Here is a 54402-nt window from a genome sequence, read left to right as displayed (position 1 = left end):
CCCCCCCCGTTTACCCATTTCACTGTTGGAGTCTGAGTGGGAATAGAGCAGCCTGCTGCCCACGGAGTGGGGGCCCAGGAATAACGGGGATCAAATGCTTCCTCCACCCTGCCTCGGACCTCCATTTGCAGTCACCGCTTGCCTCCAGGCGCCAGAGGACACAGTCTCAGTTTCATTCCAGAGAAACCTTAGAGGCGACTCAATTGAAACACTCAGCCACATGGGTGCCTGGACAGCTGGTCAGCAGGACCCAGCCCTCCTGGTATTTGGACTTTAAAAATAGACACCATCCTTATAGGCTTGGGTGGTTTTAAGTGTTCCCAGGGCCACTGGCTGAGCTGGCTGCAAGGGGCAGTGGCAAGGCCAACTTTCTCAAGTTCAAGGTGGCAGGGCCAACTCCCTTTCCCGGAGACTAGACCTAAGGCCCTAGAGACAGTGGTGCAAATCCCCTAGGTCACTGCCCAGCTGTGTGACCTTGGGCAAGTCACTTCACCTCTCCAAGCCTCTGGAGAACAGGAAGAACAATCCTGTTTACCACCCAGGCGGACAGGTGGACTGAATGACATTACACTGGACAGCACATCAGGGACCTTGGGACATAGAAAACATTCACTGAGCACCTACTGTGTAACTAGAACAGGCTCTGGGACACAAAAAGGAAGCACACAGTCTGGTGGTGCAGGAGCCCTAGGTTTCCTATGGCTAAGGAGTGATGCAGCAGAAATTGGCAGGAGAGGTGTGCGGACTCAGGCATCTAAACTTGCCTGGGTATCAGGAGGCATCCCAAACAGGTGACAGCTGAGGAGCTAGCCAAGAGAATGGGGGGAAATGAAGGGGGTGGGCACAAAGCTTCCAGGTAAAGGCCCAAAGTGGAAAGGGAGCATGGTAGATTTCTGATTGCACAGAATCATAATAGTGCCCATTTATTAAGTGCTTACCTGCTGGCAGCCATTAATCTAAACATTCCACGTGTATTAACTCATTTCCTCCTCATATCAACCCTCTCAGGTGGGTTCTGTTATCATCCCCACGTTATAGAAACAGAGCTGAAGCTCATGAGAGGTTAAGCAGCCTGTAAGTAGCTGTGGCTAGGATCTGAACCCAGGACTGTGGCTCAAAAGCTCTACCAATGCTGTTCTAGAGGCTTCTGAGGGGTGTTGAGGAATGGGTTTCAGGAGGAGGCTGAGAGGTCAGTCTCCTCACCTGTCAGGGGGCTGGAATCAGATGGCCTTGTGAAGATCTCAGCCTTTGTGTTACACTGGCCTGGATTTGGACCCCAAGTCCTCCACTTCCTAGCTCTTCTGCACCTAGGCCCTTCATGCCTCTGGGCCTTGGTTTTCTTTTCTGTAAAGTGGGGATAAACTGATAGAATGTTCAATAAGTGGGTACAGCTCTGTTGGCCTCTGCAAGCTCCTTTCAGCTCAGAGGGTCCAGAACTCACTGTGTGACCATGGGCCAATCCCTTCACCTCCCTGGGCCTCAGTTTCCCCCTGAGGATAAGGGAGTTGGCCCAGACGTTTCCTCTATCCTTTTCAGCCCTGTTTCTGTGTGGTTCAGGTATGCTGGGGGGAGGGGGAAGAAGAAAGGGAGGGGCCCAAAAAACCTAGAACACCCCCACCCCAACCATTACCTACCTGTGACTGCAAAGCCACTCAGCCCAGCCCCCTCCTAAAGGCTGTGTCAAAACAAACCGGGGAGGGGAACGGATGAGAGAGGGTGCCCTGGTGTGCAGGGAGGAGGCCTGGGGTGATTTTGAGGAGAGGATGGCAGAGGGGAGGGTGCTGACAATATCAGTGAAAATGTCAACCCCGGAGGCGGGGTTGTGGTCCCCCAGAAGGAAGGTTTGGGTTTCAATGCGGGGAAAAAGAGGCAGCTCTGGGGTCCCTCAGGAGATGCCGAGGGCTTCACTGTGGGCGCATCAAATGCGGGGCTAAACGAGGGGTGGGTGGGCATCAAAGACGAGAGAAGAGGCAGAGGAAGGGCGCGGAGGGATGGAGCTGGGGCTTTGATGGGGGTCAAGAGGCAACGGCTGGAGTTTGCACGGCGGGAGACGAAGCAGGGGTTAGAGTCGCGGGGAGCGAAGGACTGAAATCTGAGAAGTGGGGCCACGGCTCCCTTGGGGGCGTTGAGGCGGGGAGGGGTGCGGAGGAGAGGTGCGGAGAGAGGGCGGTGCTTAGCGCGGGGAGAAGAGGCAGGGGCCCCAGGGTCCTGGGGGTGGGCCGGCGCCTCAGGAGGGGAAGAAGGCTGGGGGTCTCAGTGGGGGCGGGGAGGCGGGGCGCACCTGAAGTCCTTGTCGCTGGACGTCATCTTCTCCAGGAGACTGGAGATGTGGAAGGTGGCGGTACTCATGGTCGCTGCGCGCCGCGGGCCGGCCGGCGGGAAGGGAATATGGCGGCGCAGGCGCCCCCCGCCCCGCCTCGCCGAGCGGGCTGCGCTCACCAGCCAGAAATAGCAGCCCCCGCCCCGCCCCGCCGGCGCCGCGCTCCAGCCGCGGCCGCCGCCAGCGCGGGAGGCAGAAGGGGGCCCGAGCCGGGCTCCGCGGGCTTGGCCTGGTGTCTGTCCCTGCCCGTGAACGACCCAGCACCAACTCGCACACTGCGAGAGACGGGGAGCTCACCACTTCTTACCTGCCAACTCCTCATGATGCCCATGGGTCCACGGCTCTGCCCTCTGCGCCGCTGGACCCTGCGCGCATGGCATGGGCGTGATAGCAGACTTAGGTTCGAATCCCAGCTCTGTCAGTTCCCCCTGCCGTGTAGCCTTGGCCAAGTTACTTTACCTCTCTGATCCTCAGCTTCTCATCTGTAGGCATTCGAGAAACAGGAGCTGCTATTGTAGGTCAAGCCAACGAAAGCACTTCCACCACCACTCCACTCCTCTTGCTGTCCTGCCCCAGAGCCAGACAGGATCTGAAGAGTGTACCCAGTCACACCAGGCCCTTACCTGCCATCCCCAATCCTCAGGCCATCAGGGTCAGTTTCTTCATTTAAAAATTTTTTTATTTTATATTAGTTTCAGGTGTACAGCATAGTGGTTAGACATTTTCATAACTTAAGAAGTGATCCCGGGCCAGCCCAGTAGCTCAGTTGGTTAAGAGCACAAGCTCTTAGCAGCGGGGTTGCCAGTTCGACACCCATATGGGATGGTAGGCTGCTCCCCCCTGCCCCCCAAATAAGATTGAACACCGCACCTTGAGCTGAGCAGCTGTGAGCTGCCCATGGGCAGCCGGATGGCTCAGTGTGCAACAAGGTTGCCAGTTCAACTCCCGCATGGGATGGTGGACTATACTCCTCCGCAACCAGATTGAAAGCCGTGTCTGGACTTAGAGCTGAGTTTGCGCCCTCCACAACTAAGATTGAATGACAACAACTTGACTTGGAGCTGATGGGGCCTGGAAAAACACAATGTTCCCCTTCTCCAGTTCCCCAACACCATTACTCTCCCCAACTCCCCAATAAAAACTTAAAAAAAAGTGATCCCCTTGTTTAGTCTAGTACCCATCTGGAACTATACATAGTTATTACCATATTATTGACTACATTCCTTATGCTTTACATCTCCATGACTATTTTGTATCCACCAATTTGTACTTCTTAATCCCTTCACCCTTTTCACCCTGACTCCCAATCCCCCTCCCATCTATAACCCCGATAAATCTAGTACCCATCTGACACCATACATAATTATTCCAATATTATTGACTATATTCCTTATGCCATACCCTACATCCCCATGACTACTGAGTAACAACAAATTTATACTTCTTAATCCTTTCCCCTTTTTCACCCACTCGCAAACCCCCTTCCACCTAGTAACCATCAAAATATCCCCTATGAGTTTGTTTGTTTGTTTATTTTGTTCTTTAGGGTCTACGTATAAGCAAAATCTGTCTTTCCCTGTCTGACATACTCCGCTCAGCACAATACCTTCCAGGTTCACCCATGCCGCCACAGATGGCAAGAACCCATTCCCTTCCATGGCCGAGCAATATCCCTTTGTATATATGTACCACCTCCTCTTTATCCATTCTTCCATTGACAGACACCCAGGCTGCCTCCCCATCTTGGCTATTGTAAACAACACTGCAACAAACATATGGATGAGCACGTCCCCTCTAAGTAGTGTTTTGGGTTTCTTCAGATAAATACCCAGCAGTGGGATTACTGGGTCCTTTTTTGTCTCTTGTTATAGTTTTAGTTTTAAAGTCTATTTTATCTGGTATAAGTATTGCTATGCCAGCTTTTTTTGGTTTGTTTCCATTTTCATGAAATATCTTTTCCCCATCCCTTTACTTTCAGTCTGTGTGTGTCTTTCGATCTGAAGTGAGTCTCGTAGGCACCATATGTAAGGGTCTTGTTTTCTTATCCATTCAGCCCTCTACATTTAAAAAAAATTTTTTTAATTGTTAGTTTCAGGTGTACAGAACAATGAACTAGTTATCCTTTTCACCCTCACAAAGTAACAACCCCTCTCCCCCATCTACTGCCCTCCCACCCCTGATATCATGCTTATCTATTACAATTCCATTGACTCCATTCCCACTCTCTACTCCATGTCCCGTGACTATATGTATATATAATTATAGTTGCCATACAAGATTATTCAACATCAGCTTCAGAAATACAGTGCGGGCCGGCCGATTGGCGCGTTGGTTAAGAGCTGGTTTGTGACACCAGAGGGCCCCGGTTTGGATCCCACATATGAGGACCAGTGACACTGCCCTCCATAGCTAAAATGCTGAACAACAGCTCAAACTGGAGCTGGGTTTCCCTGAGTCACTGGCGATGGCGTAGGCTGCAGCCCCTGTGGCAGTGGGTTGCCATGGGCTACTGTGTGTAGCCAGCAGCCAGCGTGAGCGGCTAGTAGCCGCAGTGAGCGGCCATCCAGAAGCCGGTGATTGATCTGCCTCACCCGGGAAGAGCGCAATGATGGTGCCAACTTGGGCCAGTGAAGCAACGTCCTCCACAACTAGACTGAAGAACAAAAATGACAGCAACTTTCTGTTCCCCTTCCCCCAATTCCCCAGTGCTGCTCCCATCCCCCTCAAATCCCCAATTTAAAAAAAAATCTTAAGAAAAAAAAAAGAAATACAGTGCGGTGGTCAGGCCTCTACACCGACTATGAAGTGGTCTCCCCAACAAGACATGAGTCCATCTGGCCCCCTAAGAAATATTTACAACATTATTGATTATATTCCCCAGACTGTCTTTTTCTATCCCTGAGGCCATATTGTAGTTACCAATTTGTATTGTCTCATCCCTTCCCCTTCTCCTTCATCCCCACCCCCTCCCAACTAGCAACCCTCAGTTTTTCCTCTGTGTCTCTGAGACTATCTCCATCCACATCTTCAGCCCTCTACTTTTTGATTGGAGCACTTAATCCATTTACATTTAAAGTAATTGTTGATGATAGATATGTAGTTATTGCCATTTTATTATTCTTTTTTTTCTTTTTTTTTCTTTTTGGTCTTAGAAAAGTCCCTCTAAGATTCCTTGCAATACTGGTTTGGTGGTGATGAATTCCTTTAGCTTTTTCTTGTCTGGGAAGCTCTTTATCTGTCCTTTGGTTCTAAATGATAGCTTTGCTGGATAGAGTAGTCATGGTTTTAGGTCCTTGCTTTTCATCACTTTGAATATTGCATGCCAATTCCTCTGGCCTACAAAGTTTCTGTTGAGAAATCAGCTGACAGTCTTATGGGAGTTCTCTTATAGGTAACTAACTGCTTTTCTTTTGCTGCTTTTAAGGTTCTTCCTTTGTCTTTACCCTTTGGTATTTTATTTATGATGTGTCTTGGTGTGGGCCTCTTAGAGTTCATCTTGTCTGAGACTCTTTGTGCTTTCTGGCTTATATATCCATTTCCTTCACCAGGTTAGGGCAGTTTTCCATCACTATTTTTTCAAAAAGGTTTTCAATTCTTTTTTTCAATTCTTTGCTTTCTCTCTTCTCCCTTTGGTACCTCTATGATGTGAATTTTGGTACACTTGATGTTGTCCCAGGGGCCTTTTAATCAGTTTCTTCATTTTATAGTGATGTAGCTGAGGCCCAGAGAGGCAAAGAGACTTGCTAAGGGTCACAAAGCCAATGAATCTGGGATGAAATCAGCCCCAGAATTCTTAATGCCTTGGGCAACAATCCTTCCAGGAAGCTGCTCACAATTTCTCCACAGGTAGGTACAAACTCAAGGTGGGAAGATCTATAGAAGGACAAAGATAACCATGTGCCTCTCTAAACAACCAGGAGGCTAATGGCTTTTGGGAAAGGGAGTAGCATGTGCTTCAGAGCAAGACAATCCTGGGTTCAATTCCCTGGTAGGCTGCTGCCTGGCTGAGTGGCTTTGGGAGAATGACACAACCTCTCTGGCCTGTTTTTCTTATCTAATGGGTAAGAATAAAATAATAGAATAAAAGGATAAAATAAATCTTTATTTTATAACACACTTGTTAGGTACCTGTTTATTATGGGTACCTGGGTTCTAGAGCAATACTGCCCAACAGAACTTTCTGTAGTGTTGGACATTTTCTACATCTATACTGTCCAATATGGTAGTCACTAGCCACGTGTGGCTATTGAGCACTTGAAATGTGGGTGGTGTGATTGAGGAACTGAATTCTAAATGCTATCTACTTTTAATTAATTTAAATTTAAATAATCATCTGTGGCTACTGGCTACTGTAGTGGACAGTGCAGTTATGAATAGTAGGGACACAGCAGGGGACTAGACATACACAGCCCCTACACCTTGGAGACCTGACATTCTAGTGAAGGACATGAGCATTAAGGAAGTAAGTGATTAGGTAAAGAAAATAAAATCTATACAGAAATTAAAAGAAGGTGGGGGGATAGAAAGTACCTGGGTGTGAAGGGGCAACTTTAGCCAAGGTGGTCAGGGAAGGCCTTTTTTGAGGAAGAGACATATGGGTTAAGACCCAAATAGGTGAAAAGGAGGCAGCTGGGCAAAGACTTGAGGGAAGAGCTTCCCAGACAGAGTACACAGCAAGTGCAAAGGTCCTGAGGTGGGAACAAGCCTGATGTATTCAATAAAAAGGCAATGGCTGGAATGTGGTCAGTCCCCTACGGGAGGAGATGAGGTCAGAGAGGTGGGGAGGGACCAGATAATTCACAGCCTTTCAGGCCAAGGTGAGGAGTTAGGATTTTATTATATGTCAGAACACTAGTGAGCCACTGGAGAGCATTAAGCAAGGAGGTTACATGATTGTTTTATTTTTTAGACATATCCCACTGGCTGCTGAGCAGTCAAGAATGATGGTGGTTTGCATTAGGAGAGTGGTGGTGAAGATGGGAAGAAATGGACAGATTTTGGATATAATATAGAAATAGAATACAACAGCTTTGCTGAAGGATTGAATGTGAAGGTGAGGGAAAGGGAGGAACTATAGGTTTTTAGCTGGAGTGGCTAAGTAGACAGCAGTGCTCTCTGTATGGAGAGGAGGAAGTCAGGGAAAGGAACCCTTTGAGAGAAAATAGGACTTGAGAGCTCTACATTGGCCTGTTATGTTGGACATAACGACAAGATATCAAAGAGAGATGTCATGTTGACAGTTGGATACACTAATTGAATCAGGGGAGAGCACTGCATTGGAGATAAAGATGGAGGGAAGGTCTTCACACAGAGGTGGTATTTAAAGCGATGGGAGTGTACAAGGATGGACATTGTTAAATGTTACTGATGATGTGGAACAAATAGAACTCTTCTGTGGTGCTGGTGGGAGTTTTAAATTGGCACAACTACACTGGAAAATTGCTTGGCAACATTTACAAAAGCTAAGCATATACCTATCTTGACCTGTTCAGATAAGCAGTTCCACTTTCAGGCATGTATTCAAGATATATGAATGCTTACTCGTATGTGTTCAACAAAAAACTGTTCAGAGCAGCTTTATTTAGAATAGCCGGAAATTAGAGACAACCCAAGTGTTCATCCACAGGTGAGTGGATAAACAAATGATGGTATATTCATGACATCAATACTACATAGAAATGAAAACTAACAAACTACTGCTACACAAAATAATGTGAATGAACCTTAGAGACATTATACTGAATAAAAGAAGCCTGACTCAGGAATGTATACTGTATGGTTCCTTTTGTGTAAAGTTCAAAAACAGGCAGAACTAGTCTAAAGGTAATAGAAATCAGAATAGTAGTTACTATTGAGGGGAACTAATTGGGAAGGGACACAATTCTTGGGGTGCTGTGAATATTCTCTATCTTGACTGGGATGATGATTATGGGTATACACACAGGTAAAAATTTACCGAGTTGTTCTTTGCTACATGGAAATATCCCTCAATGAAAAGGCGGGAAATGAAATAAATATACAGTTTAACAATTTTTTTTCCTGTTGAACAATATTTTGTAATAATCTTACAAGTCAGTGAATATAGTTTTAAAAGTCAAAAATAAATAAATAATGATTCAGTCACTTTGGAAAATAGTTTGGCAGTTTCTCATAAAGTATACTTATCATGTGACCTAGCAATTACTCTCATAGTTATTTACCCAAGATATGCAAACCTATGTTCACACTAACACTTGTACATGAATGTTTGTAGCAGCTTTAATTATAATCACCAAAAACAGGAAACAACTCAAATGTCCATCAACTGGTAAATGGAGAAACGAATTGTGGCACATCCATATAATGGAATTTTTACCTAGCAATAGAAAGGAACGAATTACTGCCATGCACAACAAAATGGATAAATCTCAAGAACATTATGCTAAGTGAAAGGAGCCAGACACAAAAGTTTATGTATTATTTGATTCAATTTATGTGAAATATTCAGAAAAGACAGTACTATAATAAGAGAAATCAGATCCATGGTTTCCAGGGAAGATTGAGTGCAAAGGGGCCTGAGGGAACCATTTGGGGTGATGGAAATGTTTTGCATCTTTATTCTGATGATGATTACATGACAATATACATTTGTCAAAACTTACTGAGCCAAACGCTTAAGAAAGGTGGACAGACTGTATGTAAATTACTCCCCAATGAAGAGTAGGAGTCATGGGCACCCAAGCAAAAAAAAAAAAAAAAAGAAAAAATAGGAGTCAATGAGATGGGTACATAAAGGACTTACATAAAAAAAAAACTTACTAAAAATATATACTAACTGTTACTCACAGTTATTAAAAATAATAGCTGGTTACTATTAAAAAACAGAAAATAAGTGTTGGAAGGTTGTAGAGAAATTGAGACCCTTGTGCACTGTTGACAGGAATGTAAAATGGTACAACCACTGTAGAAAAAGTTGGCAGTTCCTCAAATAATTAAAAATAGAATTACTATGTGATCTAGCTGAAAGCAGCGTCTTGAAGAGATACTTGTATCATGATGTTCATAGCAACATTATTCACAATAGCTAAAACGTGGAAGCAACCCAAGGTGTCCATCAGCAGATGAACGGATAAGCAAAATATAGTATATACACTCAAGGGAATATTATTTAGCCTCAAAAAGAAAGGAAATTCTGACATATGCTACAACGTAGATGAAACTTGAGAACTTCATGCTAAGTGAAAGAAGCCAGTCACAAAAAGACAAATACTGTATGATTCCACTTATATAAGGTACTTAGAGTAGTCAAAGTTGTAAAGACAGAAAGTAGAATGGTGGTTGCCTTGGCTAGGGGTGGGTGGGTAGAGAGAATGAGGAGTTAGTGTTTAATGGGTAGAGTTTTCGTTTCGCAAGATGAAGAGTTACAGAGATGAATGTGGTGATAGTTGCACAACATTATGAATGGAGTTAATACCAGTGAACTGTACACTTAAAATGGTTAACATGGTAAATTTTATGTTATGTGTATTTTATCACAATAAAAAAAAATTGGGGGGGGGGAAATAACTTATTATCAGAAGTAAGGGTGGGAGATTCTTGTCCAGGGTGAGGCTGATGTATTAGGATAAAGGTGAAGCTGCTGTGACAAATAGCCTACAACCATCATGTGTTTACAAAAGCAAAATGAATTTCTCTCTTGTTAAGAGTTTTGAGACCAGTAGGGCAGCTTTGCTCCCTTTAGGTATTCAGGAACTCAGGCTCCCTCCCATTTATTGTTCTGTCATCCCCTAGGACATTGTCCTCAACTGCTTGATTGAAATTGTATCCATGGCATATCTAGGTTTCAGCCAGCAGAAGGGGAAATAGTGTGTAAGAGCCCATACCCAGTGTCAAGTCCCAGACATTGCTTCCAGTCCCATACCATTGGCCAGACCCAGTCACATGGCCATGTCTAACTGCAAAAGAATCTGGGAAATTAGGTCTACCTGGACACAGAGAAGGAACACAGCAAACACAGTGCAGAGCCTAGAACCTTAGAGTAGCTACTCAGTAAATGACGGTGAGACCAAAAATAGGATTGTTTTTAAAACACTTGGCTGAGAGATATTTCAGTCCTTGTGGCAAAAACCCAAGGATGCTGCTGTTCTGATCTATAGAATACCAGTTCTTCAGTATTTGTTGGACCTGCCTTATGACCTAGTAGATGGTCAGTTTTTATAAATATCCACATGTGCTGAAAAGAACATGCATTTTCTAAGTTCTAGGTGCAGAGTTTTATATGTCTATTATACCAATCTTCGTAATTGATATCAATATTCCTAATGATTTTCATTTGTTTAATCTATCCCTTACTGAGAAAGCTGTGTTAAAAATTCTCATTTTGGTAGTTGATTTGTCAATTTCTTCTAGTAAATAATTCCTTTTTGCTTAATATAGTTTTATATTATTACTAGATAATATATTATTACTAGGTAATACATTATTTCTAGATAAACACATTTAGAATAATTTTATATCCTGGTGAAGTATTCCCTTTATTATTAAGATGTAGTGATCGTTTTTTTCCAAAATAACATTTTTGCTTTGAAGCAATTTCTGTCATAAATACAGTGACACCTGTTTTCTCTTGGTTAGAATTTGCCTGGCCCCCCCTTTTTTTTTTCTTGCATACTTTTAGTTTAAATCTTTCTGGATGCTAATGTTTTTGGTGGATCTCCTGTAAACTTTTTACTTTGAAATAATTTTAGACTTACCAAAAAGTTGCAAAATAGTATGGAGAGTTTTCTTATACCCTTCACCCAGCTCCATCTCCATAAGATGTTACCATCTTATGAGTATATTATCATGTAACAATGATCAAAACCAGGAAATTAATATTGGTACAACACATTTCTTACCTAACCATAAACCTTATTTGGATTTCACCAATTTTCCCTATAATATCCTTTTTCTGTTCCAGATCCAATTCAGGGCCCAATATTACATTTAGTTGTCATCTCTCTTTGGTCTCCTCCAATCTGTGACTATTCCTCCTTCTTTCCTTTTTTTTTTTTTAAATTACTTTGACAGTTTCAAAGAGAACTAGGTAGTCAGTTATTTTATGGAATGTCCCTCCGTTTGGGTTTGTCTAAAGCTTTTTCTTGATTAGATTGAGGTTCTGCATTTTTTTGGCAAGAATACGACAGAAACCATGTTATGATCTTTTTCATTGCATCATATCAGGGCCTTCATGATGTCAATAAGTCTTACGACTGGTGATGTTAACCGTGGTCACTTAGCTACACTGTGTCTTGGTTAAGCTGGTTTTTCTCCACCATAAAGTTCCTATGTTTCTCTTTGTAATTAATAAATTTATAATTTTGTAAATTTGCATTTAAATTTTATTCTATTTATTCAAATATCTTCGAGTCTGAATGTTTGTGTCCTCCCAAATCATATGTTGAAACCCTAATCCCCAAGGTGATAGTATTAGGAGATGGGGGACTTTACGAGATGATGAAGTCATGAGAGTAGAGCCCTCATGAATGAGATTAGTGCCCTTGTAAAAGAGACCCCAGAGAGATCCCTCACCCCTTCTGCCCTGTGAGGACACAGTGAAAAGGTGGCTGTCCCTGAACCAAGAATCAGGCCCTCACCAGACACTGAATCTGCTGGTGCCTTGATCTTGGACTTTCCAGCCTCCACAACTGTGAGAAATAAATTTCCATTGTTTATAAACCACTCAGTCAATGGTATTTTGTTATAGCAACCCTAACAGGCTAAGATGCTGCATCTATAATAAAAACCACAAGTTCATACTGATACCTCTGATTTCAGTTCAACACCACAAGGTTCATTTTAGCCTTCCCCCTTTTCTTATTGGTAACTTATATCTTTAACAGGGACAAATGTTGCTCTTATTATCTACAATGTATTTACTTATACGTTCAATCTAGTCTTCTAAGTGTTAGGAGCTTCCCTAGTCACAGCACTTCTGACACCAAATGTGTGGGTTTTTTCCCTCACACCAAGCAATTCTGACGCTAATTACCCATAGTTAGCACAGGACCCCAAAGGTTAAGGGCTTATTTCCATGACACTGCCTCCACTTCAGACCCTAATTGCAAGTCTGGGACTCCCATATTTCTGGCTGACCAGCTGTAAATTAAGGGTTCCCACGACCTACTCCTCAGGTTCAATAATTAGCTAGAATGGTTCACAAAATTAGGAAAATGTTTACTGGTTTACTATACAGATATAAAGGGCACGGATGAACAGCCAGATGAAGAGGTACAAGAGGTGAGGCCTGGAAGGGCTCCAAGCACAGGAACTTCTGTCCCCATGGAGTTGGGGTATGCCGCCTTCCCGGCATATGGATGTGTTCACCAACCTGGAAGCTCTCTACGCCCCATAGCTTAGGGATTTTTGTGGAAACTTCATCACATAGGCATGATCAAATATTAACTCAATCTCCAGGCCCTCTCCCCTCCTCCGAGGATGAACGTTTCAAGCTTCTAATCATGGCTTGGTCTTTCTAGCGACCAACCTCCATCCTGGAGCTATCTAAGAGCCCACCAAAAGTTGCCTTATGATAACAAAAGATGTTTCTGTCACCCAGAAAATTTCAAGGGATTTAGGAGCTCTGTGTAAAATAATCCTATAACCTCAACCAACTAAGGAAGGTACAAGAGTTTTAGGAGCTCTTTTTCACGAACTGGGTGCTCATAGTTGTTGCACATTCTTCTCCCACTATATCTACAGGGCATGATTCTCAGACCTAAGAAGTCAGTGGGGAAGTTCCCATCAGCATGAGGTGTCCCATGGCCTCATCACAGGAATGCCAAGGCATCGTGAGGGCTGACTGTCCAGACAATGTTCTGAGAACTCTACACAAAAAATCTCATCACGGATAGGGGCTGCCTTTACCCCATTCTTATGGTTGTGGAGACTGAGGCTGAGCTGTCTGTTGTCCCCAGAGTGCACGCGCCTGCTGAGTCAGGTGGGCCTCATGTTGGCAGTTCTGGAATGTGGGAAGGCCAGATGCCACACTCAGCTGCTGAGCTGGCTCCCCAGGGCTGTGAGCTGTGCCCACAGGACGGGGGGGGGGGGGGGAAGGTTGTCTCGTGAATCACCACCACCTCCCCACATACACACAAGTAGTGAGGTCACCTTAGGATGGAGCTGAGCTGGGGCCTCCCTTATACCTCTGGCAGTTTTGTCATGGCCCTGGAGATGTGCCCATGGCAGAGAGGTAGGAAACGCCTTGAGGCTGGGCCTCCATATTCTGTGCCAAGTTCACATACAACAAGGCGGTGCAGGAGGTAAACTTCTTCATTTGTTCAGAGAAGGGACTTAACCTGAGACTAGAAGGCAAACAGAAGGTAGTGGCTGATTATTTTTTGAGCACCTACTATGTGCCAGTCATTGAAACCTTAAATGGTAGGAAGTATTATTTAGTCCAGTGGTTCTTGAACTTGAGCAGGCATCAGAATCACCTCAGGGGCTTGTTAAAATACAAACTGCAGGCCCCACCTCCAGGGTTTCGGATTCAGTGGGACTGGGATGGGCCCTGAGGGTTTGCATTTCTAAAAGGTGATGGTGATATTGCTGGCCCAGAGACCACATTTTGAGAATAACTTCCTTTCCCCTCGCTTAATGGTGGTCTTCAAGTTTCTTCTTTACAGACCTCCAGGACAGAAGTCTCATTGCCTATACTGTCAGCCTATTTCGATAGCTCTTATGCTGAAGATATTAATTTTTTGTGTGAGCTTGTGTTGAGATGGAAACTAACTCTTTCGGCTCTCCCATGTTGCCCATTCTTTCTGCCTCTGGACCACATGCTCTCGTCACAAAGGAGCAGCTGGAGAGGAATGGAGACTTGCAATTAGAACAAGGATCTCCCTCACCCCCACAGCCCATTGACCACCAAGGCCTGTCCATTCTACCCTCTAAACCAGAGCTGTCCAGTAGAAATATACTGTGAGCAATATGTACCTACGAAAAAAATTTTAATTTTCCAGTAGCTCTGTTAGGAATAGAAAAAAGAAACAGGTGAAACTAATTTTAATAAATTTTATTTAACCCAGCATGTCCAAAATATTATCTTTTAAACAGGTAATAAATGCAAAAATTCTTAATGAGCTATGGTATATTCTTTTTTTTTTAATACCAAGTCTTGAAAATCCAGTATGTATTTTACATTTACAGCACATCTCAATTCTGACCAGCTACATTTCAAGGGTGCCATAACCACATGTGGTGGCTACTGTTTGGAACAGTGCAGTGACCCTGACCCTAGTCCTCATCTCCCTTGTCATAGCTTGTGCTCACTGGATGCCTGCCCCTCACAGCTTCCCCACCAATCCACAAGATGGCAGGTAAATTATTGTCAAATGCAAATTTGATCGTGTCCCGTCACTCTCAGGATAATGTCCTGCCTCCTTGGTCTGGCTTCTAAGGCTCTGCCTCTCCAGTTTTATCTCCTCCCTTCCTCCAGTCCCCAAGGCTCCCACTCTCCCACTGTACTGAATTAATCACGGAGCCTCAACACAGTAGTGCCTCTTACCTCTAAGTCTCTGCATACACAGTTCCCTCTGCCTAAAATGCCCTTGGAATGCTTCTTGGACTACACTTTCAGGTCACTTATTCATTCAAGAAACTTTATTGAGCAACTACTATGTGACCGACACTCTTCTGGATCCTGGAGCAAAGAACTACATAACAAGGAAATATGCATAACAAGAAAAGATATAGTGTGCCAGATGGTGAACAATAAGGCAGGATAAAAGGGAAAAGTGGTGCTGGAGGTTACTACTTCATACAGAGTGGTCAGGAAAGGCCTCTTGGAGAAGGTGACATTTGAGTAGAGACCTGAAGAAGTGAGGAAAGGAGCCAGGTGGCTGTCTGGGGAAAAGCATTCTAAGTAGAGGGAGCAGCCAGTGCAAAGGCCCTGAGGAGGGACCCCAACTGTATGTTTGGGGCACATTCCAGTGTGGCTGGGGCAGAGTGAAAGGAAGTCGTAGGAATTAAGGTCAGAGAGAGAAAGAGGTGGGTGGCAGATTGTGCAGGGCTGTGTTAAGAACTTGAGTTTTATCTTCAGTGAGGTGGGAGCCCCGGGAGGCTGCTGAGTGGAGGAGGGACATGAGCTGAGCTGGGTTTTAACTGGGTCATCCTAGTTGCTGTGATGACAGTAGATGGTGGGCTGAGGGAAGGAGCAGAGAGACTAGTGATCGTGTTGTCTGGACCAGGGTGGTTGCCATGGAGGTGGAGAGAAGGGGCCAGATTCAAGATATGTTGAAGGTGGGTCACATACAGAGTATGAAAGAGCAAAGAGTCAAGGATTACTCCAAGATTTTGGCCTGAGCTTAGGATCTGAATGACGCCTTTTTCAAGAAACCCTCCTGGGAACACAGCTTCAGAGACCTTGCCCTCATGATGCCTGTTATGGCCTGTCTCCCTCTGGCCTGGGTGCACCACAGGGTGGGGTAGGATTTGCTTACTGTCAGGCTTTGAGAGTATTTGATAAGTGAGTGAGAGGCAGAGGCAGGCTGAGCGGGTGTTACTCCTGGCCTCAGCTGTGAGAAGTCTGTCTCTATCCCTCTGGACTTGCGTTTTACCATCTGCACAAGGCAGTGGATGTTCAAGCCTAATTTACCCAATTTCTTCACCAGGAGAGGGCACCGCCAGTCTGCTCACAGGAGTCCTCCAGCCCCTTGAGCACCCCACCCCACCCCATTCCGGGGCCTCCTCTCCTGCTGTCTGCCCAAATTCACCCAGTAGCATCGAGTTGGCCCACATGGCTGGGCTCTGAGTCAGCCTCACCCATTCAGGTGGAGGGAGGCCTTGGAATACGCCCCGCCTCCTCTCCGCCCAGAGCTTGGCACAGCCAAAGGTGGTGCAACTGACCCCACATCACTTCCCCCTTGAGACAGAGGGTATGGCTGTGGCCCAGAAGATTGGTCTTGGGGTACAGTTGCCCCATCTGCCACTCCTTGGGTGTCATAGGAAAAAGTCAAGTCAGACAGGAAGGCCTGGGGCTGATAGCACTGGCAGGAAGGAACGTAACTGAGATGAATGTGAGCAAGTGGGGCCTAGGGACAAGTCACACCCCGCCCCCTTCCAGTCATGGGGGTGTGGCCAGGCCTCTCCCACAACCGTCTTCCCCTGCCTCGTCTGGCATTCATTGGCAGTCTACACACAGCTCGACTTGCACCTGACAGGCCTTGGGACCACAGGTAATGGGACATGGGGCAGGGTGAGTGAGGGCTTAAACTTTAAGAGAATCGGCTCTTCAACAGGCCTGATGTTTTGTGGTGCCTAGGTGGACCTGGATTTGAATCCCAACTTTTTGTCTTCCCAGCTGGGTGAGCACCTCAGTCTCAATCTCTGGAAAAATCAGGGAAGGATGACAAATATTCACCCCCTTGGGTTGTTTTGAGGCTTCAGCCAGGCTTAGTAGGTGGCCAACTCCCGATTCTGTCACTGACTTGCTGTGGGACCTTCAGAAAACCTCTCGACCTCTCTGAACCTCAGTTTCCCCATTTGCGAAATGAAGGGTCCAACGAGATCTGTGAAGGCTTCTCCCACTCTGAGCTCGGGGGGAGGGGAGTTTTGAAGGGTGAAGATGTGTCCCCTCAAACCTACCAGCCTCTGTGCTTTGAGCAGCAAGTGAAGGCTGACACCCTCCTGTCCCCTTGGAAGCCGCCCTGGGCCCTGAACCAGACCTATTAGATGTGGGAGGACTGGCCAGTTGTCTCCTCTGTTTCAGGCTCAGATGCACCTTTGGGCCAAAAATGTTGAACCGAGAGAGCTGGGCCTTGGGGGGGGAACCCTACTGCTTGTCAGAAGCTCATCCAGGTGGTGTGGCCTGTAGAAAAACCCCCGCCACCCAGTCCAAGCACCACCGTGCCTGCCAACCCCTGGGGCTGTCATCCTAAATCAGGGGAGCCACCTCTGCTCAGAGCTTCCCAGCCGCTCTCCTCAGAGGCGGCCTTCTGGCCTCAAGCCCATTCATTTTTCTTTTAAGGGGGACAAGAAAGATTATATACGGTCATGTGCCTATATTTTATTCTGTTTTGTTTAGAAACTGCCAGAAAAGTTGAGGCAGGGGTGTGTTAGGGGAGTTGTATTGAGTGAAGTGTAGCGTGTCCTGGTTGGGTTCCAAAGTAAGCAGATCTGTAAATAATGAGACTCATTTCTGGCTCTGAAATTCCTAGAATTCGTACTAGTGTAGCCCTCTAAAACACTAGGGTACCTGCACCCCGCAATCCTTGCAAAGACACCATACTGGCTACGTTCCAGGGCCCATGCTGGACATTGCTTTGCCAGAGGCCCTATTTTACTTTCATAACAATCCTTTGTGGGAACTCCTCTTTTTAAAAAATTTTTATTAAATTTATTGGGCACGGTGATATCAGTTAGCAAATTATATGTTTCAAGTGTACATTTCTATAATATGTCATCTATATATTGCATTGTGTGTTCACCACCCGGAGTCAGTTCTCCTTCCAACTGAGAGAGCAGTCACATGCCATAAAATTCACTCTTTTGAAGTGTACCATTCCATGGATCTCGGTATATTCACAGAGTAGTGCAGCCATCATTACTATCTGATTTAGAACATTTTTATCATCCCCAAGTAAACCCTGTACCCTTTAGCAGTCATTTCCCATTTTCCCTTCCCCCTGACAAGCACTAATCTGCTTTCTGTCTCTATGGATTTGCTTATTCTGGACACGTCATATAAATGGAACCATATAATAGGCGATCTTTTCTGACTGGCTTCTTTCACTGAGCATAATGTTTTCAATGTTTACACATGTTATAGCATGTGCCAGCACTTCTTCCTCTTTATGGCTGAATAATATTGTATTGTATGATTATATCACATTTTGTTTATCCATTCATCAGTTGATAAGCACTTGGGTTGTTTCCACCTTTTGGCTATTATGAATAATGCTTCTGTGAACATTCATGTACAAGTCCTTGTGTGGACATAAGTTTTCGATTCTCTTGGGTGTCCTAGGAGTGGGGTTGCTGGATCATATGATAAATCTGTGTTTAACATTTCAAGGAACCGTCAAACTGTTTTCCGAAGTGGCTGCAATGTTTTACAATCCCACCAACTATGTATGAAAGCCCCAATTTTCCACGCTGTCACCGACATTTGTTAATGTCTGCATTTCTTATTTTAGTCATCCTAAGTGGGTGTGATGTAGTATCTCGTTGTGATTTTGATTTGCATTTCCCCAATGACTTGTGATGTTGAGCATCTTTCCATGTATTATTGGCCATTCATGTATCTTCTTCAAAGGAATGTCTATTCAAATCCTTTGGCTCTTTTAAAATCGGGTTGTCATTTTATTGTTGAGCTGTAGGCATGTCCATTTTTCCAAAGGAGAACTCTGAGGCTCCGAGAATGGCTGTTACTTTCCTGAGGTCTTCACAGTCAGTGATGGGTAGAGGTGGAGACTGAATCCAGGTCTGTCTGATGTTCAAGAGCCAGCAAGCTCTTTCTCTGCACTGAATGCCTCCTTTCTGGTTTTTGTTGTTGCCAATTGCAGGTGTGCAGTAGAGAGAGAGAGAGAGAGATACATGGAGGGAGAGAGAGAGAAACTTAGATGAGAGGATGAGAAAGAGGAGACTGAACTGGCTCTGTTCAAATAGCCACCCACCTAGGAGAGTCAGAGCCAGGGAAAACCTTTTAAGAGATTTTTGGTTTCTTCCCATTAATTTTCAAACATTTCGGAGGCCTCAAAAAGGTTTATTGGGGGGCACACACTCCTGCCTAGTTTTTCTTGTTCCCTAAGTCTAGAGCAGTGATTGTAACACTTTTTGACTGTGCAACTCATCTCCAGAAAAATGCTCTAGGCATCCCCAACTTATCCATATTTATAGATTTATTACATACAAGTTATATACTAGTACTGTGATCATTAGCTAATGTCTCAAGGCCCCAGTATACATTCCGAGTGAATTTTCTTACCAGTGATAGTGGATGGATGGAAGTCCACTCTTCAAATCGTTTTCTCATTATTTCAGTAGGCAGCTGTGTGTGTGTGATCCCATTCATTGTTTTCAACATGGAAATGTGGCTCATGAAGAACTTGATCTAGGAGCAGGGGCAGTTCTGTCTCCCATGTTTCCGGCTGCTTGCTTGTACTTTCTAAATTAGAGTTATCTCCATCTGCGGTCCCTTTGCACAGAAACTCTTTGAAGATACTTGTCCACACTATGGGGCTGATTCAGTTAAAGCTGTATTGTTTGACTCTCAGGTCCACCCAACCCAGCACCGTACACCACCATATGTTGCAATAGGCTGAATGTAGAAAAAGGAAAGTGTGGCCACAGCAGACCTGTCTGTACTATTGGACTCCCCACTGACCTCTGGGGTCCCCACTTAGTGGACATGACATTTGTTATCTGACATATGGCCAAGGGTGCACTTCAGAGTTGAACTATATACTATTAACTATTTTTAGTTAAAAGTTAAGTAGACATAGATGAACTAACATTTTCCTCCTGAACTTTAGAGATCATCATTTGAGAGACTAATAGGTCCTGAGCTAAGGACATCTAAGCCAATCCCTGCCATTCCTCACTTGCCACCTCTCATGGTAGGGTGCTCACCCCGAAATAGCTGTCATTTTAAGAAATTGTTTTCCTATATTGAGGTGGCATCTGTCCTGGGGGCTCCCCAAGGTCCTGACCCCTCCCTCTGGGCTCACAGCCCCACCTGTACCCATGTCCTGGAGGAGTCCTGCAGAGACTTGGAGAGTCTGTCCCTGCAGTGCTCATCCCTAGGCTGAGCACCCTGCTCCACCAAGCACTTGTCTTGGGAGTGGTCTCTGTACCCCCCACGTCCTCTGGATTCTCTTGGTTTGTCTAGACCGTATTCTGTTTAGGACCCAGGACTGAACCCAGGATGAGGGATGGTGGGATGTGGGCCACCTTCCTTACTGTAGACTCTGTGCTTCTATTAATATGACCTAAGGCTGTGTTAGCTTTGCTTTGTAGATCTATCACCTTGTTGGCTTATACTACATTTTAACAAACATTGATTGTGTACCAACTATGTGTTAGACACTAAGTTAGATACTTGTGCTAACATTTACTTACCTTTCAGAGCGTCTTTTAACAATCCTAGGTATTTCTGTATGAGCAGCTTCCAAGCTGGGCCCACCCATCCTCTTTTTGCACAAACTTGATTTTGTCCCTTTGCACCATCTCGTTTTAGCCTAGGTGTCACCCTGCACTCCTCAGGGGCAATCCCAGGCCCTGGCTACATCCTTGGGTGTGCTGTGGTCACAAGGTTCACCCAGATCTGTGACAGGTCTGTCTAGCTTGTGGTCAGCTGGCTGGGCAGTATGGGTTGTTACCCACCATCAAACTGCCGGACAGACTTGGGACAAAATGGCAGGGGAGGTGGAAACTGTAGTGTCTTCCTCCTGTCCCTCATGCTTGGACTTCAGCCTCAGCTCTGAGTTCATACTCAAACTCCTTGCTGCGTGGCCTTGGGCAAGTCTCTTTCCCTTTCTCGGGCTCAGTTTTGATCTCCTGGCTGCAACTCTGTGGAATTCTAGCTTGAGGAAGGGGAGGGTCCGCTAAACCTGGGAAACTGGTGTGGGGAGAGGGGGTAAGGTGAGCCTGGAGCACAAAGCAGGAGGATGCTGATGAAGGCGAAGGGGTGTGATCTTCTAAAGCACAAGGTCTTCTTTAGAAGCACAAGATCTTCTAAAGAGACGAGGGAGATGCTGAAGAAGATTTGCCAGCCTAACATTATTTCTCCAAGCTCTTAAATTCAATACTTTCTGACTCCTTTTTATGAAGCAACTTTGTATAAGTCAGGGGCTAGAATATTATAGAGACTAAGAAAACATGATTCCTCCCAGGGAGCTCAGAATCTAAGTCTTTTTTGTTTTTTGTTTTTTGGGGTGTTTTTTTTTGTATTTTTAAAAGATTTTATTGGGGAATTGAGGGAGGGGAACAGACAAGTTGCTGTCCTTTTGTTCTTCAGTCTAGTTATGGAGGACGTCGCTTCACTGGCCCATGTTGGCACCATCACTGCACTCTTCCCGGGTGAGGCAGTTGCTTGCAAGCCATTGGACGGCCACTCAGGGCGGCTCACGGCAGCTCATGCCAGCTGTCGGCTGCTCACCCTGGCTGCCAGCCACTCACAGTAGCTTATGGCAGCCCACTGCAGCCCACTGCAGCCTACGCCGTCACCGGCGACTCATGGCAGCCCAGCTCCAGGTCGAGCTGTTGTTCACCATCTTAGCTGTAGAGGGCACAGTGTCACTGGCCCTCGTATGGGACCTGAACAGGGGCCCTGCTGCTCAGAGCTCGCACTCCCAAGCCAACTCTTAACCAACAAGCCACTCAGCCGGCCCCAATCTAAGTCCTTTTGATCTGAATCCTCACAGCAACACTGTAAGATACTGACACTATCCCCACTTTGCAGACAAGGAAACTGAGGCTCAGAGAGGTAAAGTGATATGTCCAAAGTCACAGAGCTGGGAGGTACAGTGATGAAGCACAGCTTGAAGTGGGCTCTGTCAGACCCCATGGCCGGAGTGACTTAATCAAGATACCTCTCAGTACAGCATCCTAGCTCAGAGCATTCTTTTACTACATACTTTCCTATCTACAGCCCCATATGAGCACCAATGTGGCCAGGAGCTGAAACAAGAGGACAACTTCTTCAGGGCTCTGTCTCAGGGCAGATGAGTGCCAGGGTTGCTTTAGGCTTTTGTGTCACACATGTCACCAGTCGGATTCCTGGGAGGGAAAGGCTCATGGTCTAACCAGAATTTTCATATCAAAGAAACATGGGGGGAGGGTGCAATCAATTTGGGGATGCCTGCCCTGGAGCTACATCTGCCTGACCAGGATATGTTTGAAATTAGGGTGCATGATTGTTTCAGAGCAGGGGAGCTTTGGAAGCTGGAGGAGATTATTGGGGGCTCTAACTTGATCCCTTGGCGTAACTGCCAGAAGAAGGGGGCTTTGATGCCAGTTGGGCAGAAACAGCAAGTGCCCACCCCTCTGTTAGATCTGTTCCCCTCCCAGCTGCTGTTTCTGCTTCCGAGGTCCCCCACCCCATTTTCTGCCCTGGGCTTGTTGAACTGAGCTGGCCCTGCATTCATGGCCCCTAGGAACGTTCCTCACAGTCCACCTGCAGGAAAAGTTGACCATTATTAATGCTTGGCATTCAAGGCCCAGGATGATTTCCCCAACCTCACAGGGCTCCTACCCTTTCAATAGCCCACTGCCACCCACCCCCTCCACTAACCTTTTATTCCGCTCTGCCTTTTGCCACCTGTTGAAATCCTACTCGATCGACACCCAGCAAAGGGAAGCAGCCTGAATCAAGAGACAGGGTTCTGGAGCCAGCCTTGCCCCTGAGTTGCGACGTGACCTTGTGCAAGTTCCTCTGTTTCCAGGGCTCAGTTTCCCTATATTTAAAAATAGGACAATAATCCCCACCCTGCCTCCCTCCTGGATAGTATGAGGATCCAGGGAGTTGTGTGTGGAAAGCGCTGTGAGGCAGGCTGTGATGGTCCAGCGTCTCCTAACATCCCTCCCACCATGGGCCCAGGCCCTTGTGACAGCAGAAGCTTACTTAGGAAATCTGGGCTGAACTGAAGGGGAAATCCAGTTTAGCAAGACCTGTGGGTACAGAGGGCCTGGCACCACCAGTGACTCAGCAAGGCTGGGCTTTCTGGAGAAAAGTGCCAGAAAGTCAGGCATTCCATTTCCTTGTAGGATCAGCTTCAGATGTGGGGCTATCTGAGAGAGGGTGCCCTAGAGCCCCCTAGCCAGGGCCGGGGAATGGGGGTTCTCTGCTGAGGCAGGGGTCAGATTTGAGTCCAACCTGTAACCTGTGTGACATTGGTCAAGTCACTTCGTCTATCTGAACCTCGGCTTTAGCCTACGTAAAATAAGGCTTGTTACGAATGAAATAAGATTGCAGGGAATGTGCCATGTTCCTTTTCATCTACCTGCTTTCTTCTTTCTTTCTGTCAGCTCCCCATGGGCCATCTTGGCTCAAAGTCACAGGCGCTGAACCTAAGCTTTTAGAAGCCCCTCTCAGCAGTCCCTCTGTTGGCGCCTGATGTTCCACCACTGGAGTGCTATCCTCTGTGTTAGCCTTGCCTTTCACACTGATTCTTGAGTTTAAAATTTTTTAAGTTCTATTTATCCTTTCTCATAGCAAAAATATGGGTGGAGGAGAGATGGAGCAAGGACACTGAAAGGTGAAACAGGGCTCCCGCAAGTCCTACCATTTCCCCTCTCCTGATGGATCAATGTGCTGAAGAACTGCCCGAGGAAGGGCCCTTGGCTATAATGACACTTGCTCAGGGCTCCACCAGTGGCTAAACATAAGCCAAGTCAGCATCATTTGCATAAACACTCCCATGACTTTTAGTGGCTTCTTCCTGGTACAAATGACAGGGGCCTAGGAAGACGTGCCAACATCACTCTTTCTATCCCCCAATGTGGACTGAACAAGTACCCTTGCTCAACCACTTACTAGCTATGTGGCCTTGACAAGTTTCTTAGCTTCTCTGTGCCTCAGTGTTCTCACCTATAAAATGGGCACAACCACAGTGAGGCCTCATAGGGTTGTGGTAAAGAATACATGCATTAATACGTGTAATGTGCTTAGATCGTTGTCTGGCAGGTAATAAGCACTTATTTGTTGTTGTCATCATCAACGTCATCATCATCATCATCATCATCATTTTTGCTTTCTGCCAGGTCCTGTGCAGGGTTCGGGTAGCACATAGATGAAACAGCCTCAGTCCCTAACCCTGGCTGGGTTCATAATCTAGGGAAGGAGACGTGCCCTGGGTGTGTCAGGCACTCTGCTGAGCCCTGGGCACAGATCCGAAGGTGAATAGGAAGAGTGGCCCCTGGAGTTATGCAACAAGGTACCCTACCTTGAAGAAGGAGAGTCTGGTACAAGGCCCAAGACAGCAATGTGCCAGGGACAAGGTGGGAGTGTTTTCTGGGCCTGCCTCCCCTCAATCTCACTCTTCTTTAAAGCTGCTTCTTGTCAGCTATTTCCCTTGTAGGCCATGGCCCCTTGCCTGTGTGTCATTGCAGAGTGTTCCCTCTGGCCCTTCCAGACTCACTCCCAGCATCCCCTCCTTCAGGAACTTTCCCTGACTGACCCTGGGCTCCCCCAGCCCCCAGGCTCCCACAGCCTCCTGGTCTACCTTGAAATTCCTTGAGGACAAGGCTGCAAGTTGTTCACTACGGCATCCCCAAGCGCACCTTAAAGTAGGTGCTCAATAAACGTAGAGATGTAAGAGAAGGAATGTGCATCAGTCAGAATGGTGTTCAGCTACAAATGCCAAAAATTTTCACTATAGAGACTTAGAGATTTATTTTTCTCAAATAACAAGAAAGCAAACAGTTGCTGGCAAGGGCTCAGCAGCTCAGTGTCATCTCTGCATTTGCTTTGGCTTTTCCTCAAGGTCACAAGATGGCCACTCTAGCTCCTGCCATCACATTCATGTTAGAGGAAGGAAGGAGAGGCAAAGCACAGCACCAGCTCTGTTGGCCTCTTGTCAGGAGAAGCAAACCCTTCCTGAACCCCGACCGACTTCTGCTCACTTTTTATTAGCCAAAACTGGGTCACATGGCCACACCCAGCTACAACAAAGCCTGGGAAAACGAGTATCTAACTGGAGCTGGAAAAACATAATTGCAGTTTTGTTAGCAAGGAAGAAGTCCAGGATGGTTGGGGGAGGAGAGTTAAGGGAGTGGGGGTCTGAAAGCAGGGTACTGGTTAGGCAACTGGCATAGGGCTTCTTGAAGGAGGTATTATTTAAACTGTGCCTAGAAGGTCAGATACAATTTTGGCAATAGGAAAAAATGGTCTAGGTGGAAGTCTGGAGGCCTGATAAGGCTGTGTGTGACCAGGGACTGCCAAGTGGCTGAGGCAACTAGAGCAGGAAAAAAAATAGGACCAGCTTGGTGAACTTTTGGTGTGTTTGGCATCAGCCAGAAGCTCTCTTTCCCCCAGATGACTCCAAATCTCTTCCTCCACTCCATCTGAAATTCCACCATTAGAGATGACCTCAGCCAATGAACACATACTGGACACCTGCTATGTACAAAGAGTCATTTTCAAAATATAGATATGCCCTAGAGGCTTATGGTTGTCAGTCATTCATACCTGAATATTAGTTTTGTTAGCTAGTGACTTCCTAAAGCTTAGCTGAATTCTACCCTGAGAAATGGGAATTTTTATTCTAGAAAGGAGGTAATAAAACTTAGGGGCCTTGAAGATAGTGGATGGGCAGGGCTGGAGGACTGGACGCCAAATGTCTGAGGGTAATAGGAGGTCTGTAGAAGAGGGAACTCACGTTTTCTGAGCCTCTAAGTACAGGCGTTGGCCATCTTTCCTCCTTAAAGCTCTGCCATCGCCAGTTCACAACTGAGGTAACTAGAGCTTAGAGAAGGGGACAGCCTTGCCCAAGGTCATCCCTTGCACAGGTGACAGAAGTGGGGTTGGACCCTGACCAGTCTGACCCCAAAAGCACATGTTCTTGCCACTACACAAACACTGTCTCCCCCTCCCCCACGTCGTAATAATGATCATTTCAGCTGGCATTTATTTATTTATTCAATACTTGCTCTGTACCAAGCATTGTTCTAAGTGCTTCAGGCATTTTAACTCATGCCATTCCCACAACAATACTATGAGGTAAGCACTTTTATTGTCCCGTCTTACAGATGAGGAGCCTGAGGCATGGCGAGAGGTTCCCTAACACGCCCAGCTCCCACAGCTGGACGTGTCAAATAGGATTCAAACCCAGCTGATCTGGCTCTGGGACACAGGGAAAGATATTACCTTGCCAAGGTTTTGTGGTGGATGAACAGTAGATTCTCTACTAAAACAAAAACAACTGGAACTCACAGACACAGAGAACAGACAGGTGGTGGCCAGAGGTGGACAAAATGTATGAAGGCATCAAAAGGTAGTAACTTCCAGTTACAAAACAAATAAGTCCTGGGGTTGTAATGTCCAGCATGGTGACTATCGTTAATAATTCTGTATTGTGTATTTGAAAGTTGCTAAGAGAGTAGCTCTTAAAAGTTCTCATCACAAGAAAAAAAAGATGTTTTGTAACTATGTATAGTGATGGATGTTAACTAGACTTATTGTGGTGATCTTTTTGCAATGTATATAAATATCAAATCACTATGCTGCATACCTGAAACTAATATAATGTTATATGCCAATTATACCTCAATTAAAAAAATTTTTTAAACACACACACACACACACACACACACACACACACACAAATTTATTATCTTACAGTTCTGCGGAATCAAAGTCCAAAATCAGAACTGAGCTCCCTCCAATGGATCCAGAAGAGAATCTGTTTCCTTCTCTATCTTCTAGAGCTGTCATTCCTTGCATTCTTTGACTCCTGGACTTTTCCTCCATCTCCAAAGCCAGCAGGGTAGCATCTTAGTTCAATCATATTGCCTATTTCTTCTGTCTTTCAAAAAGAAATTTTTTTCAATAAACTAAAAATGTTTTAAGAGTGTATTGTCTAGATCAGCGGTTCTCAAGTGGAAGTGATGACATTCAGCATTTCATTCCAGGGGAGCTAGACTCCATGGTGGCTTTTGAGCAGTTTTGTGCCACAGGTCAACATTTTGGGGTACAATAGAATATGGGTTCTGGAGTCCCAACTTGTACAAGTTACTTCATCTCTTTGAGCCTCAGTTTCCTCCTCTGTAAAATGGAGATAATAAAACTTTGCAGGGTTATTGTCTCAAATGAGATAATCTTCTAGGAAGTTTTGTTGTCTACAAACTACAATTCAAATGTGAGGAGTAATTAATCCCATCTCCTACCTGGCTTGTTTGTGATCAGGCTCAGGTGGAATTACACACAAATAACCCTTTGTAAAACCATTAAGTGACTATACTGATATCAGGTGGCATGTTACATTTTTAAGTAATAAAAAATTATTGATTATTTTATTAGAACAAAAGCAATACTGTTAAAAATTTAGAAAATGCAAAATAAAACTAATAAACTAAAAATACCCATAATATCACCACCCAGAGAGAACCACTATTTATATTTTGATATAGCTCCAACAACTATTAACTGATGTCATGTTTGTTTATTTGGACCCCCACCTATGCCCTCCAACTCCCCAACAAGATTATTTTGAAGCAAGTCCCAGACATCATATAATTTTATCATCAATATTTTAGTTTTTATCTCTAAATTTAAGGATACTTTAAGTAAACATAACCTCAATGTAAGTATCACACCTTAAAAAAAAAAGCAAATACTCTGCTGGAAGATGTTCATAATGTGGGAGGCTGTGCATGTTTGGGTATGGGAGGTATATGGGAAATCTCTGTACCTTCCACTCAGTTTTGCTGTGTACCTAAAACTGCTCTAAAAATTAAAATCTGTTTTTAGAAAATAAATACTCGTAAGTTCCTAATATTGTCAAAGGATGATCATTATTCAAATTTATCTAGTTGTGTATTTCTTTTTATGTAAATTTTTCTTTTCATACCTTTTAAAATTGGGTTTTCCCTTTTTTATTTATGTGCCAAGCTCTTTATATATTAAGGCTATTAACTAAGGGTGATACCAATTACTGACTATTGTTATTCCTCCAGGGAAGGCCATGGAGGCTTCAGAAAGCTCCTCCCAGACTCAAGACCACAGTCGAGTCCACAGAGAAACAGAAGATCTAGACCGTATGTTTGCCTTCTCTGACCCTCTGGGCAAAGCCACATGGGAAGTGGAGTCCAGCAGTGGGTAGAACAGAATATCCTGCTTAGCTTGTATGGTACAGTGGCTCAAGTCACAGCTGGAATCTCTAGAGAAGTAGTGATTTTACATGCTCGCACACATACATATGTGCTTGGTCCAGTCTGTCCCCCCAACACTTTCTAGCTTTGGGGGCCCTCAGTTACTCCCCAAATCTCCAGAAGACTCTGGGAGCTTTGGCTGGCACTAAGGAGGGTCCCCAGAAGGGAAGGGTTCTTTATGGGCTTAGAATGGGAGATAGGAAGTGTTAGGGCTTGATCAGATCCCACCTGCCCAGCAATTTACAGAGAATCCAAGGTTGGCAACTACATACCGTCTAGTGGTCTCTGAGCAGGACAAGGTCTTTAGAAGGTCCTTTCTGGGCTCCAGATTCAGAGAAATTTCTGTCTTGGGACTTCCTAGAGCTCCTGGGGCCTCAGAGAGCCCTGAACTTCTGTACCTTCCATTGGCCCTAGGGGTTTGGAAAGAGTATCCCGGAAGTACCAGCCCCTACTGGCTCCCCAAACCCAGGTAGAACCCCTGGGGAGGCCTTGGTGTCTCAGGAGTGGGAAGGGAGGGAAATGCTCACTTTTGCCTATGTGTGCCTCCCAGGTGGAGAGACGGATTTCCACAAGCAAGACAGGGAGGCCGGACTCTTTTCTCAAGAACAACATGAGAGAAACAAGTCTTCTTCCTCCTCCTCTTCCTCCTCCTCCTCTTCCTCCTCCTCCTCTTCCTCCTCCTCTACCTCAGGTACAGCAAAGATTAAAAAAAAAATATATATATATATATATATATATTCTTATACTATTATTTAAGACAAGCGTGTATGTGGCAAAGCCATCCTCCATAATCCCCCACCTTGATACTTCAATTCTGTTTTTCCTCAGTCCCTTCTAGAGCCTGCCTACCTGTACCCATGACTTGTACACAGCTGTAACTGATCGTATAGACAGTTTTGTCCTCAGTTTAACTTTCTTTTTGCTGTCTTCTTCCATACGTTTTGCCATGTTATTCTGTAATATCTTTGCAGCTGTTTTCATGGCCCTCAAATAACCTAACCCCTCAAGTGGCTGCATCTCATGTAAAATAAGAGTGAGGTTTCCTAAGACACTCTGGTGCCAGAGTCAGTGCCTCTGTCCGTTCAAGCAGCCTGCCTGGGTTCAAATCCTTTCTTTGCCACCAACTAGCTGTGTGTCCTTGGGTAAATTGTTTAACCCTGAATGCCTCGGGGTCCTCTTTTAAGATGGGGATGATTGCATAAGTTATTACCTCATAAGATCCTTGGGAGGATAACATACTTTACACGGTGTAAAGTCTTAGCACCTAGCACATAGTAAAAAAGCTCAAAAAAGAACTGCTATTGTCAAGATCCACACTCTTCACCCCACCACCACCAGTTTATCACACTCAGGAGAATCCTTGCTCAAAAGCTTTTGCTTTTTGAATTGTCCATACAAATCGTATCCTAAGTATCCTTTTCCCAAAAGTACTTTAGTGGGTTTAGAGGGATGAGTGTCTCTAACTGGGTCCTGATTACAGATTGCCACATTATTCTCACTTTTATTCATTTGATTCAAAATATAAGGCTGAATTTATAGCAGCCGCAGTAACATCATAGCTAACATTTATTGAGCGCTTACTGTGTGCCAGCTACTGTCCCAAGCACTGTAATAACCCAGTTAATTCTCATAGCAACCCATCGAAGAAAGTACTATCATTATTCCCATTTTACAGGTGAGGAAACTGAGGCACAGAGAGGCTAACTGACTGGCTGTAAGTGGGCTCAATAATCAACTGGGGATTCCCTGGAGGTCTTTCTGGGACTGGGGAACCTAAGAGTTGGCTCTGGTTTACTCTGTCTCAACAAGACCCCCTGAACTATGAACATTTTACATAGTGGGCCTGGGCCTGAGATTTCATTTGATGAAAGCGATTCCAGGCTAAATTTTTTTTTTTTAATGCTTGTAAAGCCCTGGTGCTCTGGCCTCATGTCCTCATGTTGCAAAATGATGAGACTGAGGCTCAAAGTCACAAAATTCATGCTAGGGAGAGTAGTTAGTGGGTTCAATGGCTATGTATGTATCTAGTCTCCTCACGGGACTAGAAAGGAAGCCGCCATCCTTACTAAAAAGTATAAAAACCCACCCCCTGTGAGGTTTAGCCCTGGAAGAAGGGCTTCCAGAGGCAAGGGGACTCTGTCCCTTTGTTTCTTCTCCCTGGTGGGACGGGACATTGTCTTCTGATTCTGGTTGACCCTTAGGGGGCACTGCTCCCCAACGAGTGTTCTCCCCCAAGTGTGGCCATAAGCCACTTCACTCCTGTCTCCGCAGCACACATGGGACTGGCTGTAGTTAGTGGGCCTAAGCTGTAAGAGAACACAACAGGAAAATAAACGCAAAAGCAGGACAGACTAATATTCAGGATCCTGGTGTCAGATCCACAATGGCTGGCCTGCTGCTGGAACTCAGGCCGTGCCCGTTCTTCAGGCTCAGATGGTGACCACAAGACCCCAAACCTGGGTGCCTCACTGCAGCCCCTAACCTTCCTCCACATGCAGGACCCTAACTTACAGTCTGGACCCTAACTTACAGTCTGTCATCAGCACTGCTTTCCCTTTTTATTCTTAATATATCCTGTTATTTTTTTAATTAAAACTTTTTTATTGTGAAAGATTACACACAGGCACATTGTAGAAAATGTGGAACATATAAAGAAGGAGAAAAATACAAATCACCCTTTGCCCTGTCAGCCAGAGATAACCGTTAAAAACATATTCGTGTATTTCCTTACATTTATTCAATAAGTGTTTGCTGAGTGCCAGGCTCTGTGATGGATACTGGGGATACTAGCAACAAATTGTGACTCCTTCTGCCAGGGTTAATTTTTTAAATAATTGAATTGGAGAGCACTTACAAAAATTGTCCTCATTTTGCACAGCATATAATTCTATATAATACCTCTTATAAAAATTTATATATTATGAAAAAAATTATTTATTAAAATATATCATAGAGAAAGCTAAAATAACGTTCATTCATATATTGATACAGGTTGTCTCTGGTTAATAGAATTTGGAGTAAACTTTGCTTTTGTTATTTCCTGTATTGTTTGATATTTTGTGAAATTCAGTGAAAAAAGCTTTTTTTTTTTAGCATGGACTAATATTTGTAAAACACAGAAAATAAGAAAATAGAAGCCATCCCAAATCTATCTCCTGAGATAAATTACGCTGTTATTATCTCGATGTACTTCCTCACACTTCTTTCTCTGTATCTAGCTGAGATCACGTATACACTGATTTTTAAGCACAGTTAACCCAGTTTCTTGGAATTTTAAAATTTATCCATGGGGCAGGAGGTCCCCAAACATGGGGAGGGACATCAGCCTTGCTGGCGCCATCTTGGTCAACTTGAGGAAATGAAGTCCTCCAGACCCAAAGCCAGAAACTTCTAGGCCCGAATTCCTGGAATGCCAACTGAGCCAAGAGTGCAAACAATTCAATCATTCTCTAAGTCTTTTGTGGTTTTTTTTTTTTAAGATTTTATTGAAGAAATGGGGGGAGGGAAACAGTGTTGGGGAATTGGGGAAGGGGACCAGCCAGGTTGTTGGTCTTCAATCTTCATTGTGGAGGGCGCCAGTCGCCATCTGGCTGCCCTGTTGGCAGCTTGTGGCCTCTAACCTCAAGGTGCTGTGTTCAGTTTTAGTTGTGGGTGGGCGTAGCCACCATCCCATGCGGGAGTCGAACCAGCAGCCTTGTTGTTAAGAGCACACGCTCTATCCGCTGAGCCATCCGGGTGGCAGCTCAGCTCAAGGTGCTGAGTTCAGTCTTAGTTGTCGGTGGGCATAGCCATTGAATAGGCAATCTTGTTGTTACACCAGCTGAGCCATCCTGCCACCTGTTGGCAGCTCAGTGACAGCTCAGCTCGGGAACAGCATCACTAGCCCATGTGGGAATCGAACCGGCAGCCCTGTTGCTCAGAGCTTATGCTCTTAAGCCAGCTCTTAACCAAATGAGCCACTTGGCCAGCCCATTCTCTAAGTCTTGATCAGGATCCTGCTCCAGGCTGGATCCTGGAGCCAGGCCTTGGGGGAGTGAGGGGCCAGGCCTTGTCCTCTGGAAGCTCGGGATGGAGAGACAAGCACCATAACCACTGACCTTCATACCCACTGTGTCGAGCAGACAGTTGATGCTCTAGAAGCCCCAGGATATAGGAAGGCAAGATGACTGAGGTGAGGCAGTTGGAAAAGCCATTCTTCAGGAGATCTGACATCAGCTTAACCTTCAGGATAAGGGATACAAATGGGAAGAGCATTCCAGGTGGGAGACAGCATGAGCAAACACAGAGTCAGCATGGCTTTGTGGAAATGCAGAGATGACAACCCAGTGTGTGGTGGGAGGGAAACCACCTCAGTAATATACCTCCTACGAACTTGCCTTATCATGAAGAAAGCCTTAGGAAAGCAGCAACAGGAATGCTAAGTGATTTTTCTAAGGTCACACAGAAAGTTTGTGGCAGATCTCCTATTCCCCAATCCCCAAAGTAGACCTCTTCTCCGCCCCTCTCCCTAAACTAAATTCTGAGAATGAACACCAGAATGAACATATTCCAGGCTTGTTCCAGGCTGAGGTTCTCCTACAGCTTGTGTTTGTTCCCTGCAGAGAGCAATGATGAAGACCAGCACTCCAGAGAAGCCAGAAAACGTCGTCGGAAGAGCCAGGGGGCTGGACACGCCCACAGGGGTAGCTCACCTGGTAGGCAATAGGTCTTACTATTTCTCCTTTGCCCACTAGGCTCACTGTTGAGTTTCTCAATGGGACTGAGCATGTCTGTATGAAGAAGTTCCTTGCAGTGTTGTTTATAGTAGGGCAACAATGGGACACAACCCTAATGTCTGACAACAGTAAAATAGATCAATGATACTACACCCTGTGTCCTGGTTAGAACTCTGTTCTTAGAATCTCTCTGAAGTAAAAAAAGAAAGATGTCAAATCATTTAACTTGTCTGATCTCATATACATTATGTGAAAATTCACACGTGTGGCTACAAATAAGACTGGAAGGAAAAACACCCAAATGTTATTACTGGTTATCTCTGAATAGTTAAATTATGGGTGATTTTCTCTTTTTTGAACTATCCTGTAGTATAGTTCAACATATTTATCCTGCAGTATAAATATGTGACAATGAGCATGTTTTATTTTTACAACCAGAAGAACATTTTTGCAAAAACAAAACAAAACGATAAATTTCAGCCCAAATGGATTATGGGAAAAACAGCATGGGGGAAAGGGCCTGGATTAATACCTAGTACAGATAGTGACACACATGAGGTATTTAATAAATGCTACCCTTAAGAGTTGAGCTCTGGGTTCTATTTCTGGAGATAAAAATGATTAGTATTGCAGGCTTTGGCGACAGATCTGGGTTTGAACCTTGCAGTTGTCACCTACTTGTTGTGTGACCTTCAGGGAATAATTGAACTCTGTGAGCTTCAGTTTCCTTATTTGTAAAATGGGGCAGGGAGAGGTACTAATATCTTCTTCATAGGATTTCCATGAAGATAAAATGAAATATTATACATAAATTATTTCATACAGTGTTGGCATGTATTAAGTACTCAATAAATGGCAACTGTTGTTATTGATTTTGAATAAAGTTCTCAGGCCCCTGATTCTTTCTTAGTAAACGGAACATGGTCTTTTCTGGGCGTGCTGGGGGGTAGAGTCCGACAGAGTAAAGGGAAGCACTTGTAAGGCTGTCTTGCCTCTTCAAGACCGCCCAGCTCACCCCAAGCACAAGAACTGTGTGACTTTAAGGTGGCAGACGGTGGGACATGGAAGCTGCTGTGAGGTGCTGTGCCTGTGGAGAGGTGACTAATGGGTTTTGTTTCCACCCAGGTGCTGAGCATGGGGAGCCTGACATTTTGAAGGACGAGCTTCAACTCTATGGAGGTAATTGTTTGTCCAGTGGCTTTGGAAAAAACAGAATTAGACAACGGTCATGAGGACCTAACGGTTTGTTGGGCAGAAATGAGATCATAAGTGTATTTCATGAGCTGAAAAGTCATGGGAAAATATAGGAGATGTGGCAAGGTGAGTGCTTACAACACTGGCAGATAAGGATGAGGGCAAGCGTTTTGCACCATGGTGAGATTGTCCTGGGTTCTCCTCTGAACCATAACCTTGATTTGCAGGGTGACCTTAGCCAGTCACCCTACTTTTCTGGGCCTCAGCTTCCTAACCAGCAAAATGGGACTTGATTAATACCTACTCTCTTGAAATGCTGTGCTGTTAAGCCTGAGAGAGAAAATTAAGGATCTGATCTCTATAAAACTCATATTATGGAATAATTGTCTCTAAGCATCGTGATTTTCATACCATGGAGATCTAAACATTATAGTCCTTTGCTTCGTAGCACTCTGATGAAATGGGGGAATTTTCAGGAATAAACCAGTTTGCCAAAAAGCCTGACCAATGCACATGGCCAGATAAGAAAACCTGTTTAACTTTGCTTAATCCAATATTTCCATAATCTAGTTAGTCTCCTAACTGTGATAATAAACCAAGAAAAGCAAAAGGAAACACTTACAAGTATGTATACTTCCAAAGAAATGTAAGTGAAATATTTTGATGTTCTGCATCAAGATATTACCCGTGGCTTCCTCTGGGTGGTAGCATCATGGGTAATCTTTATTTTGTTTTATTTGCTTATCTGAATTTTCTTATTGTCTTCTTCCTTTGTTTCTTTTTATTTTTACAAAAATAAATATTACTTTATCTAGAAAAATGCTTTTAATTACTTAAGTATGAAAGAAAGCTTTTAGTGGATGTAAAATGAGACAGAGGAACTGTAATGTTTACATATATTTAAACATATTTTTCTCATTATAAAAGTAAGTTATATTTACTGTAGGAAATGTAGATATTGTCACACATTTGTGAATTACTTTCTCCCCTACCCCACCCCCAAGGCATTGGAGGTACTTAGTAAATGACACAGCTGGGGGCTCATTTCATGCTGTTCTTAGTATAAGCTCTGTACCTCGGTACTGGTCACTCTTTGGTCACTTGCAGATGTTGTTCCTATTTGCATATTAGCCCTAAAGGCAGTTGAATGTGCTGAATGTTTATTGTCATGTGGTGAGTGACCTCTTCTGGTGTTCATGTCCTGGGGCTGACCTAAAGGACAGGAAGTGTACAGGAGTGGGGGCTCCTGGTGGTGAGGGGTGGTTACAAAGTGTCCTGCTTGCCCTCGAAGGGGAAGGCATTGATAGGCTAGGAAAGAGGTCACCAGGACCAAGAACCAGAAGGTAAATGGGATAGGGGGCCGCCCCAGACCAGATCACTGGGAATACTGCCACTCAGAGCAGGTTTATAGGGCTCAACTCACCCAGACCAGGGCCTTGATACTCAGGGTGGGGCCCGGGTGAGCTCCCATGTACAACAAAGCTTGGCTCCCAGGACCTCAGGGCCTGGTGGGGCTGGAGCTAGGTGTCATCACCTGGATCTGAACAGGCATGAACAGGTCCAGGTTGCAAACTGGTGGCCCGTGTATGTGCAGATGTGTTTTATCTGGCTCACAATGTGTTTTTAAAAACTATTATTTCTACAACTCACACTTTTTCACATGTGGACATATCTGAAATCAGGATGCATCTTACAACCACTGGCAACTTGCAATGGTAATTGGCAATGGTTTTCTTTACCTAGTAACATAAAAGAATGTCATGTCTCACAAACTCTTTGATTCACTGGAATACAAGAGTTGCAAACCTTTTTTCAAATCAAGAAGTTTATGTAAAGACCTGGATTTCTGGCTTCTCATGGGAAATTGGAAGACCTGTGACACTGGGCAGGCATTCCTACAGCAGCTTTAGTGGCTGGTGGGTGGTGACTGCCCCTTTAGATGATAGGAACCCTCCAGCTTGCTCTAGTGACCACTGAGCCTAACTTAGATCAAATGGAAACTCTCTGAGTGAGACCTACCTTCCTCGCAGTGTAATTTCTCCCTACCCCAGAGAATAATGGATCTGTGATCACTGATTTTCCTTCTGTGCAGGTACCTCTGGGGAATTGATGCCCTCTGGAGAATCAGGTGAGTGCCCAGTTAGGGGGGAGGGGTTATCGGTGCTGGTGTTCAATGAAGTCGGGGCATTATCTTTCCTCCAAGACAGCCAGCTGCTATCAGGGTTCGTGGCTGTGAGACAGGGACTCCAAGTCCATTTGGGGGCCTGGGGCTCTTGACTTGGTCTCAGCCAGCAGGCAGAACTGGCAGCGGCATAAGGCAGAGAGCCAGCAGAGATTAGAAAGGGAGTTCAGGCGAGAGGCAAAGGGATCACAACCAGCCATGGATACATAGAAAGAGCCCTTGGGGCCTGGAGAATCTGATGGAGGGCATTCTCATAGGCCACCTATGTCCTCCTCCAGAGTGGAAGCAGCTGGTAAGGACCAAAGCTGGCCTGGGCACTAATGTTTAGTTTCTAATTTCAAGGACTCCGAAGGAGAGACTCAGACCTAGCAAGTGGTAAGTATGCAATCTCTAACGGGAGAGTGGGAGGCAGCCTGGCTTCCAGGAGTGTGAGATGGGACCACAGCCAGCCTGAGAGGGTGGGTCCGAACAGCAGGGATGCCATCCCCAGCCAGTGTCACCACGATTCCAGAAAGGAACCTCCAAGCTCAGGGGAAGTGGAACAGAACGCAGACTCAGGTGTGTGGATGGAGGAGGGAGTCAGTGAGGGTCCCAAGGACAGCCACTGCTGTCCTTCACAGCTTTGCCCTGAGCAGTCCTGCTGGGAGAGCCCTCTGACCCAGGAAAAAGAACTCAGGAGAGCCATTCTCAGTGAGGCAGGGAAAACAAAAATCCCACATCAAAGTAAAACACTCATCTCTCTCTTGTTCCTAAGGAGAAGTGGAGTCCTCTCAGTTAAGAAGACTGAATATAAAGAAAGACGGTAAGGAAGCTGGTGTCCCAAAGCTGCTTCCCCCTGTCAGGTCCAGATTTCTATAAGTAGAGAGTCAGCGGATGGCCTAGAACAACAGTAATCATAGCCCACCTCTGTCATGTGCCCTGCAGCTTACAAACTTCTCAGCTTAGAACTGCCTCAGGAAGGCAGTACTATGACTCCCCTTCTGCAGATATGGAAGCTGAGATCAAGGATGGGGAGTGGTCTTACAGATAGCGAGTGGCATGACCTAGGCTTGAATCCTGGTCTTGTGCTCTTTCTGCTGTACATGGAGTCACTAGGATGATAAATGCCCTCTGGGCCTGATGGCCAGGATGGGGAGCTGGAAATGGCCAGGCTGAGGAAGCAGTGAGGTTAGCTTCAGCTAGACTTTAGAGGAGGAATGATGAGACCCGGATGGACCCCCTCCACTCCAGCCTGGAATCCATGGGGTCTTTGTGGAGGTGGGAAGGGAGACTATTAATTTTGATTAAACGAAATGGCAGTTATTCTAGAAACATTTTGAGTTGTTGCAAAAGCCCACCTTCAGAGAGCAGAGACCTGAGTTTGAACCCCTGCCTCTGCCTCTGTCCAGCTAGATGAACAGGACATGCTATTCAACTTTCCTGGGCTAGAAAGTGAGCCTTATCAAACTAAAATTGAGACTCTCAAAGTGCAGACTATGTCCAAGTTGCTTTAGGACATAGCATTATACCCCAAAGCAAGAAGGTGAGTCCCCTTTCCACTCTCTTTCTTAAAGCGTGGTCTCAGCTCAGAGACCCCATGCTTTTAATGCCACCCTGACCCGTATTCATTGCTCTTCCGACAGAGCAAGGCTGTCCCTGTGAGCAGGCAGTGGGGCTGGTGAGATCACTTCACCATCTTGCTTTGTATGCCTTGTGTTTATTTATTTTTTTTCTACATTCTTAGTAAAATCTTGCAATTGGGGCATTTTGAACTGTCTGTTCAAAGGACTATTATTTTACAAAATAAAGTACTACCATTTACCTTATGCTTATTTTTGATGAAATAATGACTGTAGTTCTTATGAACGAAAAATACTGCAGTTTTGCTCTTTTCTTCAGCGGAGCAGAACTTTACGTACATTTGGTAACATTTATGTTTAATTTTAAGATGCCCCTGACTCTCTGAATGAAATTTAGGTGTTCAATTTTTTTTTTAGGTTGAGATATAATTGACATACAACATTATATTAGTTTCAAGTGTATAACATAATGATTTGATATTTGTCTACATTGTGAAATGATCACCATAATAAGTCTAGTTAACATCCATCACCATCCAGTTACAGAATTTTTTTTCTTGTGATGAGAACTTTTCAGTAAGACAGGGGATCCTGGTTTTCCATTTACTTTTGTGACATGGTTTCCTTTTAATGTAAATCTGTTTAAGGAAAAAAGGAATCTGTTTAAAGAAAAATGTTAAGTAAATATTAGTACAGATGGTCCTTGGATTAGCATGAAATTGTGAAGACAGTAAGCAGTGGTACATTGAAAGAGCAAAAAACAACAAAGGTGGTGTATGGAAATCTGAGAAAAACCAGACAAGAATGATTCTTTAGGTCCCTCTGGGCTTGAACACAACCTTGGAGTCCTTATCCTGGCCTGATCTTTTTAGCCTTCAAAACTTCTAGTTCTCAACGGCCCCTCTACTCACCTGGTTGAACCTTCACTTTACTGGGTCTGTTCCTTGGTCCTATTCCTTCCGTTGTCTCATGTTGTGCCTCCCAAGTAGCATACACACAGACACACACACACACACACACACACACGCACACACAACATACATTCACTTCTCTCTCATTCAAGTTCTATTGCCTTGACTGTCTTTAAGGCCCAGCTCAAACTTTTATTCTTCCACGAAGCCCTCCTGGATTGCCCCAGTCACGGTGACTCCTGAGTGTTTATATCTTAACAACTGCATAAAGTTCCACAGCATGGGTACATTATGATGTGCTCACTATTCATCACTGGATAGACATTTATGTTGTTTCTGGTAGTTTTTCCTCTTTTCAAACTAAGCCATCTTACCCTTCCAATCCTTGGTTTGATCTTGCATTTTGTTAATGCCCCCATACCTTTCAAACACTTGTATTTTCTAAATACTTATTTGTAAGAAAGTTGAAGATAAGATTCACGGAGAACTTCACTGTTAGAAACTCATTTTATATTTCTGAAAGATTAGGTGAGGAAGATGGAAGGAAAGAGTTCTTTAGTCCACTTCACTCCCAGGTTTTCACATCTCTGGAGACCCCTAAGCCTGATGCTTTCTTAAACATTACGTCCATTTCTGCATAATGTAAATTTTTTTCCTAAAGGATAAACTGACTTCAGGGCCAAGAATATTTTAGAAATACTCATTTTAGTTTTTTCCCCCAACAGGGGGGGAAAAAACAAAACTACTCTCCTCACCTTTCATTCATTTGCCTTCAAAAGTCCCTCAACAGCAGGGATATGCAGTATCACACTGCCTTTTACCATTTACAAAGTACTTTTCCATCCAAGACCCCTATCCATCCTCTCAGCGGCATAAACGTTGCCCTCCTCCATTTATCGGTGAGAACTCTGAGACTCAGAGGGGTCAGGACACTTGTCCAAAGCTTCACAGCACATCAGTGGCTGAACTGGACTAAGCTAAGACATTCCCGGCAGCCTTGACACCCACTCAGGGAGCATGCCTCATTCCAGGGAACCATCCCTGAGTTGTCTTCTCTTTGTTCTTTTTCTTTCTTCTTGAAGTCTTTCTTTGCATCTTTTCTAATCACAGCCCCTTGCCTGGGTTGAGGCCCCTGTGTTCTCTCCCCTGATGACTCCCACAGTGCCTGACAAAGTGCAAGGAGGGGTGGGGGGGCTCTTTCACAGGCCACCTCTGGATTTCTGCCCAAGACACGGGCCCTGCCTCTCAGCTCCTCTGTCTCCGTTAACTACATTCTGTTAGTACTATTCCAAGCCTGCAATTCCATTTCTGGACATTGGGCCCACAAATGCACAGAGGTTCATGTGTGGTGATGTTTGGTGCAGCATTGGTGATAATGGTAAATATCTGACTCCAGCAGGTTCATTGGTGGGGGGACTTAGTTAAATAAACTAGGGTAACTTTATACCATGGAACACTACACAGCCATCCAAAAGAACAGGGCAGCTCTGTATATGCTCTGAGATGAAGAGATGGCCCCAATCTATCTATCAACAAGAGGAAAAAAAGTCAAATTATAGAGCAGCAGGTGTACAAATGGATCCTGCTTTTCTTTGTAAAAATGTGTACGTCTACACGTGTCTGGAACGGTCTTGCCAATCACCGCTTGATTTTAAGGAGTGGGATTAGGAAGAGAGAATGGGGCAATGTGAAACTTTTGAACTTGACACGTCTGCATTTTTTTGCCATCGTGTCTAACATTCATTCCACATAAAAACTATCCGGCACTTTTGCGTAGCTGGCACTGCTTTAGTTGCCAAGCAAAATTCCCACCCATCACCCTACTGAGGGGGACAGAGAATAAACACAGGAATGAAAAGGTAACCAGTTGCGTGGTGATAAGTGTTGGGAAAATAATAAAGTGAGCTAAAGGCTGGGTAAGGGATGGGCCTTGGGCTGCTGTTGTAGTTGGACTGGTCAGGAGCATCATCTCTGGCATTTTAGCAGAGACGGGAATACTTTTAGTCATTAAAAAAAGAGGGAGGAAGAAGCAAACAGCAAATTCCCCACCTCGTCTGTCTTTGCAGATGAGTTTTTCCACTTCGTCCTCCTGTGCTTTGCCATCGGGGCCTTGCTGGTGTGCTATCACTATTATGCAGGTGAGTGGGGGGCTGTGGGAGCAGGGGGTGGGGGAGGGGTCCAGGCCTGCAGGCTAACCAGCCTCTCTCCCTGGCTGCCCTTGCAGACTGGTTCATGTCCCTTGGGGTCGGCCTGCTCACCTTTGCCTCCCTGGAGACCGTCGGCATCTACTTCGGTTTGGGTAAGCCCCTCGCCCCAACTCTTGGAGGGCGGTGGCTGGATCAACTAGGGAGGCTTGCTTGCCAAGGGCCAGAAAGCCATGACCTAAACACTTTTTAAAGATTTCTTTATGCCCATGTTTTCTTCCTGACCTCTCTGAAGGTCAGTGTGAGGTTGTTGGCAAAACCCTGTGGAAAAAAATGGGCAGCTCTATAAAAACGCAACAAAAACAGCTGAAAGTGGCAAACAAACAGAATTAGGCAGCTACCGAAAACAAGTTAGTTAATGGGGCTGGGTGCTGCCTTGGCCTTTTCCTGGCACTGTTATTGCTATTTGTGGCTGTTGTTTTTAATAATAACTCGAGTTCTATTATTTAAGCTTAACCTGCTGCTTGAAATTCTGCCATTAGAGCCTTGTTTGTGTGAGTTAGGCCTTGGTCCAAGGGTAGGCAGGAGGATGTCTGACCCCCGGGTCCCCTGAGGAGGCACAAAGCTCAGTCACCTTTCTCTTTGTCTCTGAGCAGTGTACCGGATCCACAGCGTCCTGCACGGCTTCATCCCCCTCTTCCAGAAGTTCAGGCTGATGGGTAACTTTTACGTTCTTCCTATGTTCATTTTTTCTCTGCCTATAAAGGTCTTCTGTTGTCAACAGGCTTAGCATATAGGAAAGAGCACAGGGCCTGGAGTTGGGGCCTTGGTTCAAGTCCTGCCTCTTCCAATTTACCAGCCCTGGAGCCTCTTTTAGCCTCAGTTTCCTCAACTGAAAAATGAGTGTAAGAACACCTATTGCACAAGAGTGTTGTGAAAATCATGTGAGGAGCGGGGGCAGAAGTCCTTAAGTGTGAAACACTGTAGAAAAGTGAAGGGAATCTGGGTATTCTGTCATAGAACTTTACATTTCCCCAAATGCCGTCTTCTCCATGATTTTATTTGCCTAATAGTAACTGGGGGTGGGGGTGGGATTTACTTTTCTTGCACTTATCTGATGAAACTGAGACTCAGAGAAGTGGAGTGACTTGCCCAGGGTCACACAGCTAGAGTGGCTGGGCTGAACTAAAGGAGATCCTCTTTCATGACCCGCAGCTTTGTGCCTCTTATTACGTCTCAAAACTGAGAGGCCAGAGAGCTGTGTGTCTCTGTGCTGGGGATTTCTGTCTCCTTTAACTCATTGAATTCATAAAGGGGAAATTAGTTGCAATGGCTGTGGGTCATGGAGACCCGTGGCTCCTGGGGTAGCTACATTATCCCAGCGATGAGGGGTATTTAGGCATCTGGGGTGATGGTGGGGATGAGGCCTGGCTGCCTTCAGAATCTCATGCCATCCTATGGTCTTTTCCTTCCAGGGTTCAGGAAGACTGACTGAGGCCAGTGCCAGGCGGGCAGCCAAGCCAGGCCCCAGTGTGACCAACACGACATCCTCTGAGCACAGAGCAACATTCTGGGAGACACACAGGCAGGCCAGGCTCGGGCCATAAAGAGAGCAATTTTCCTTCTATGTGATCTGAACGTTGGCACCAGCCCGGGCTGAGGTATCATTCAGGCAGCATTGGCATGCAATCCAGCTGCCAGGGTGGAAGGCAGAGGGAGGAAGCAGGGACTGCGCCCTTCGTGGTACCTGGATTGGCAGGAAGATTCTGGGTCATCACTGCTCTCAGGAGACAGTAGGAGAACCCTGGGCCCTGCAGGCTGTCATATATCTGGGTTCCTGGTTTCTCTCAAATCCCCACGCTGTCCTGGTATGCTCTCAGGTCCTACAGAGCCATCCCAGGACACACAGACAGTTCATTACCCTGAGGCAGGGAGCCACCATATCAAGCTCCCCGGGGTGAACCTGATGTGGGTGAGATGTTGGGGACGAAAGCCACAGCATTTAGGCTCCATCACCTAGTGCCAGCCCTGCAACTCTGTACTCTATCAAGATCCAAATAAACATTTTCTTCCCTGGACTAAAAAGAGTCAGTGAAATATTCCTTTAGGCTTCTTGAGTTCAAGGATACCTTTGGGGACCTTCTTTGGTCCCATCTAGTCAGGGTGGGAAACTTGTCCTACATAATAAAGTATAAAAGGAAATAAATGTAAAGTAAAGCCCCTCATTTTAGGTCCAAGACTTCAATTGCACAGGGTTGGAATGGGAGACAGTGTTTTGCAAACATTTTTGTGAAAAAGATCTGGGGCTGTTAGGTACTCTCAGCTCAACCAATACTGTAGGAGTGGGTTAAGGGCACAGAGCAAAATCCATTGTAAATTTGAGTTGAATTAATGGAAGTACAGAGTTTAGATTGAAGGAGATGATAGTAGGTCTCGCTATACATGGCCAGGCCACACCAATAACATGCATTCAGTTCCAGACTCATGTATTAAGAACAATAGTGACAAACTGAGAACACACAGAAGAGATCTGAGTGGGAATATAAAGAACAATTGAAGAAAGAAGAACTCTTCAACTTGCAGAAGAGAAAAGTGGGGGCCTTTCATGAGCTCACAGACTCTGGAAGACACTTTCTCAAGCAGTTGTGATGGTCCAGGCACTGTCACATATGTGGTCTGGTTTAATTCTCACAGCAAGGGTCAGCCAAGTGGCTCAGTTGGTTAAGAACTTGCTCAAGAGTGCGTGCTCTGAGCAACAGGGTCACCAGTTTGATTCACGGCCCGAGCTGAGCTGCTGCTGAGCTGCCAACAGGTGGCAGGATGGCTCAGCTAAAAATAATAATAACAACAACAATAATAATAATTCTCACAGCAGCCTTGAGGTGTGTGAATCATCCTCATTTTGCAGATGGAGAAACAGATTCAAAGAGGTTTACTAACGTGCTCAAGTTTCCACAGCAAACAAGTGGTAGAGCTGTGCATTTTCCCCAGTGTCTCCCAGATTTGGGGATTCTCAGAGTTATAGAATATTTTGTAAAAGTGAAAAAGGGAGGGCTGCCAACTCTTTACCTTGCCAACTGAGGACAATAAAAACAACAACAAAAAAAATCAACTATCAGCATCATTTTATAAAAGAATGGACAGTTTTGCATCAAAAAATCAGGGAAATGGTCATCAGAAAAAAAATGGGGTTCAAAATGAATAAACCAAGCCTTACGAAAATATTACTGGTTGTCCTTTTTCCTCAAATCACTGTTGTCTGGTGAAAAAAATTGTGTTTTGGAAACCACGAGACTAGAGGATTTGCATTCTCTTGTTTCTGGGGTTTTCCAACTCAGCTCCCACACCTCAAGTGATGAAAGCCTCACTACCTCCCAAAGCAGCTCCTACTATAAGAATGTTTTACTCTTATTCTAAGATATCTATGTCAATGAAGCTTAAGGCATTCTTTCAGAAAAATAGTCACCTACCAGTAGGGAATGGTCTTGACAGTGTCAACACTCAGCTCTCAGCTTGGCCCTGACATCCATGCCTGTGGCACAGTTCTCCAATTGTGTGCCTCTTTTTCAAGATTATTTTGGTTTTTCTGGGTCCCCTGCATTTCCACACATGTTTTAGGATCAGCTTGTCAATCTCTGTAAAGAAACCAATGGGAATGCTGATAGAATTGCATTTTTTACATTTTTATTAGGAAAAAAAAATTATCCCAAATCGCAGCACCCCAAATCAACTGCAGTTAATATTTTGGTGTGTTTCCTGTGAGTCTTCTTAGTATGTGAGTTCGTTTATTTTTATTTTGGAACCTTTATTCTTTCACATATAATAAGCATCTTCCCATTACTACATATGCTCCATAAGCATCATTTCCAGCTGTTGTGTATTTCATGCTTTATGTAATAACCCTTCTATATTTAGGCAATAATATCAATCACTAACATTTGATCAGTGCTACTTATGAGCTGGGTGTGAAGCTAATCCTCATAGAAACCCTGTGAAGTAGCATCTGTCATAAATCCCCATTTTACTTACAGAGGAGAAAACTAAGACAGGAAAAAGCTAATTTCTGAGGTTTTGATTTCAAGCACTTACGTATAACTTACTTTCTTCTAAAGGGAACCTGGAGTGCTTGGATCAGATATTTATCAAACGTATAAATAGAATGCAAGTGTTCATGATAGAAATATGAACTTGCTGACTTAAGGACAGTGTGGTTAGCCTTTCCTGTCTTGGACTCAGTTTCTTCATCTGTACAATGGGAGTCACAGCAGTGCCTGCCTCACAGTGCTGAGGAGAGGAGTGCATGAGATAATTATATCAAGTCTCCTATATACAGTTTCTGGCACATAGTAAGTGCTCACTAAACAGGAGTTACATGATTAGAGCAGGGGCACACATCAGATATCTTACACTCAGGCAGGCAAAATCAGCCAGATGTAGAATAATGGGGAGTGGGGGAGAAGGGACCAGGAGAGCCAATACCTGACCAAAGGAAGCAGCTGCTGTCTGGAGTCGCCAGGCAGGAACACCAGCTGAGTGGTACCAGCCAGGGCCAGCCAGGAAAACAGAGCCACACCAGGTATTTTAGCAGGGAGATTTAACATAGGGGGTGTGTTAAACAGGTATGGGAGGTCTGAAAGGCAAAAAGCGACCACTGAGATATCACAGAGCCTCACAGAGGGAAGCAGTTACCACCTAGGCCTGGGAGAACAATGGAAAGAAGGTTAGAACCAAGAAGCTTGGGAGGGTGTCCTGCAGAGCTAGGACCCAGACCTCTGAGGCAGAAGCATTGTCTGTTGGTGCTGTTGTCTCAGAGGAGGCCTGATGAGGCTGGTGCTGGGAGTGTAGGACTAGTAATGTCAGTCCTTCAATTTCTCAACAGAAGCACAAAACCCAGATTTTTTTTAATGTTGGCAACTAATTTTTTTTAAATTTCAAATTCTGCTGTGGGAAAAGAATAGTGGTTCCTCAAACACTTAAAAGTAGAATTACCATATGATCAAGCAAGTCTACCTCTGGATATAGACCCAAAAGAATTGAAAGCAGGGACTCAAAAGAATTGTTTGCACACCTCTGTTTGTAGCAGCAAGATTCATAATAGCTAAAAGGTGGAAGCAACCCAGGTGTCCATTGACAAATAAATGGTTAAACAAAATGTGGTCTATCTATACAATTGAATATTACTCTGCCTTAAAAAGGAAGAAAATTCTGCCACATGCTACCACATGGAAAAACCTTAAGGACACTATGCTAAGTGAAATGAGCCAGTCATAAAAGGACACATATTATATACTTATACTTACATGAGATCTCTAGAGTAGTCAGATTTATAGAAACAGAAAGTAGAATAGGGTTGGGGGGAGAGGGAAATGGGGAGTAAGTGTTTAACAGGTACAGAATTTTAGTTGGGGAAGATGAAAAAGTTCTGGAGATGAATGGTGGTGATGGTTGTACAACAGTGCGAAAGTACTTAATACCACTGAACTGGACACTTAAAAATGATTACAATGAGGGCCAGCTGAGTGGCTCAGTTGGTTAAGAGCTCACTCAAGAGTGCGAGCTCTGAACAACAGGGTTGCCAGTTCGATTCCAGGCCTGAGCTAAGCTGCTGCTGAACTGCCAACAGGTGGCATGTTGGCTCAGTTAAAAGAAAGAAAGAAAGAAAAAAAGATTACAATCGTGGGCAGCCAGTTAGCTCAGGTGGTTAAAGCGCAGGCTCATAACACCAAGATTGCCAGTTCAATTCCCACATGGACTGTGGAGCTGTGCCCTCCACAATTAAACTGAAGACAACTATTTGACTTGGAACTGTAGAGTCCTGGAAAAACACACTGTTCCTCAATAAAATTTCTTTAAAAAAAAATGATTACAGATCTGGCTTGGGATGCCAGAGGGCCCCCGGTTCAGATCCCACATATGAGGGCCAGTGACACTGCCCTCTATGTGAACAACAGTTCAACCTGGAGCTGGGCTGTCGTGAGTCACCAGCGACGGCGTAGGCTGCAACCCCTGTGGCAGTGGGTTGCCATGGGCTACCGTGTGTAGCCAGCAGCCAGTGTGAGCAGCCAGCAGCCACAGTGAGCGGCTGTCCAGAAGCCGGCGACTGATCTGCCTCATCCGGGAAGAGTGCAATGATGGTGCCAACTTGGACCAGTGAAGCAACGTCCTCCACAACTAGACTGAAGAACAAAAGGACAGCAACTTATCTGTTCCCCTTTCCTCAATTCCCCAGCACTGTTCCCATCCCCCAATTCCCCCAAAAAAAATCTTTAAAAAAAATGATTATGATAGTAAATTTTGTTATGTGTGTTTTACCAAAATTAAAAAACGTATTTCAAATTATTTGTGTTAAAACCAAACTGGATCTGGACTGCAGGCCATCAGCTTACAGCGTTTACATTGGGTGCTCTCCGTAGTGTTAAGCTGGCTATAGGAGCTGAAGGAGATACACACAGGATGGGAGAGAAAGCCAGATCAAGAACAAGGACACAATCTTTTCTGTTCCACTTTCCAATTTTTGCCAGCCTGACTGCATTGTGGAGACATGAGCTCAATCCCAGTTCTGCTGCTAGTAACCTTGGCCTTTCTGGGCCCCAGTTGTCAAAGAAGGGGTTCAGGAGGGTCAGGTTGTAGTAGAAAGCCCCATACTCTCCAGATCTCAGCAGAGGGTCTGTGTGCCCTAGTGTGCTGCCTCTGTGGGGCCCTGGCCCTTAGCACTGACCTTGGACACTCTCACTGCTCCTCTGCCCAACTAGAGCTCAAGGCTAGTGCCAGCCCGGGGTCTGGTTACACCTCAGACGTCAAGCGGATTACTGGAGCCCCAGTCAGTCCAACAAGTGGTCTAAAAATAAAGTGTTGAATCCTGAGCCCTGGAAGGCAAGTTTGCAAAATGGAGGGGGTAAGTGGAAAGGGCTTGGAGTGGGTGGGGGGTGGGGCCCTATCTCTGACTTCCCTGGATTCTGTGCACTGGATTTCTGCTGTGATCACAGTAGAGGGGGGATGGGGGGATGAGAGTATTTTGAGGCCATACAAGCCAGCTTGCACTGGGAGGAAAGGTTAGAAGCCCAAGAGGACTCTGGCAGTTGTTTGTCCCGTTCTCCTGACACAGCCCCAGGAATCCTCTGTCTACTCCAGAGGATCTGGGTCTGGGCCAGGACAGAGCCAGGGGATGCTGCTGACTGAACCTGGGAAGCTGGTGAAAGCACTTGACTTTGAGCTAGGCTTTGACAGGGGAGATGTAGGGAAGGGCTTTCCAGGCAAAGGGCGCAGTATGGACAATGGCATGGAGGAATAGAAAAGGATACGAGTATGGGGAGCAACAGGTAGTCAGTCCAGTGTAGCTGAGGCATATAAACTGTGAGTAAGAGTGAGGGTTAATGGGCAATGGAGCACACAAGGTAAATTGTCCCCTTTCCCCCAGCAGAACCTTGAGCACTAAGATAAGGAGCTGGGACTTTGTTTAGCCTGAGGACACTGGAGGGGAGGGGGGTGCCGCCATGGAAGGCATTTGAGCAGAGGAACAGCATAGTGAGATTATATTTTAGAAAGGTCCCTCTGGTAGCCTGGAGGGGGCTGTGGGGATCATGAAAATGAGACTCACAGACCTTCAACTACAAGGGACTGTAATTGGCCAAGAGCTGCTATGCTCAGTGTTTGCATTGAGGTCATGCTTCCTGTGGGATGCTCCCAGTCAGTGACTTAGCTACAAGAAGGACACTAAGGAAGGCCCATTCCTGGGAGACACAGGATTCCCTGACACCTGTCACACCTTCCTTAGGCAAGCTGGCAGATTAGATCCTCTCCTTCCCTGTCTTCTACAGCTGGGGGCTCAATTTACATCACAACCTGATGACTCTTCCAGTCTTCTGCTCCCTTCCAATTTTCTCTCCCACAGGTGTTTTTCCTAATAAAATCCTTCTACATTTCATCCCATCCTGGCACTAGCTCCTCCGAGGGCTAAGGCTAATGTGGTGAGACTAAAGACAGGGGTACCAGTGGGCATAACAGCAGAGAGGAAAGGTGACTTTGAAGACATTTTAGATGTCTAATCCACAGTATGACTTGAAGTGTATGCCCACCCTCAGCCCCCTGGGCTTTTCCATAGTTGGAGCTCTTACCACCCAGCATGGGAATCCATATTGGTCTCTTCTAGATTCTGAGTTTGTTCAATAAACAAATGAATGGGTTAATGAGTGAGTGAGTGAATTAATGATATAAAGGCCTGGAATGATCTGAGAGCTCCAGTTTAGGCAACTTGGCAAATGGTTGTAGTCAATATTTGTTATTTGCCTTCTGGGTGTTTTTTGTTATATAATTTTCCTATATTGTTTTGTGCATAAGTCTACACTATTTTGCACATCAAAGGACACTATCAAGAGAGTGAAAAGACAACTCACAGAACAGGAGAAAATATTTGCAAATCATGTATCTCATAAAGGTTGAATATCCAGAATATATAAAGAACTACCACAACTCAACAATAATAAAGTGAACAACCCAATTCAAAAATTAGAGCAGGGCTGGCCGAGTGGCTCAGTTGGTGAAGAGCTTGCTCAAGAGTGCGAGCTCTGAGCAACAGCAGTTCGATGCCTGGCCCGAGCTGAGCTGCCAACAGGTAGCAGGATGGCTCAACTAAAAAAAAAAAAAAAATTAGAGCAAAAAGAGTCAAAGGAATTAAATAGACATTTCTCCAAAGTAATATTAAAATGGTCAATAAGCACAAAATGCTCAATTATCACTAGTCATTAGGGAAATGAAAATGAATATTATATCATACCCATTAGAAAGGCTATTATTTTAAAAAATGGAAAATAGCTAGTATTAGTGAGGCTGTAGAGAAACTGGAACCCTCATGCATTGCTGGTAGGAATGAAAAAATGGGGCAGCTAGATTGAACACAGCACCTTGAGCTTAGAGGCCACGAGCTGCCAATGGGAAGCCAGATGGTGACTGGCGCCCTCCACAACGAAGATTGAAGAACAGAAAGAACAACAACTTGGCTCGTCCCCTTCCCCAATCCCCCAACACTGTTCTCCTCCCCCAATTCTCCAATAAAATCTTTAAAAAGAAAAGAAAAGAAAAGAAAAAATGGGGCAGTTATTGTGAAAAATAGTTTGGCAGTTTCTCAAAAGTTAAACATAGAGCCCATCAATTCCACTCCTAGATATATACTCAAAAAAATTGAAAATAGGGACTGAAACAGGTACTTGTATGCCCATGTTCATAGCAGCATTATTCACAATAGCAAAAAAGTGGAAGTAACACAAGTGTCTATCAATGAATGAATGGATGAAAGGATGGATAAACAAAATATGCTCTAAACAAACAGTGGTATTTATTCAGCCATAAAAAAAAACAAGATTCTGACATATGCTACAACATGGATGAAGCCTAAGGACATTATGCTAAGTGAAATAAACCAATCGTAAAAGGACACATATTGTATAATTTCATTTATATGAGATACTAGAATAGGCAAATTCATAGAGACAGAAAGTATAATGGAAGTTACAGCATTGGGGGTAGGGTGAGATAGGGTGTTAATTGCTTACTTAATGGGTGCAGAGTTTCTGTTTGGAGTGATGAGAAAGTTCTGGAAATGACTAATGGTGATAGCTAGAAGACATTGTGAATTTACGTAATGAATTATACACTTAAAATGGTTAAATGGTAAATTTTATGTTATGTATATTTTTACTACAATAAAAAATAAAAGTTAAGGCCAGCTGAGTGGCGCGCTGGTTAAGAGTTGGCTTGGGAATGCAAGCTCTGAGCAGCAGGGCCCGGGTTCGGATCCCATATTAGAGCCAGTGACGCTGTGCCCTCCACAGCTAAGATGGTGAACAACAGCTCGACCTGGAGCTGGACTGCTGTGAGTTGCTGGCGACAGCGTAGGCTGCAGTGGGGCTGCAGTGGGCTGCCGTGAGCTACTGTGAGCGGCCGGCAGCCAGTGTGAGATGCCAAGAGCCGCTGTGAGCGGCTGTCCAGTGGCGGGCAGCCAATCTGCCTCACCTGGGAAGAGCACAATGATAATACCAACCTGGACCAGTGAAGCGATGTCCTCCACAATTAGACTGAGGAACAAAAAAGGACAGCAACTTGTCTGTTCCCCTTCCCCGATTCCCCAATGCTGTTCTCTCCCCCAATTCCCCAATAAAATCTTAAAAATAAATAAATAAATAAATAAATAAATAAATAAATAAATAAGTAAATAAAATAAAAGTTAAATTAAAGAAAAAATTTTACACCCAACAGATTTTGGGAGGGTTGACTCCGCCTCTAGCTCTAGGGACTGGTTCTGGTGGGCATTCGGAATATTCCAGTCACTGATTCAGGGAGGGGCATGAGGCAGAGGCACAAGTTATCCCCCAGCACCTGTTCTTTCTTTTCTGCTTTCTGGGTCTCTCAGCAGAAGTCTGTAAACCAACTAATCCAGGGTCAGAACTCAATAGAACCCACGGTCACCAGGTGACTAGTCACCACAGATTGACCCCAAGCATCTCTCCCCTTCTTGTATGCATGTGCTGCTTCTACCATCAACGCGTGGACTCTATTTCCTTGCCCCCTGAATCTTAGACGGAACTGTGACTTGCCTTGACAAATGGAAATGGAATGTAGCATAAGTGACGTGTGACTATCCCAGGCCTAGCTTTTAAGATGCCTGGAAGCTTCTGCTTTTCTTCCAGGAATTCAGCCTCCACGTAAGAAATCTGACTCTCCTAAGCCACCCATGCTGTGAAAAAGCCCACGCTAAGGAAAGCTAGGTAGAGGGAAGTCTGGCTAGCCCCAAGCTTCTCGGCCATCCCAGCTGAGGCATCAGGCATGTGAGTGAAAAAGCACCCTGGACTTGCCAGCCCCTGCAGACATCATATGAAGCAGAAGATCCACCCAGCTGAACTCAGACCATATTAAAGGATGATGAAAACCAATACATTTAAGCCACCAAGATTTGTGATGGTTTGTCACACTACAACAGATCATTAAACAGAGATCTTTGCTGGGTCTTATTTGTCAAGGTTCTTCAGAGAAACAGAACCAATAGGAGAGATATAAAGCTATTTATTCTAAGGAATTGGCTCATGTGATTATGGAGGTCTGCGGTTGGCAAGCTGAAGACCCAGGAGAGCTGGTGCTGTGGTTCCAGCCTGAATCTGAAGGCGCGAGAACCAGAACTAATTATGTAAGTTCCTGTCCAAGGGCAAGAGAAGACTGATATCCAGCGCAAGGAGTCAGGCAGAGAGAGCCAATTCTCCCTTTCTCCACCTTGTTCTGTTCAGGCCTTCAGTGGATTGGATAAAGCTCACTCCCATTGGAGAGGGCGACCTGCTTTACTCAGTCCTGATTCAATTGTTAATCTCATCCAGAAACACTTTCATGGATATACTCAGAATAATGTTTAGCCTAATATCTGGGCACCGATAGCCCGGTCAAGTTGAAATAGAAAATTAACCACTGTACTGGGACTTCTGAGAGAAGCACCTTCTCTTCTGCTGCATTTCATGGTGTGAGGGTGTGAACTTAGGCCCCCTTGCTACCACCAGCGCCAGTCTGAGAATGAAGTCCACACAGGGAACGGAGTAGAACCAAAAAAGTCTATGAAACCAAGCCCTGATGACAGTGTTCTACCATATGAGCCAAGCTGCCCCTCAAGCTAGTGCTGTTTTATGAGGCAATAAATATCCCTCTTTTCTTTCACCCAGTTTGAGTTGGAGTTTCTGTCCTTTGCATCCAAAAGGCCTAAGTGATGTAATAAAATACAGTAGGTCTTTCTGGACATTAGTCTTAGAAATGTTTTTTGTGAACTTGACACCAACAGCAAGGAAACAAAAACAGGAATAAACAAATGGGACTCCATCAAACTAAAAAGCTTCTACAGAGCACCAGCCTGCTGCTGTCCAGTTTTCTGCCTACCCCCATTCCTGCAGCAGTTCAGGGCTCCCCATATCCTCCTGACCAATAGCCTTCCTCTCCCAGCCTTGGTTTTCTCTCCTCCAGGCTTCCTCCAGCCTGTCCCCACTCTGTAGTCAGAAGGTTCTCCAGCAAACTCAGAAATGGCTATTTCATGCCCCTCCCACAATTCCCTTTCATGGCTCCCCACCACCATCAGGAATAAGCCCCAGCTCCTGGGCTCCTGGACCACTGCTTTCTGCCACACCCCACATGCCCCTGACCTCTGACCTCTTCAGAAGTACCTACTGGGCCCCCGTAGTCATACAGCAGTTGTGAGAGTACATGGGAGGCACATAATACAGTATCCTGCACATAGTAGGAGCTCAACAAAGGTTAAAGATGAACCTTGCTCCCCTCACTTATCCCTTCTTACTTAACCTAGAGCTCAGAGGAGAGAACAAAGGCTCGCGAGGAGCCGATGGTGGGCCCCTGTGCACCTGGGACTGCATTGCCTGTGCAGTTTAAGAAGGAAACTAGCTTTCAGGCCGTGGAGCGTCTTCCAATATGGAGGGTGGCCTCTGGGGTGGAAGGGGAGCAAGGAAAGAGCAGAGTGGCTAAGAGTCATGTGGGGAGCAGTCGCACCTGCCCCCCACTCTCACCCCTTTTTACATAGGGCAGAAGCCACCTCCAGAATAGGAGGGGCTAAAGAAGAAAGAAGGGGGACCCGCCTTGCCCCAGCCACTTGGCTGGTGACCATTCTCAGTGTTATTAAATCAGATGGGATTGAAGCCGGGATGCCCAGGTCTCAGGAGGTGAATTTTTAAGGTTTCAAAAAGCAAAGTAAATGATGGTTTGGAATAGTTGTGTATATCTGTAACTTGCTCGTTCTGACTGCTGCACAGCTGTGGTTCTCTAAGTGTGGATGGGGAACCATCACCATCATCTTCTGGGAACTTGTTAGAAAGGAAAAGCCTTGGGCCCCACCCCAGACCCACTAAATCAGAAACTCTGTGGGGTGGAGCCCACAATCTGCGTGTGTGGTTTTTAAACAGCTTGACTGAGATATAATTCATACTATACATTCATCCATTTAAAGTATACAATTCAACAGTTTTTAGTATATTCAGAGTTGTGCAGCAACGATCACAGTCTAACATGGAACATTTTCATCACCCCCAAAAAGAAACCCCTAGTAGCAGTTAGTCCCCATTACCTTTTCCCTCAGCCCCTGGAAACTGCTAATCTACTTTCCATGAACTTGCCTATTCTGAACATTTCACATAAATGAAAGCATATAACATGTGACCTTCTGTATCTGGTTTCTTTCACGTAACGTAATGTTTTGAAGGTTCATCCATGTGTAGCATGAGTCAGTACTTCATTCCTGTTTATGGCAGAATAATAGCCATTGTATAGATAGACCACATTTTGTTTGTCCATTTGTCTGCCGATGGACACTGGGTTGTTTCCATTTTTTGGCTATAATGAATAATGCTGTTGTGAACATTCATGCAAAAGTTTTTGTGTGGACACAAAGCCCCCAAGGTGATTCTGAAGCATGCTTAAATTTAAGAACCACTGCTGTAGAGTATAATTGGGAGACTACATCACAATTTATTTATCCCTTTTCTCACTGATAAACACCTTGGTTGTTTCCAGTGTTTGGC

General features: G+C 45.0%; 2 protein-coding genes across 4 annotated transcripts in view; one reads left to right on the top strand and one right to left on the bottom strand.

The window, feature by feature from the left end:
* Positions 1-2406, bottom strand: part of CAND2 (cullin associated and neddylation dissociated 2 (putative)) — a 30914-nt gene extending 28508 nt beyond the window's left edge. For both annotated transcript variants that reach the window (XM_019646055.1, XM_019646056.1), the window contains exon 1: positions 2282-2406. In XM_019646055.1, coding sequence (XP_019501600.1) covers positions 2282-2349 — 68 coding nt within the window. In that variant the 5' untranslated portion in view covers positions 2350-2406. The remainder of the gene's footprint in view (positions 1-2281) is intronic.
* Positions 2407-16475: 14069 nt separating this feature from the next.
* TMEM40 (transmembrane protein 40) lies at positions 16476-43103 on the top strand. 2 transcript variants are annotated; one of them, XM_019645959.1, is made up of 12 exons: positions 16476-16512; positions 27950-28030; positions 28695-28835; positions 32746-32838; positions 33985-34038; positions 36146-36181; positions 36578-36610; positions 36990-37037; positions 40772-40843; positions 40930-41004; positions 41506-41568; positions 42325-43103. In XM_019645959.1, exons 2-12 carry the CDS (start codon positions 27958-27960, stop codon positions 42342-42344), a joined length of 708 nt encoding a protein of 235 aa, XP_019501504.1. In that variant the 5' UTR covers positions 16476-16512; positions 27950-27957; the 3' UTR covers positions 42345-43103. The 2 variants fall into 2 exon arrangements, with proteins under 2 accessions (XP_019501504.1, XP_019501505.1); XM_019645960.1 differs by lacking the exon at positions 28695-28835 and having other exon boundaries at positions 42325-43101.
* Positions 43104-54402: the final 11299 nt, after the last annotated feature.

Source organism: Hipposideros armiger, unplaced genomic scaffold (genome assembly GCF_001890085.2).
Source record: "Hipposideros armiger isolate ML-2016 unplaced genomic scaffold, ASM189008v1 scaffold_96, whole genome shotgun sequence".
Taxonomy (NCBI): domain Eukaryota; kingdom Metazoa; phylum Chordata; class Mammalia; order Chiroptera; family Hipposideridae; genus Hipposideros; species Hipposideros armiger.
This window is presented reverse-complemented; position numbering and strand designations above follow the sequence as displayed.

Coding starts and splice junctions, on each gene's coding strand:
- TMEM40 (XM_019645959.1), top strand. CDS start 27,958: ATGGAGGCTTCAGAAAGCTCCTCCCAGACTCAAGACCACAGTCGAGTC. Junction 28,836..32,745: donor TTCCTCCTCCTCTACCTCAG/GTACAGCAAAGA, acceptor TGTTCCCTGCAG/AGAGCAATGATGAAGACCAG. Junction 36,611..36,989: donor AGACTCAGACCTAGCAAGTG/GTAAGTATGCAA, acceptor CTTGTTCCTAAG/GAGAAGTGGAGTCCTCTCAG.